This window comes from Peromyscus leucopus, chromosome 9 (genome assembly GCF_004664715.2).
Source record: "Peromyscus leucopus breed LL Stock chromosome 9, UCI_PerLeu_2.1, whole genome shotgun sequence".
Classification (NCBI taxonomy): Eukaryota; Metazoa; Chordata; class Mammalia; order Rodentia; family Cricetidae; genus Peromyscus; species Peromyscus leucopus.
Window position 1 is genome coordinate 60,759,073 of NC_051070.1, and position 71,764 is coordinate 60,830,836.

Sequence of the window (71,764 nt, forward strand, 5' to 3'; positions counted from 1 at the left end):
CAGCAACGTCCAGTCTTCCCAGGGCTTCCTGTGTCTCTGCTGCCCTCCACTGCTGCGGCTGCACCAGAGGCCATCTTTGAACTGGTTCCCGAAGCAGGGAAGCCAGGGCAGACTGGTTCCTTCACTGCTGATGCCCCTCCAACCCCACCTCAATGCTGGTCCAGAGGGTTGCTGCAAAAGGGCCAGCAGGGGCCTGACGTTGAGAGTCAGAGTCAGAGGAGGAGGACAGTGTGTCTGTCTCAGCGACTGTGGGGACTCTGGTGTCATCTTTCATCTGCAGAGTGACCTCCCCTCACCTGTGAGTCCCATCTTTTTCTGACCTCTACCTCTTTCTTGTTTTCTCCCTCCCCTGAAGGATGTGAACCAAGGTAGGTCTGCTCAAACTGTGGTAACCTCTCAGGAGCATTAAAGGAGCTTATGTATTGGACGTGGGGCTCAAAAACTGTGCCCCAAATCAGGTACCTCCACCTGTCCTCAATAAGCCAAACAAAAGCCAAATTAAAAATGGAAAGCAGGAAAAGGAGATTTACCTAATTATACACTTTCCTTTATAAGTTGCCTTGGTCATGGTGTTTTACCATGGCAATACAAATGTAACTTGTACTTGTTTCTAGAATATCTTCATTTCTGACAGCCTGGTTACAATTAGGCTCTATCTGAGAGAAGTTACCCGGTTCACGGAAACAAGATTTTTTAATGAGCTCCTGGTGGGTACCAGGCACTGGGGTTCTCTGCTGGAGTTTCAGTGGTGTCAAGTGAGTTCGAGTATGCAGGACAGACCACAGTTTAATTTCTGAGGCTTTGCATTTGCACGGAAGATCTGGGCAAAGATGGGGAGCTTAGTGGGGCTCAGGAAGGATCTCCCAGAATTCCTGAGGTCACACCATGGGCCTTGGGCCTTGGCTGCACGAACCACCCACAAGCTGTATAAAGATTCCTCCCAGTCTCATCTCCCTGAACACCCTTAAGGCTCATCCAGTTCACTAGGTCGTGGAACTCTGTTCATAATAATGATGTCACTGGCTGCAGGCCTCACAATCATGCTGAGTCTAAGATCTGCGAGGAAGCTGATTCGAAGGAAGCCTGCTGATTTGTTCAAGGTCACGCTGCTAGCGACTGAGGAGAAGGCTTAGGGTAGGATGGCTTCCAAATTCCACAAAACTCAGTTGGCACCCCACCTTCGCCTGAACTAACCCTGAGATCCTGGACGAGTTCCTACCATTTCGGCTGTTTGTTCTTTCATGGGTAAAAGGCTGAGTGTGAACAAGAAGAGCACAAAGAACTGAAAGCATTTTTATACAGGTTATAGGTTACTTAGGACCCACATAGAAAAGTCAGTCAACAAACAGGTGCCCCCCCTCCCCCCTGCCCTTTGCAACAAACCAGTTGGAATCAGCCCCACTCCAGATGTGAGACTGCAAAGTCACACAACCTTTCTGTGGGTCAGCTTCCTTTGCATAGCTCCTTGCCTGGTGCAAATGAGTTAATAAGTGACCTACACCGGTGTTGGTAACCGCCCATGTCCCTGCCTTCCGGACACGCGTAACTTCTTTGCGGGCAGGCCCTTTCTATTTCCTCCTCCCAGCAGCTTCAAAACTTGATCAGACATCTGGCTGGCCACTACTGAAGTTTTCATTTATCAAAATAATCAGGACTGACATAGGGCTTGTCAATCAAACATCGCTAAAAACCACTTCCCCCACCCCCCCACCCCCTCCTGCCCAAGCCTAGTTCTCAGAAGTCCCTGCTTTGGACCTGTAGACAGTCTCCCTCTGTGCACAGCACCTTCCATTTGCAAGCACCACAGAGCTTTGGGCGCAGGAAATTTAACCTGTGGATGGAGAAATAATAATTTTGAAATTTGCATCTCAATTCTGGAATACTTTAACCCCAAGAAACATTTTCTACTATCCCCTCTTGAATGAACCCTTCTCTCATTCCCAGCTCACTGAAATAGTTTGGGAAGCTAGGGAAAAGATTTGGTGTGTGATAGCCCGCTCTGCAAGCGCGAGGACCCGGGTTCAAAGCCTCACTAGGTGTGGTGACGCATAGTTCCCTAGAACTGGCTGGCCAGCCAGCAAAGCCAAAATAGCAAGCTTCAAGTTCAGTGAGAGGTCTTGTCTCAAGGGAATATGGTGGAGAGCAATGGAAGAGAGCGTCGTATGTCCTTCTCTGTATGAACACAAGCGCAAACACCTGCGTACACAGCATTCACTCCCCAACACACAGGACGCAAAAACTAGAATTTTGTCTGAACGTAATTATTCTTTAATGTTATTGTTAGCAACAAGGATGCTTTATAAGCCAGTTAGGTGGTGTCAGCAGGAGCAGAGGGAAATGCTTGCTTTAAGTATTAAGACAAATATACTTAAGGTCATTTCAGGGGTGCTGCCCTTCACGTAGGATGCTCATGGTCAGCAATTCCTCATTGAAGGGGAAACTATAGCAAGCAGCACAATCCCTGGTATGTGGTGGGTGTTTAGCAGATGCCGCACAAAGCCGTGACAATGTCTTTGCAACAGCTTGGATGTGAGCACGCTCTTGTAGGTCCGACCACCCACACACAGAGGCACTCCAGCATTGCCGTGAAATTAGAATCTGTTCATCTAAGCAAGTTTCCCCACAGAAGTCTGCACACAGCACACCCTTGAAAATCGTGGCTAGGTTGTTCTTGCGACCTACTCAGTACCAGAGCAGGGGTGACCTCAGAAGGGCGCCCTCTGGTGACAGTTACAGAACATGCATGCTGTATTGTGTGAATGACATCAGACACTGCCAGGTCAGGGCTCTGAGTCAGCTCACCAGGCTGTGGTTTTCTTGCTTTAGCACACAGATAAAGAGGACAGAATGATGGAAGTTGGGAGCCCCCATCGAGTCCAGGATGGCTGTGAGCATAGACTATCCCCCAGGGACGATTTGCTGATTGGTTAAGCAGATAAGCCTGGGGGCTGTATAGACATGGGTGTGACCAAACACTGGCAGCCAGCTGAGGTGACCTGGGCAGTTTGGCATATGCAGTGGGAATCCTGCTGAGCCTTGAAAATTTTCAATGTTCTCTTCTCGTAATTGCTTAATCCACCCAGCACTGTAACTGAGCTGTGGGGTTTCTCTCCCTCGGCTTTCTGAATCACGGTATTGAGCTGGCCAGTCATTCTCCACTTAAAGGCAGGGGAAGGGTTTAGACATGAAATACGCACACTTGGCAGGTGTGTGTGAGCCACACCACAGAAAACTTACCTCAGCCAGGTGTCTACACTCAAATGCAGTGGCAGCTTCACTCAGCCCTTCAAGAACAAATAAAGAACAAGCTTTGCTAGAAGAGGCATGCCTCAAGCCACGAATTTAGCAGGGAGGCGACATAATTACAGGTCAGGGCAGACAGGTGCCAGGCATGTTTGCCAGTCTTGTGATCTCAAGAGACTCTCTGCCTCCACGTACACCTGCTCCTCATTTGTCACAAAGAGGACTAGTGCCTGTCCCCAGGGGAGAGATGGCCACCGCTGGCAGGCTGGTGGCAGACACCCTGAACACCTGAGCAATCTCTAGGTCCCTTTCCCAGGCAAAGCTCAAGGAGGAAACCCGGCAGTGTTTATGTGGGGTTTCACTGCAGAATAAAAGCAGCATGTTTCTTTGGTGGCTGACTCAAAGGATAAAGGTCATATTCAAGCCCTGGAGAGATAAAGGGAGGCCCTAGATGAAAGCTGCTTGATTTATTAAGAAGGCAAAGAAACTCTTTGTAGGAATTGGGGCTCCTAGAAACGAGAAGTGTAGAAAGTTAAAAGTAAGAAGAAAAAAAAAAACTAGGTCAAACTGAGCTCCTAATTGGATGATTCTCGAAGCTCTGTGGGAGACTGCTTCAACTCTCAAGAAACATGGAGAAATGTCCCACCAATCCTGGTGAGTGCCAAGAAATCAGAAGAGCTTTTAGTGTATCTGCTGTGACTGCCATGACCTCCCAAGGACAACCATCTCCCCTCACATCCCCTTTCCAATGCTCAGAAAAGTTATCATTCTAAAACCAAACTCAAACCATGCAAGGCAGCAGGGGAGTATGGTCAAGGGAGTTCCAGGATAGGCTGGGTGGTGGGGGCATGCAGACTGTAGGCAGGACACAATTCCAAAACCCTAGAAATTTCACCTTCCCATTATCTGCCAAACTCTTCACTCAGTCCACAAAGGCCAAGTACTTTCTGCGTGGACCGGGCTATTCTGGAGAAGGCCAGAGAGAACTGGTTAGCCAAGGAGACACAACCTTAAGCATAATGGACCCCTTTCCAAGACTATCGGTCTCCTCTCTCTCCTCTGTACACAAAACCTTCCTGTGGGAGTGACTTCACGTGAGTGTAGATGATGAGAATAAAGATCCACAAGGTGCCAGGGCCTCGCATCTGCTGGTTGCTTATGAAAGAGCAGTTAGGATGCTTGGAAAGTTTACAAAGAATCTGGGGGAGTTGTTATGTCTCTAGTTTGCTCTGTTAATCAGCCTATCTCAGTGGGCGTGACCCAAAGAATGGACGCCACATCAGTACTTTACAAGATGTGTGTGTGTGTGTGTGTGTGTGTGTGTGTGTGTGTGTGTGTGTGTTTAAAGCTTGGCATGGTGGCTTATACCTGTTATCTCAACACTTAGGAGGTGGAGGCAGGGTCAGGAGTTTCAAGCCAATTTGGGCTACATGGGACTTTGTCTCAAAAAACAAAACCAGAGACTGAAGAGATGGCTCAGTGGTTAAGAGTGCTTGCTGTTCTATGGAGAGCTAGAGTTTGATTCCAGCACCCACATCCAAGAGCTCACTACTGCCTAAAGATATCTTCTAAAGATGTCTTCTCTGGGGCCATAGACACTTGCACACATGTGTGCAGACATTCATACAAACATATATAAACACACACACACACACACACACACACACACACACACACACACACACACAAAGCCCACAAAATTAATTTTGAATTTATAAGTGAACCCAAAGAGGTCACTTCTCAGCTCCCTCATGCAGCTCCAGGACACCACCTGAGTGAGTGAGTCCTGGTTGGTAGATGATTCAAATGCAAAGGACAGACCAATCTCCCCCCTCCTATGGACTAAAACAAGTACACTTCATTCTTGAGCCACTGGTAAGAATGTAGGCGATGACAATAAGCCTGGGGTCCCAGAGAACAATGAGCTAGAAGGAATCTGGGCTCCTGGGTGTCCTCATGGAGAGAGGCATGTGTCTACCCTGGCTTGTCAATGCCCTGGATTAGAAAAAGGGAAGGAATGTGAATATTTTATGTCTGTTACAGAAGCCAAACTGACCTCTAAACAACACCATCCACACAGGGAGGAGAGAGAAAGGGAAACAAATGGAGAGCAGTGTGGAGGTGGGCAGACGAGGGACTGAGAAGAGAAGTGAGGATAAGGAGGAGTGTGAGAGACGTTTTATCGCACTCCTGCATTCTGCCTGCATATTGGAAGGCACACCCACTCGTGTGATTCTGCTGTGAATGTTAGATGACATGGTGTTATCATAACAACACAGCTCTCTGTGAGTTCTGATAAGACGCTGTAGTGCGTTGCTTTGGAAATAATTACGAATGAGGTTGAGTCCCTAAATCTTGTCTTTCCCAGCATTGTATAACCAACTCCTAATTATTCACATCTTTTTACATTTTGTGGGAATGTCACCCATTCCACCAATGATTTATGAAATGACTTTGAGCAATCTATTCTGTTTTATCCTTAATCTTAGCCGAATTAATTTACAAAAGTTAAATGACTGGGTGTATACTTTACTCCAAGTCAGATATAAATGTTTTAGAGATTATTCCTCAAAAGAAAAGCCTGGAGGCTGGAGAGATGGCTTAGCACACTGTTCTGCATTTCCGGAGATAATAAACCAGTCTGGTGCAGCAATTGAGGAGGCCAGGAAACAAATAGACCACTGTCTTAGGGGTTCTATTGCTGTGAAGAGACACCATGACCAATGCAACTCTTGTAAAGGAAAACATTTAATTGGAGTTGGCTTACAGTTTCAGACCGTTATTCCATTATCATCATGGCGGGACATGGCAGTGTGCAGGCAGACATGGTCCTGGAGAAGGAGCTCAGGTTTTGACCCACAGGCAGCAGGAAGTGAACTGAGACACACTTCCTCCAACAAGGCCACGCCTACTCCAAAAGGCCACACCTCCCAATAGAGCCACTCTCTATGGGTCTATGGGGGCCATTTCCTTTCAAATCACCATAGCCACTGTTAAGAGAAAGACCACTGAGCCTACTGCAGGGAGAAAGGATGCTGGAAAAAATGAGTTCCCAAACTGGAAGAAAAATGCCCCAAAGTACTAAAGCTGGAAAAGTGACGGGGGCCCAGATTCCATTGCTTGACACTCCAGGAGCCTAGGGTGACACTTAAAGTTGGTGGAGATATAACTAATTTCTTAGTAGACACTGGGATAACATATTTAGTCCTTAAGAATCCCCTAGGCCAATTGACTCATCCAAAGACTGCAGTCTAAGGAGTTATAGGAAAAACAGCCTACTAACCTTGGCCACAGTCTGCCGCAATGGTCTTGTAAAGGGGGCAATAACCCAATCATTCTTTGTCATGCCTGATTGCCCTCCCCCAGTAGGGATGAGACCTCTTGGATAAACTAAAAGCCACCGTCACCATTTGTGATGATGAAAGACAGTTAAGTTATAGACACCCAGCAAAATTTTGTTGTCTTGCCTTCTGTCAGAAAAATATCTCCTACCTGAAAGTCCTGACCTCAATCCAAAGATTAGATTATCTCTCAGATTTATAACAAAGATTCCAGGGGTGCGGGCAGAAACCAACCCCCTGGGACTGGCCCCACACCAGGTTCCTATAATTGTTCAACTAACCAGTCCAGCTATTTCTGTCCAGATTAAACAATACCCGATGACCTTGGAAACAAAAAGGGAAATTGCAGTCTGTATTGCCTGGCTTAGAGAGACAAGGAGCCTGGTGTCCTGCCATTCACCCTGGAGTAAACCTTTCCTGCCTGTGAAGATACCTGGGACCTCTGATTATAGGACCTGTCCAAGATTGTGGGAAGTGATTAAGAGGGTTGAGACAATCCACACTATGGTCCCAAACCCAAACACTCTTGTGAGTCTGATTCCTCCATAGAAACAAGTATAGATTGCCTTGGACCTGAAAGATGCATTCTCCAGCTCCCATTGGCAGAGGTGAGTCACCTCATCTTTGCTTTTGAATGAACAGACCCAGAGGAAGGTTATCTTAGGCAAATTACCTGACCAGGAAATGCCCTATGGCATGCCTATCTGACAAATTGGATCCTGTAGACAAATAGGCTGCAAATTTGTCTAAGAGCTGTGTCAGCTACTGCTACTCTAGTGAAAGAAGCAGGCGAGTTAACTCTGGGTCAGGGTCTTCTACTCACAGCACCCCATGTGGTTGAGACCCTCCGCTGAGGAACGCCAGAACACTGGCTGTCTAATGCCCATGTGACCCAGTACCAGGCCCTACTCTTGTTGAGTTGACTTTGAGAAACCCACCACCATCCATCCTGCTACCTCTTGCCTGATGATGACCCACAGGTGCTCATCCATGACTGTCTCAAGGTGACCATGGTAGACCAAGGGATCCACCCAGACCTAGTGGACACTACCCTGAAAGATCCTGAAGAACTGATTACCCTAACCAGACTCTCAGATGGGGAAAAGCAAAGTCCATAACCACATACATGGATAGTCCCAATGCTTTTGCTACCTCACATGTCCACAATATGATCTATAGAGAAAGAGGGCTTCTCACCTCTGCGGGAAAGGACACTAAAAACAAAAACAAATCTTGGGCTTCCTAGGGGCTATTTTGCTTCCCTAACGAGTTCCTATCCTCTGCTGCCAACAACATCACAAACATAACTCCCGGGATGCAAGAGGTGACTGGGCTGCTGATCTGGCTGCCCTAAGGCCACTGGGGCCTATTGACATTCTCGTGATGTACTCTGACCCAGTATTGCCTGAGATTTCATGGCACAAACAAGAGAAAATAGAAGATAAAGAAAAGAAAGAAGGAAAAAGAAAATGAAAGAAAAGGAAGAATGGACAGCTCAACCCCACAGGTTGGTAGAGGACCCCAGAGGGATCATTCTCCCTGAAACAAATGGCAGGACTCTGGTAACCAACCTTCACCAGGATACTCATCTGGGGTCTACAAAACTTTGTAAGTTGCTCAGACCAAGGTATGTTATACCTAGACTGGATAACCTGACACAGGATGTCTCAGCCAGATGGCAGGTTTGTGTTCAAGTGAATCCAAAACAGGACTCTAACCCAGGAAGGGTTCAAATGAGAGGCCAACACCCCAGAAAACTCTGGGGAACTGACTTCACAGAGATCTAACCTTCCAGGGAGGATATGAGTACTCACTTGCTAGTTTTTATTGATACCTTTTCCAAGTGGGTATATGCTTTTCCCATTCAGACTGAAACTGCTAATTAGTAGCTAAAAAGCTCCTCCAGGAAGTGGTACCCAATTTTGCCTCCCCTTAGTGATGGGGTTCATAACCAAAACCTCTCAATTAATGGTTAAAGCTTGAGGCATGGATTGGAAACTTCATTGTCATATGGGCATTAGACAGCCAGTGTTCTGGCGTTTTCCATTATTCCTCTCCAGTCTTCTTTACAGTATTTTACTTTCTTTAACTCCCCATTATCCTTTCACAGACGTTTAAAACCAGCACATGGAAAAATGGGTTTCATTACGACATTGCATGCGTTTGTGAGCTGTGTTTACTCATGTTTACACCCCGTTCTGTCCCACCCTCTAGTCCTCATCCCTGTCAAAAATTCCTTATGTTTTCATATTGCCTGCAACCAGATTCTGAGCCTTTAACCCCAGCACTCAGGAGGCAGAGGCAGGAGAATCTCTGTGTGTTCTAGGCTAGCTTGATCTACAGAGCTAGTTCCAGGATGGCTGGGGCTATGCAGTGAAACCTTGTCTAGAAAAACCAAAACCAAACAAAATCAAAACAAAACTAGATTCTGGCTGTGAGAGAAAACCTGGGATTTTTGTCTTTTGGAGTTGAGTCATTTTGGTAAATATCAATCATCTCCAGTTCCATCCATCATTCTTCTTTATGGATGAAAAGAACTCTTCCAGGAATAATGGGGACATATTCTTCATCAACTCACACATAGAACTCTCTCGAATCTTACTTAGTCAAGCTGCTACTCTCCATTGCACCTCTTCTTATTGGCAGTCCATAGTGTTCTCATATGGGGGCTGTGCCTCTTGCCCTCTGGGTCCTTGGGCACAGCATTTTGTCTTGTGAACCTCAGAGAGCCAATGTTTGCTCATGCGCTTGTGTTCCAGGGTCTCCAAGCATGTCAGAAAGCAGGGTGATTACGCCACCACTGCTCCACTTTTAGTCACTGTGGATAGAGGAGGTACCCAGGGAGGCTTCGGCATGTTATGTTCTGGGGGCAGGCTTCGTCAGATAAAGATGATTTTCACTTTATTTGGTCAAAAATTCAAGCAAACAGCATTGCTTTCTGAGCTGGGGAAGCTGTCTACAGGGAGAATTCTTTTCCTTGCCATTCAGTGCAGTCAGAAAGTGGAATGTTCCAGGAAGCTGTGCAAATGGACCACCATGACATGGGATCCATGTTGTCGAACTTTGTAATCTTATCCTTCATTAACTATTCAGTAGAGGAATTTGATCGCTTCCTTCTCTCAGCATCCCCTTCTTCCTCCACATGCTTCCTTCAGCCCCTCAACTGCTCTGGTCCAACATTCTCCTCACCTCTGGGAAACACTGAGCTGACTCAAAGTCACCTTTCTCCCCGTCAGGAACAGGGTGACAGGGATTTCCAGACCTGCCATTGGGAATGAAAATATTTGCCAGTTTATTGTTGTTTCAGTCAGTACCCTCTTTAGGAAGTACAGGTACTGGCCTGTGGGGTTGAAAGAGCTATGACGTTGAGATGCACTTCCCATTGAGGACTCAGGCTGTTCCAATGGCAGCTATGCACCTGGCTGTAGGCAAGGGGGTGAGGTGCTCATTGGAATCCTGCCAGAAAAGGAAAGGTGCAGGCCAGGTGGCCTGTGAGCAGCTGGCTGCTCCAGACAGGCCAACCAACTGGCATCTGGGAAATAGACCCTCTTCATGGTGGTGGGAGAACCCAGCAGTATCTCATCTGATTGTTACTTAGGGACCCGCCCAGGCCTGTGGACTTTTATAAATATCAAAGCATGGCAGGCTTCTTGAGTTTGACTGAATCCAAACATGAATCTGGGAAAGAAGCTTAGCAACTGGCAGGGGCTGTTAAATAGAAACGGTGGTGATATTTTATACTATTAAAATGCTACTTTGAATGGAGGAGAAAGGACAGTTGGTGCTCTTTTTACATTATCTCATTTTGTTGTTTTTTGTTTATTTTTTATTGTGTATGTTTGAAATACATAATACACTTCTAGCATGCTCTTGATCTAATAGGACCATTCCCTTCTTTCTAGACAAAGAGCACCTAAACTCTATTTCTTTGTGTATGGGAGGATCCCAATAAAACAGTGTTATTAACTATAGTTTTCATGTGGTACACTCCGTCTCTGGACTTGTCTTATATATCTGCATACTGTCACAGCATCCAGGATGTAAAAACAGCCAAAACATTTCCTGATCAATGAGTGAAAAAAGAAACTGTTCCAGGTACACAGTGGGATATTATTCTGTCTCAGAAGAAAAGATCCTGCCACTTGCCACAACACGCATGGACATCGTGCTAAGACAGATCGAAAGCTATCTCATAGTCACACTTACATGTGATTTTAAAGTTGAATCTACAGAGATAGAGAATAAACTATGGTGGGAAAGGGAGCAGAATCAGGGAGAGAGAAGTGCTATTGTTATGGTTTGACAATGTTGCCCCAAAGGGGCTCATGTATGGAAGGCTTAATTCTCATTGCGGCTGTTTTGAGAGCGGAGGCTTGGGAAGGTTGTAAGGCCACAGGGGCTATGACATCATAGGAAGGTTAATCCACTGATAGCTTTATAATTCAATGACATTTTGAGGCGGTGGCACAATTAGGAGGTGGGGCTGAGTTGGAGGGAGCAGAGCTTTGGGGACCTTTGAAGTGTGTCTTGTCCAACGCATGATTCTTTCTTTGCTTCCTGGCTGCTGTGGGGTGAGATGCTTCCTCTCTACACATCCTGCTGCCTAGATGTTTAGTCTCACCCCAGGACCAAAGAAGCAGACCACGTGGTCCAGCTGACCATGGACCTTGGGGGCTGTGAGCCAAAATAAATGTTTCCTTCCTTAAGTTGCTTCTCTCTCTTGTTTTATTGTGGAAATGAAATACTGAACACGATGGTTAGTTTTAATTGTCAGAGTGTCTGAGTGAGGGGTTCCCTAGATCAGGTTGGTCTGTGGGCTTGTCTGTGGGGGGTTGTCTCAGTTGCCCTAATTGACTCTGGAAGACCCAGGCTGAAATTAGGCCCTCCCTAATTTGGGGCCCTGGATGGTATAAGAGCGGAGAAAGCTTGCTGGACACTAAGCACACATGAATTTATTCCTCTCTGCTCTCAAGTGTAGGTGTGATGTGGCTAGCTGTTTTAAGTCCCTGCCTTGACGTCTCTGCTATGATGGACTGGAGCCTGGAATCATGACTATTCTATTTCTAAATTATTTCTCTCTAAAGCTGCTTTTTGTGAGGGTATCAACACCAGAAATAGCACTAGAATATCGACTAACACAATTACCTCATAAACATTCTAGGACCTGCATAGAATAGGGTGTGTGTGCTTTTTGTCTGTTCATTTGTTTTTTTGGGACAGAATTTATCTGTGTAGTCAGGCTGTCTGGACTTGCTTTGTAGACCTGGCTGGCCTCAAACTCAGAGATCCAGCTGCCTCTGCCTCCTGAGTGCTGGCATAAAGATGTGTGCCACCACACCCGGCCTAAGGAAGTGTGTACTTTTGATAGCACAGACACAACATGCTGATCACCCAGTCTGTATTATCTCATTCAATTACAAGAGCACTCCATGGAATAAGCAGGTATTAACTTTTGCAGAGGAGGGATCCAAAGCTCAGCAAATTTAAGTAATTATCTTAAGCTGGTAAGTAGCCAAGATCTGAATGGCTGCATTTTTTTCCTGCCACTCTGCTTGGCCCCATTAGGCTGTGAGCAGCTGTGTGAGATGAAGCTCCCTTAGAGCATAGAGCACTCAGTCACCCTGTTCATGCTGCCGGTTGCTTCTCCTGGCATCACTGCCAGGATCTCCTGCTGGTGGTGGGGATGCCATTGCCCAAATTGTAAGAATTTATCATTCTGAAAATATGCAAAGCTCATCACACAGACTAACTTTAGGCAGGTTCTCTGCTCAAGTCTCAAGGCTCAGACTTCTCCAAAAACAGCAGGTCTGCTGCAGCACTGACCCCGGCCCAGGGGGATGCAGAGCTAGGCTTTGGGGGATGCAGCTGCCTCATTTTCCCTTCTCAGGTGGTATCTGTCCAGAGCTCTTCACAATTCAAGAGGAGACGGAGCTTGGAGGGCCAGGCATTTGAAGGTATTTGCAGTTTGCAAAACACACTGTGTAAAAACCACAAGGTGATTCACACTATTTCTTACAGCCGAGACCATCAGAAAATCTAAGTAACTCAAAGCTGAGGAGTCACCCTGGATGTAGTTCCTTTGTCCTGCAGAGAAGATAGCCTTGTCTCTTCCCAGACACCCCTGAGGCTAGTGAGAGGCATGGCTTTGGGGGCAGAACTGGCACAGTAGGTGATTAAAGCCTCCTTCCTATTGGGTTGTGTCTATTGATGATGTTTTGTCTATTGGTGTAAAGTGTTCTGCAAATGAATAGCCACCTTTCCCCCCTCAATGTCCTACTTCTTTTAAATTCTTAACATTTTATTACATATATTTATATGTGTGTGCATACATGCTTGAACATGTCTGAGTCTCTGTGTCTATTGTGTGTGTCTATGTGTATCCATGAGCATAATTGAATGTGTCTGTGTGTCTGTCTGGTATGCTTGAACACGCCTCTGGGTATGTGTGTGTGTGTGTGTGTATGTGTGTGCATGCATGTGTATGTGTGTGTGTGTGTGTGTGTGTGTGTGTGTGTGTGTGTGTGTACCATGAGGTATATGTGGAGTCAGAAGCATGTAGGCGTTGGTCTCAGTGCTCTCATCTATTACCTAGGGTTGAACCCAGGCTCCAGTGCAAGAGCCATTACCAGCTGTTCCCCCTAAGTCTGGGGAATTTTGAAGAATGCAGCAGAGAGACTTGCAGAAAGAGGGGCGTGTGTAGAGGAAGGTAGTTTTATGCCCTTTGTGAGCAAAAGATGAGGCTGCAGGTGACATTCTGGAGAAGAGAGACTGTCTTTAAAACTGCTTCACACATTTTCTTGATGCACACAGCGTAAACATGCCCACTAGTCACTGGCATCATCTCCTAAGGAAGACTGAGTTTCCCAGTCATGGGCACTTCTGGGAAGAGATGCCCCTGGACCTGCTCTCTATGGGCTCCTCCACACTGTGCCCCAATGAACTCAGAGACAGAGTCGAGGGGAGATGCATCTTGGTGACTTTTTGAGGGAGAACATGGGACTTGCAGCTTAACTGTTTAGACCTTAGACAAATCTCTCCTGTGGGCTCCCCTTATTCTTGTGAACTGATGGCCATTAAAGATGGTGGTTGAGACCCTGTTTCCCTCCCCAGAAAGCTAAACACTAAGTATATTAGTATTCACTCTGTCCCCAACCTGCCCAGGAGAAGAACACACACAGAGGATGCCCCATTACAAACAACGCTTTCATGTATTAGTCTATGACCACTTAAAATGAATACCTATTTTAGAGCAGGATGTAAACTTTTAAAGATGTTTTTCTTTGTATCTGATAGAGCTACAAATGCTTTCTATTTAAAAAAAATAAAGTACAGTAAACCCAGCAAACAACAAAACTAAAATGTGTGGATTTATGCAACAATACATTACACATACGATCCAGCCCACAGCTCCTCTACTGTACTGACCTGACCTACACCCAAAGAAATTCCTGCACTAGAGACACTCAGGATCCAGTTCTCAGGTCCAAGCCTAGATGAAAATAAACTCCAGAGATAAATGAAAGTTCTGAATGGAACTGTGAAAACTGGGAGGAGGGTCGCTGAGCTGCTAATAACTCAGTGTTCCTGAGAAGCAATTCGTTTGGTTTGGGTTGTTCTGAGTTAAAAATGCACTCAGGAGAAATGAATCTTCCCCAGTGTATGTGATCATCCATCTACTCACTGACACATTTGTGCTAAAAGTCGTGATCCAGATACCTGAATCCTCTAGCCCTCAAAGGCCTGCTATCAGGTGACCTCCAGGAGGTCCTCTTTCGCAGGGCCAGCCTCCTCCAGGACGCTCGGATGCCTGCTTAGAGTCGGGTTTATCAGGGCATCTGCTAACTCCTGCTAAGGACCCTAGTCATGTCCACTCTGGCCTACAAGGGGGTGGGAGTGGGGCTGGATCTCATCCAGCGCAACACCTGGGTTTTGGTAGAGGGTGTCCCTGACGAGTAAGATTTTATTTTGGACCTACAGAATTCAGCACCAGGGCCAGCTCAGAGATCAAGGGCAAACCTGCTGAGACCTCTCTGAAGGACGGAAAATGCAAAGGAAAGATAATGACTGAGCAGGTAGAATGTCGCGAGAGTTCCCTCCAGCTGAAGCTTTCCATGGAAAAGCATAGGACATATTTTCAACAGCCGCTTTGACAGGCCTGCCTGACGCTGTGTCTCCTCTGGAAGCGTCCCCCATGAGAGAGGTGCCGGTTGCCTGCCTGACACAGGACAGCTGTTCCTCGCTGGGATTGTGAGAGCGGAACCTCCTGGGAGGCAGGGCGCAGGGCCTGGCTGTGGGCTCCTCTGCCTACAGCTGGATCAGGTGACACCTATGCGGTCGGCCAACAGTTCCCACGGAGGGAAACGGAGCACCATGTTCAGAAAGCTCCATTCCATCTTCCACCACGGCCCACAGGGGAAGGCAGCAGCCGAGCGCCCCTACTACGCGGGAGCGAGCCCCACTGTCAGGCTAATTCGTAGCAGCTCCATGTATGTGGTTGGGGACCACTTTGAGAAGTCCAGCGAGTCCTTAAAAAAGTACAGAAGCACCCACAGCATGGACACCAGCCTGCACTACCTGCAGCAGGAGGACCGTGCCTGGATGTACTCGCGCACCCAGGACTGCCTGCAATATCTTCAAGAGCTGCTGGCCCTGCGCAGGAAGTATCTCAGCACCCTGAGTGACCTGAGGCCCCGGCGCATGCAAGGTGATGGCTCCACCTCCTCCAAGTCCTCCAAGGGAGCACAAAAGACCCCAGGAGAAGGCAAAGTAAGTGTGGGGTGGGCTGGCTGCAAGCCGTGGTTCTTCCCAGAGTCTTGGGACCCTTGTCGGAAGTCTTCACTCCTGAATGTGTCGGACAGGTTCCAGGATGGGCTGCTGTCCCCAGATGTCCCAGGTTCCTGGGCTGGGGGAAACTGCTTTCTACTGCAGAGGAGATAGGGGACTGGATCAGAGCAGGAGACAAGGGCATGGGCTTCAGAGCCACCAGGTTCCCCACTTGTGGTTGAATTGCCTGACTTGATAGAGGGGTGATGCTTGCATGGCTTTTGGGGGACAACAACAAATCTCTCCACGAATGATTACTCTTAAAACAACTGCTGTGACCACATCTGAAAGGCCTCAAACCAGATCCAAGCACGACATCAATGAAAGAAACCTCTTGTGTTCCAGATCTTCTGCTTCAGAAGGGCAAACTGAGGTTCAGGGACCCACCCCTGTCTGCCAGGCCAGTTATCCCTTTATTCATTTTCTTGGCCTGTTTCATTTTATGCCAAGGGTTTCTCTATGCGGCCTAGGATGGCCTTGAACTTGCGGTCTTCCCACCTGGGTCCCCTGAAGGCTAGGGCTAGAAACCAGTGCCACCATGCTACCATTTCCCGCTGTGTTTCCTTATTTATCGTGTCTGTTGGGTTTGAGTGTCATCTGTTGCATATTTCTAACGATCGTTTTCCTGATGGCAAGACTTAAGTGTGCAGGGTGGACTCCACTCTCTCCCCAGAGTGTCCCGCGGGTTCCTCAAGGTCCATTAATGTTGAATGGCTGATTGGACTGCTATCAAGTCTCTAGGGCTCGGTTTAGCTAACAGGTTTCAACCGTTTGCATTTCATATTAGGTGGAAATGGGTTAAACAATCATTTGAACTGCGAAAGTAGGTCAGCATTGAGCCCCAAAGAGGGCCTCCTCGTCTAGGGTCAAGATGCCCAGGCCTGTGCCAGCTGGCTATGGGTTTTGAGACAGTTTTTTCTACTGGAACTGGCATTGATGACAAAGGGGGCTGCAGGGCTCTGGGCTCCCTTCCAGCTTGGCTCTCTTGGGAGTCCGGGTCTTGCTTAGCTGTGTACGGAGAACAGCTCTGTAGTTCCCTGCAGATGAAGCCCGCTCTGTTAGGACACAGTTGGTTTCTTACGGTGCTGAGGATGGGGGTGGCCACACAAAAGCTCCAGCCCCGTGGAGCAGCTGTAATGCACACGGCCACCTGCCATGGGTGACCTCCACAGGTTTACCTGGCATAAACTTCTCTTCGGTTTCCCTGTATTTCAGAAGAAATTTGAGAACAGACATTGGTAAAAGAAAATGGATTTATTTACAGTTTGACCAGAACTGGAGATGGAAAACTTAGATTCTTTCCCCTTTCCTGGAACAATGTTACAATTTTGTAGAAAAGACAATGTTTCAATTTTATAGAAAGAAAGGCAGATGCTGATTTGGCTGTGAGAGCGGCTGTCTGAACCAGGTAAAATCTCTTGCAGGGAGGCAAGCCTCTCCCTTGGTGCCAGGGTTTCAGCCTATTTTCTCTGCAGGCATTGGGCAATTGTAGTTCTTTGGGCCATTGTTTTAGGGTCCTTTACCTAAGAAGGGAGCATATTGAAAGGGTGCTGAAGAACAGACTGAAGTTTGAATTTTTGCTCTTCTGAGTTTTTTGGGCAGGTGGAGTAGTGCCACCTCACAGGACCCAGTCCATCCTGCTGTGCCCAAGTTTATTACCTCAGAAATGCCAGGAACACCCAGTCAGTGGCCATAAACCAGCCGCTGGAATCCTTTGCCGTCAGCCTACAGAAAGCCACAGGCTGGCCTTGGCTGTGAGAGGATGCATTCAGTCTCCAGGGCCAGCAGGGCAGCCACCAAGAGGGCTCTTCCCTCCTCAAATGCCCTAGTCCCACGGATAGTCAGGATTTAGGGCCCCACTGTTCTTTTCCCTGCTCTCCCTTTCAGGCTGAATTGTATGTAGTCTCTGAAAATTCACATGTTAAAGATCTGGTCCCCAAAATCACCAAAGGAGATTTTATTTGGAAATGTTGTACCGAAAAGTTTTAGGGTTAAAGTCCAGGATTGGGAAGTCCCAACAAATTCCAGTTAAAGAGAAAAGCAGTCGTGAAAGGCAGAGAAAGAGTATGTGTTCAGTGGCCACATTGGGAAGAGGAACAAGTATAGGATTCCAGTTGTTTCCAGAGTTTTAGTGTCAAAGCCCGGGCTCTGGAAGGCGTAATGAACAATGTATCCTAGTACACCAATTAAAGAGACAAGGGCTAGTGAAAAGAGGAGGAAGGAGAGGCAATTAATTTGGCTGCAGTGAGAAGAGGAAGAAAAATTATTCATCTTCAGGACATTGACATGAGTTTAGGCTTAATACCGGACAAGCAGGATGTACAGGAAAGCAGCCCTGGGCAGGGTGTGCTGTCCTCATTAGTGACCCATCACGGGCTTGCCTCTGGTCTGTTCTGCAGGGTGGCCTTGAAAAGTTGTTAGCACCGTGTGCTCTCTCTTCCTTGGAGGCAAGTTCCTTCCCTGGAAGCAGAGTTTCAGTCTTTCAATGCTGCAAGTGTGAGATCTCTAGGGGAATTTTAATTCTCGTGTGTGTGTGTGTGTGTGTGTGTGTGTGTGTGTGTGTGTGTGTGTGTAGGTTAGAGGTCAACTTCAGATATTATTGCTCATGAGCCATCTACCTTAGATTTGGGGACAGCATTTCTCTCTGGGATCTGGGGCTCACTGATTAGGCTGGGTTGGCTGGTCAGCAAACCCCCAGGACTCACCTCCCAGGCACTGGGATTGTAAATGCACTTTCTGTGTGGGTGGTGGGAACTGAACTCAGGTCCCCATGCTTGTGTGGCAAGTGTGTTATTGACTGATCTAGTTTCGTAGCCTTGAGATTTTTTTCACTTTCTTTTTTTTTATTTTATAATTTAATTTAATTTTACATATCAGCCATGAATTCCGTCTTCCCTCCTCCTGCCCCCCCTCCGCCCTCCCTCAATCCACCCCCCATTCCTATTTCCTCCAGGGCAAGTTCTCCCCTGGAGATTCAGCTCAGCCTGGTAGATTCAGTCGAGGCAGGACCAGTCCCCTCCTCCCTTCACCCAGGCTGAGCAAAGTGTCCCAGCATAGGCCCCAGGCTCCAAAAAGCCAGCTCATGTACTAAGGACAGGTACCAGTCCCACTGCCTGGGGGTCTCCCAAATAGTTCAAGCTAATCGACTGTCTCACTTATCCAGAGGGCCTGATCCAGTTGGGGACTCCTCAGCTATTGATTCATAGTTCATGTGTTTCCACTAGTTCGGCTATTTGTCCCTGTGCTTTTTCCAGTCATGGTCTCAACATCTCTCGCTCATACAATCCCTCCTCTTTCTCACCGATTGGACTCCGGGAGCTCCACCTGGGGCCTGGCCGTGGACCTCTGCATCTGCTTCCATTAGTCACTGGATGAGAGTTCTACCATGACAATTTAGGGTGTTTGGCCATCCGATCACCAGAGTAGGTCAGTTCGGGCTTTCTCTCCACCATTGCCAGTAGTCTATTGTGGAGGTATCTTTGTAGATTTCTGGGGACCTCTCGAGCACTCTGCTTCTTCTTATTCCCATGGAGTCTTCATTTACCATGGTCTCTCTTTCCTCGTTCTCCCTCTCTGCTCTTGATCCAGCTGGGATCTCCCGCTCCCCCAAGCTCTCTTTCCCCTGACCCTTGCCCTCCATTACTCCCCCCCACCCCTGTCCAGTTTGCTCATGTAGATCTCATCTATTTCTCTGTCGTTGGGCAATCCCTGTGTCTTTCTTAGGGTACTCTTTACTAGGTAGCCTCCCTGGAGTTGTGAGTAGCAGTCTAGTCATCCTTTGTTTTACATCTAGTATCCACCTATGAGTGAGTACATGCCATATTTGTCTTTTTGAGTCTGGATTACCTCACTCAGCATGATTTTTTCTAGTTCCATCCATTTGCCTGCAAATCTCATGATGTCATTGTTTTTCTCTGCTGAGTAGTACTCCATTGTGTATATGTACCACATTTTATTTATCCGTTCTTCAGTTGAAGGGCATCTAGGTTGTTTCCAGGTTCTAGCTATTATAAATAATGCTGCTATGAACATAGCTGAGCATGTGCCTTTGTGGTATGATTGAGCATTCTTTGGGAATATGCCCAAGAGTGGTATAGCTGGGTCTTGGGGAAGATTGATTCCCAATTTTCTAAGAAAGCGCCATATTGATTTCCAAAGTGGCTGTACAAGCTTGCATTCCCACCAACAGTGGAGGAGAGTTCCCCTTGCTCCACATTCTCTCCAGCATAAAGCTGTCTTCAGTGTTTTTAATCTTAGCCATTCTGATAGGTGTAAGGTAATATTGAGATTTTTTAATGGGAACCATTGTTTCAGCAATCTGATGGCACACGTCTCTCTAAAAATGTCTCCTCTGCTGTCAGACCTTTTCAGACCTCAGTTTTTGAGAGATCTAGGGTGATATGCTGGGTTTGTGAAAATATCTGAAATGCTTTTATTACTCAAAGAAATACCACAAGTAGTATTGGAGGGGCCAAAGTCAGAGCACATGTGACCCTGTGACCATGGATAAGAGCCACAAAGTTGTGACTTCTCAGCTTGAGCTGCTTTTGGAAAGGCTTCTGTAAGTGATTCCATCCCTGTTGCTGTTTTGAGACAGGTTCTTCCTATGAAACCCTGGCTGTCCCCAAACTCAAGACCTCCCTGCTTCAGCCTCTCAATGAAAGGCAGGCACCCCCTGTCCAGTGTGACTTCATTCAGGGTTGATAACTCCTTTTCTTGCTTCTGAGCAATTTTCTTTGAAGACATTGATGATTAGCATCTGGTTCGATATCAACTTTCCTTCATTACTGGGACAAGATCTGGCCCAGATGGGCTGATACGGTCCTATATCATGAGGGACAAGTAACAGAGGCCAAGGAGTTAGTGCCAATAAAACCCTTTATGAGTAAATTTCAAGCAACTAAGTGCTATAAAAGGGATGGCTCTTAAGCCAAGCCTACTCTTGAATTTTATGCCATCTGTCCTGTGGGTGATAACCTAATATCTTAGGGGGATAATTTGTCCAGGGTCCTTTGTTAGAAACTGCTTCTGCAGGATATTAACCAGCAATGGCCACAGAGTTACATAAGATGAATATAAAACACAGCCAATAAAAAATACTTAAAGAAAACTAGTTTGTGGGGCTGGAGAGATGGTACAGAGGTTAAGAATGAGTGCTGCTCTTCCGGAGGACCCAAGCAGACATCTCAGATTGGGTAATTTACAACCATCTGGAATTCCAGCTTGAAGGACTCAAGTGACTTCCCTGGCCTCCACAAGCACACAGGTGACATTCACTTACACATCCATGCACACATACACATAAAAAAATATAAATAAATCTTAAAAAGAAAACTAAAAGAGAAAGTCTGAAAAATCCAGTACTTGCTTATAGATGTACTTGATGACCGATGCCATTGCCTTTTAATTACTAAACATGCCCAATGTTAGGGCTTATCTAGTTCTCATTGCCTAAAGGGCTAGTTCATGACACAATTAGGAACTTCCCTGGGAAAAGTTAGTTCCACTAATAATTCTAGTTTGGAAGACACTGGTTGGGGAAAATATTCTCTGAGTTGGTTTGAATGAGAAAGGTCCCTATAGGCTTATATATTGGAAAGCTTTGTCTCCAGCTGGTGGAACTGTTTGGGAAAGATTAGAAGATGTGGCCCTTTTTGGAGGAGGTGTGTCACTATTAGGGTGGGCTTTGAAGTTCACAAACTCATGCCATTCCCAGTTAATTCTCTCACTCTGCCCCCCCCCTCATTTGTGTATGAGAATGTAAACTCACAGCTACTGATCCAGCACCATGCCTGTCAGCCTGCTGCCCTGTCCCCTGCCATAATGGCCATGGACTCTAACCCTCTGAAACTGTAACCAAAAAAGTAGCCTTGGTCATGGTGTCTTATCACTGCAAGAAGAGAGTAACTCAGGCATTCTCCTAAGTATTGCATCTTAGAAGGTTTATGTAATGCAGATGGGATATGCATTTAACTTGTGCTTTTTTTTTCACTTTAGACACAGAGAATGAGGTTCTAGCAGTGTATTAAATTGTGTGTGTGTGTGTGTGTGTGTGTGCATGTGTGTTATGTGCACAGAGATGTGTGAACATTGAGTGTGTGGATGCTCACCTAGAGCAGGGTGATGAATAGCCTTCTCTATTGCTCTCTACATTACCACCTTAAGGCAGGGTCTCCCACTAAGCTGTTCTGGCTCAGCTTGCCAGCCAGTGTCTTCTGGGATCCACCTGTCTGCCCCCAGTTTGCAGTAGGTGCCGGGGATTCAAGTTGTCATGCATGCTCAGGAAGCACTTTCCCACTGAGCTGTCTCCCAGCCCTGGGGCATTAAAATTTGACCTTGTGAAATCCTTCAGATAGTTATTTTTGAAATACCTTTTATAATTTCTATAAAAATAACATAATTACCATAAACAGATATTCCCTAGTGCACAAGTGTGCTGTGTATGTGATAGCGCCATTTAACTAGGCTAGGAAATCTTTAAAATCATTTCAGCCTAAACAGAAATTTAAATAAGTTCTGATTCTTTTTAAAAGAAAACTTGGAAAAACTAGGATAAAAAAACCATAAAATTTTTATCTTTTCATGTTAGCCCTTTTAAAATTTTACCAAAAGTAGATCGTTAATCTAAGAAATACTGATTGTTTTGGACACAAAGCATTTTAAAAATTTTACTAAAAAGATTTTGTAGACAGACAGCATTTTGTTTATGGTTAGCCTAATTACATATTAAGTCTTTTAAGATTTACTTTTCTCATAGACTTATATCTATACTCCAGACAAAGTACAGTTGGTATTTATTGATACAATCATTGAATGATCATTAAATTCATACCTAAAAAGTCATTAAAATATGAACAAAATTTCTAATAATGTTTTATCATATTATGTCAGAGGATTACATCTATAGCACTCTATTGCGTACATTACAAGAGCATTTTCTGTTACAAATATAAGTATCTAATGACCCAACACAAAGACTCTAAGCCTAACACTACCTTTTCAAGAATGATGTTTGTGCCAGCTTGATAAGTTTGTAATGTACATACTGCCAAACTGGATGAGCAAATACCTAATCTCTTGACATTATTTATAACACAGTGCACTATCTGCTACCAATGACTTGGCATTGGGTGACACCCTTGTCATTCTAGTTCAGAAATTCTTCCATCACAACATGGAAAAAAACATATGTATGTTTCATGTGGAGCAAAGCTCAGAAACTGTGTACGAGTGTCTCTATGTACAGGTCAGTCCTTTACTTTTTCCTCTCTTAAGTTTATACTTGAAATTTACCAAGCAAGAGCCTGCTTAGAACTCTTCTGGACACTTAACATTAGTATATTTTAATTAATTAATTATCCTGTAAATAATTAATTAGCCTCGAAATGCATGGGAGCAAGGCTTTATAACGGGTGATCACCTATCATATACAGAATAAGGTTGCTCAGCTTCTGAATGTTAGTTAGTAGGGATTGTGAGCCGCCTGAAGTGGGTGCAGGGAGCTGAACTCTGGTCCTCTGGATGAGCAGTACCTGCTCATATACAGAACCATCACTCCAGTGTCTACTACAGTCAACTTTTGAATTCCTCTATTTCAGCTAATCGCTTTTTCAAAGAGAGAGAAAAAAAAGACGGAGAGAGGCGGGTGAGAGAGAGAGAGAGAGAGAGAGAGAGAGAGAGAGAGAGAGAGAGAGAGAGAGAGAGAGAGAGAGCCCAGTGACAGGCAAATCAGAGAGTGGATTTCACATTAATGCAGTACAAATATTGTCCCCCAAACCTTCATATTCCTATACATTTTAAAGTAGCCGTGCCAAGAACAGAGATGCTAGCACGCAATAAGTTAAAAACAATCAACGAAGCGGGCAGAGGTTTGGCAGTCGGTTCTTTGCCGCAGCTCTAGGACGGGTGCTTTGCTAGCTCCGTCTCATATGCAGAATGACCTGTGAAAACAATGACTAATCTAGTGGGTGTTGTTAGACGAAATCATCACACGTGTGAGAAAGGCCAGTCAAGCAGAATTCTTCCTACGGACGGCAAGCCCGTGCAGACAATATTTGCCCTGGTTACACAAGCGCTCAAATAGCTCAAAGCTGCCTCTGCACTAAGAAGGAAGGCGAAGCCCATGGTGGTTCCTTGCTAAGTGGAGAGCTTCCCGAGGGCCAGACTTCAGGGCAAGGAGGTCACACCCTCTTTTCTCTGCTTTACACAAGCAGAAAGCTGCTGATGCCCCCTGAACTGGAAAGGTCAAGTCCTTGGACTAGCGTGGTCCTAGGGACTGTGTGGGGAAGCTCAGCCCTCCTTCCCATCCAGGGCCAATTTGCTGCGAATGACTGATACCTCAGTGTGTCTTTTCTCATGGCTTGGCCAAAATTGTTACCAGAGATTTTGGAGTCAAAGCCTGGTCCCTGGCAGCCATAACAAGCCAGGCTTGGCTTCCCATCCTCCACAGACCAATTAAGAGGCAAGGGATGTGAAAAGCAGAGAAAGATGTACCCAGTGGTGGCCACAGTGGGAAGAGGAGCAGATAAAGAAGTGACACATGCCGGGCTGGGGGTGACGCATGCCTTTAATCCCAGCACTCAGGAGACAGAGGCAGGCGGATCTTTGTGAGTTCGAGGCCAGCCTGGTCTACAGAGTTAGATCCAGGAAAGGCGCAAAGCTACACAGAGAAACCTTGTCTGGAAAAACAAAAAAACAAAAGAAGTGACACCTAAGACCATTTTGGGGGCTCAACAAAACATTTCAGCAGAGGGCAGGAAGAACACATAGCAGCACAGTCCCCATCAAAGTGTGGCCCCACCCGACTCTGACCCATCGTTGCTGGGTTCTAATCTGTCTTGAAAGGTGATCTGATAAGTTGTCAGAACTGTGTGAAATCTTTTCCTGAGGAGCAAGGTTCTCCTCTGGCATCAGGAGTCAACCTCTCTCTCTCTCCAGCAGGAGAACCCAAGGAGATTTCAATTCCCAGGGGCCCACTGTTTCTGTAGTCTCACAGCGAAGCGAGGGACCCAAGCTTCGAGATTCTATAATGTCTTCGCTCTTGACAGGCCTTGTTGTAGATATAATTGGTTAAGATAAAGCCATGTGAGTAAAGTGGTCCCTTTTCTATGATTGCTGTCCTTGTAAGGGGTGGCTGCATTCAGCTACAGAGGCTGGGGAGGGCCACAGAGAGACTGTGGTCATGTGGCTGCAAACCAAGGCCTGCTGTAAGTTAGGAGAATGGCCGAGAGCTAATCCCCTCCCAGCACTGTTGGAGGTAGCATGACCCTTTCCACACCTTAGCCCTAGACTTCAGACTTTCAGAATCAGAGACAAAGTATTTGCTCCACATTACCCAGAATTAGCTTCATTTGCTCTTCTCCCAAATTAGCATAAATTCACTTCACTACTATTCTGTTTGTTTATTTATTTGTGTGGATGGATGGATGGATGGATGGATGGATGGATGGATGGATGGATGGGCACCCACAGGTGGAGATCAGAGGCCAACTTGTGGTTATTGGTTCTTGTCTTCCAACAAATGGACCCCAGGGCTCTCTCTCAGATGGCCAGGGTTGGCAGCAAGCGCCTCACCTTCTGAGCCATCTCACCAGCTCCGCACCTCTGTTCTAGCACTTATCACATCGTCTTGTGCCTTGTTCAGCTGTGTATCCCCTGGATGGACTGCAGCAAGACTGATGGACTGGAAGCAAAACCAGTATCTTTTTCTTTTCTCTTTCTCTGGAGCCTAGCAGTAGACACCGTTGGACACTTGTGGACATGTATAAATGTGTAAAGTCTGGCATCTTTTGTGAGTGCTGGCTTTCCCAAGTGAGGCATGCTTCTTGTAATCCCAGGGTGCTGTGGCAGTCCCACATCCCTCATCCCACACCCTGGCCCCAGAGCCTGGATGTCACCGTCTCTTCCTCTTTGCTTTAGATACCGAGCCAGTTTACCCAAGTCTGTAACCATTTTTTTTAAAGAAGTAAACTTTTATCTGCTCCTTGCTTGGTACTCTGGTGTTTCTATAGTACTCTACTCTTCCCATTCCATTCTATATTTATATACTGGTCATGATACACAACCTGATTTCAAAGTACACCATTGGATCAAGACTTGTACAGTGTCCTGCTCTGGAGTAAGGCATTTTATTTATTTTTACTTTTTTTTATTTTCAACTCCTACCACCACCCCTGAGTAAGGCATTTTAATAGGCTTCTCTGAAATATTAGTGTGACTAAGTCATGGCACCTGGGTGCCAAGGGGTTTGCTATCCCAGCTCTCTGGAGAAACCCTGAGTGTGCAAGGACTCCCAAGGGGAGGGAAGGAAGGAGAACACACTGGAAGGGAGGTGAGCCTGGGGTGGGTATAATAAGACCACATAGGTGAGAGTCCCAGTCAGATACTGTGCCAGTCTTCTCTCCCACACCACAGAGAAAGATGATACCATAATGATGAATAAACTACATTGTTTATAACATTCATAAATCAGAAACCACAGAGCTTGCTAGATGATTCAGAATTAACGGGACCTGCTACCAAACCTAACTACCAGAGTCAATCAATTCTCAGGACTGACACGATGAAAGAACCAACTTCTGAATGTTATTCTCTGTCTCTCCCTCTCTCCCTCTCTCTGTCTCTCTCTCTTACACACACACACACACACACACACACACACACACACACACACACGCACACACACACACAGAAACAACAGAAATCATATCTGAGGATTTTGGGTCAGTGTAGGGCATAAGCTATATCTAGGGAAGTGAGATTTCCCCCCCCCAACTTTAGATTTCGGTCTTTCTTATACGGTACTTCACATAAGCACCCCTGAGTTGTGTGATTGACAATGTCTTCAGTAATGTTTTAGAAATCATATGTTATTCATTTATTAGCACGTTCATTGACAGCACACTATATCAGGAACTGTTCGGTGTGCTGGTACATGAGATGATGTTCCTGTTCTCATTTGGAAGATGAGGTGTGTGTGCATGTGCGTGTGCGTGTGCGTGTGCGTGTGCGTGTGCGTGTGTGTGTGTGTGTGTGTGTGTGTGTGTGTGTGTGATAAAAATGTTGGGTAAAATTCTTTGAGTAGCTAGGCGGGTGTGCTGCACCCTATAATTCCAGCATGGGGGAGGCTGAAGCAGGAGGATTGTCAATTAAAGACCAGCCTGGGCTGGCCAGGTGGTGGTGGCGCATGTCTTTAATTCCAGCACTCTGGAGGCAGAGGCAGGTGAATTTCTGTGAGTTCGAGGCCAGCCTGGTCTACAAAGTGAGTTCCAGGACAGGCTCCAAAAGCTACACAGAGAAATCCTGTCTTGAACCCCCCCTCCACCCCCAATAAAAAAGACCAGCTTGAGTTTTAGGGTGCGTCCCAGGCTGGCTTGGGCTACACAAGACTTTGGCTCAATGACAAAGAAGCAAATGAAGACCTCTGAAGAATGCTCTCTGTAAGGATGGGACTCTCCTCTGTCTTGCTGTCTTGCTGTTTCTTCTTCTGTCACCCACATCAGAGAAGACTGATGGAAGGGAGCCCAACTTCCTCCATGGCTTGCTCTGGGTCCCTCCTCAGACTTGCTCACTTAGGCTTTGGGGGTCCTCTCCTTGCTCCTTTCTCCAGGCTGTGTCCCTCTCCTGCTGTGGTTGCTCTGAGCTGTTTCATGTTTTTCTTTTCTCGTAATCACTCCTTGATTCCACTTGGCTTAAAAAATAGCTCATCCCTTTGAAATGTCCAGGTCAGTGAGGTTGAGTTACTGTGACCTATGTAACTTTAACTGTCATCTAATTGAATGTTTCCACCTTCCTTTTCAGCTGTGTGTGGTAGAATAAAGATAAGATGGAGTTTACCATTTTCAATGCAGCACTTCAGGGTCCCTAAGTGACTGCTCTTTAGTGTCCTCAAACTATATGTAATATGTGCATTCCAGTCAATGACTCCTTAAGAAGCCATTTTCTTAGAATGATTTTATATATATATATATATATTTTTTAATGGGGTTGGGGAAATGGCTCAGTGGGTAAGAGCCTCTGTAAGCATGAAGACCTGAGTTTAATGCCAGCATCACGGGGAAGATCTCCTAGAGCTCAGGCTGGCTGAGGGAGGCCATCGGGGAGGGCGTTGATCCCTGTGTGAGCTGGTTGCTATTTAAATCAGGGTTCTTGTTCACCCACCTCTGTCAAATGAAAGCTCATTAATTCTCCCCTGGACCTTCTAGCGGTGAACAGCTTGGGATGTGCATGAAGGAACTTGGGATGTGCATAAAGGAACTAGCTACAAAATGCACACCTCTCCCTGTCACCTGACTGAAGAAAGTCACCTGTTATCACAATGGTGTCAAGAACCCAATGAAGTGTGGAGAACTCTAACAGAGGTTGAGCACCTGCTGGACTGCGGAGCGCGGCCACACAGGCAGCTGGGTTTTCATCAGTATGTGTTTCTCCTGGCCATACTCAGCTCTCAGGGTCAGTTCCCCACTGAGACTGCTCAGTCTCATAAGATATGATTTTAAAAAGGTATATTTGCTCTTGAGATGAAATTTTATAGGACACAAGAAATATAAAAAAGAAAATAAATAAAACTTAAAATTCTATGATCTAAAAATGATTATTATATGTTTAGATGTATGTTTTAGCAATCATTTCTCCTGTGTGTTTTAGTTTGAGGTTGCAAACTAAAGCAGATGGTACCTAGTTAAATTAGAATTTCTAGTAAATGATGGATGTGTTTTTATGTTTTGTTTCTGTTTGTCTGGTAGTTTTTGAAATGGAATCTTGCTGTGTTGCCCAGGCTGGTCTTGAACTCCTAGGTGCAAGTGATTCTTCTGCCTAACTCTAAGGGTTATGACACCGTCTCAGGCTCGGCACTTACTTACGCTGAAAATATTACTCATTGTGTGAAATAGAAATTTAGCTCCCATTCTGTATTTTTAGTTATTAAATCTGGCAACCCTAGTGTGTGTGTGTGTGTGTGTGTGTGTGTGTGTGTTATGTATTAACAAGTTTACATAAGCAACTGGATCTCATTAATAGTTTTTATAAGTAAAAAATTAAAAACTAAATTATTATTAAAATTATATATGAGTATATCTTATTCTGTGGTTTCTAAGACATCTTATTTATTATGTTTCAGTTTTTTTGAGTCAGGGTCTTAATTCTGGAGCTCAGACTAACCCAGAACTCATGACAATCCCCCTGCTTCAGCTTCCCAAGTGCTGAGGTTATGTAAGACTTTCAGAGAGAGATTCCTAGAGTCATGACTTACGGGTCAGAGGTGGATGGCCATTAGCTTTTTGGGTCTTCTCCACTTACACGATGCTATGAAATGGGTGTTTGTCTTGATCTTGGTATGCCCAGAACATGGGGACCCCCAAAAGACCACCTTGGAGACCGAATCTCACATGTAAAAGCCAAGAGTCTGTAGTTTCAAGCGCAGAGCTTGGACTCTCTGTTCGACACAGTGGTGAGAGTAGAATGCCCAGAGCCTAGGCAGGGTGGTTTTTTTTTTTTTTTTTTTTTTTTTTTTTTTTTTTTTTTTTTTTTTTTAATCATAGCAGAGGTTGGGGTGAGGGGATTTTCTGGGTTCAGGACCCTGATTGGCTGGCATCTTATGGCTTTTCCTGGGTTCAGGTATTGCCTGCCAGAAGCTGTGTCTGGGCTTCAAAGCCTGTCATGGCAGCTGTGTGGTCAAGCTGTTTTGCCTCACTTCCTCCCAATCTCTGTTTCTTGGTATTCATCTTCTAAAATCCTTGGGATCCGCACTGCGCTGCCTGTGTGTGCTAATTGGTTGGTAGCAGCAGGAAGGGGCTGACTGCAGAAAAGACTGAGCAAGGTGAGAGAGCTTGGGACTGGAGCCCTCGGGCGTGGGGAGAGGTTGACTTGGTTACCAGTGACCAATGGTTAAATCGACCATTGTCTGTGTAATAGACTCCCCATACAGCCCCGAAAAGCTTGGGTTCAGAAGTCTTCCTACCAACAAGTAGAACAAGTGGAGGTTTGGAACTGGAGCACTCCCTAGGGAACCTGGGGGCTGATTTCCCTGCTCAGAACAGCTTGCTTCATAGTAACAGCAGAATCATGGGAGTCACTGTCAAAAACTAACTGAACCCAAGGAGGAGGTAGTGGGAACCCTGACTTACACCGGTCCGTTATGTTGAAACAAACCACTCTCACCTCACAGGAATAAAAGAGATGATTTATTCTGGAGCATATTTAAGTTCCCAGGAACACCCATGCGGGTCTTCCCAAATAGAATGTTCTAATGTGGAAGCAGTTTTGTGTAGTTTTATAGTTACAGAACAAAGTCATAAATCAATGCAATTTAAAAACACATTGGTGGGTGTGCTAGGGGAACAGTTACACATGATGGAGGAATCTCTCTCCAGGGCCTCAGACACTGTCTGATGACCTTCTAGCCTTTGGGTTGGTAGGAACTGGTGGGTCTGCTAAGCTAAAAGAGTCCAAATATCTATTTTTTTTCCCACAGCATGTTAACACTGACACAGAGGTAGGCTATTCAGGGGACTGAAATTAGCCTGAGATAAGTTACTTAGCCTCTGAACACACAGCAGTCATTAAAGACATAGCCTCTTTCCAGGAATTCTCAGTCACAGTCAGAGGCACAGCTAGAGCAGAGATGAAACAGGGGCATTCTGGGAACATAGCTTTCTCCCTGGGGGATCTGATCTAGCCTCAGGTAAAGAGCATCAGACCCACCTGGCCTGAGGTGTGAGGACCTGGTGGTTGCTGACTGGCTGCTTATGTTTTTCCTCTTACAGTGTTTAAGTGTAGCAGACAACAGCAATAATTAGTTGTTCTGGGGTTATTTCCTCCTTTTTAATCTCTTTTGTATTGATCTCCTCAGCTCTGCTGTCTACTTCATTTAATTTTCATTCAGCCTGGGCAAGTTTACCAACTTGCTTATCTGTGTACATGCCTGCATTCAAATACCAGTGACTACGTTCTCTGAGTTATTTAGACTATAGATAGATCTTGTTTCATAAACTCTCATTTAAAACAACAACAAAACCCCCTAAAATCCCATTCAATTATGGGCACCTCTCTCTTTAAATACTATAATATTAAAAGATCAGATGTGTATTGGAGCTGGGCATCTTTAATCCCAGCATTCAGGAAGGAGAATCAGGCAGACCTTTGTGAGTTCCAGACCAGCCAGGGGCAAATAATGAGACCCTGTCTAAAACAAAGGAGGAAAAGAAACAAAGACACACATTGCTTTTTGACATAGTCCTGATGCCCCTGGGCATGGATGGCATAAGGCAGGATGCTGTAGTTAGAGTTCCTGAAGCTTATCTTAAAGCCCTTTGATTAGATCACATTTTGTAGCCGGTGTCCTACACCCTGTGTGGTTGGCCAATGGCGTCTCATGGAAGAGGTGTGGATCTAGTGTAGAGCGGTATCAGGTATGGCTCAAGGTCCAACAGGTGGACCCACGCACACAAGGCAGAACACCAGCATGGAAGAGCGTGTCTAGCTCTGTCTGTGGCGACCAGAGTGAGGACTTCAACGAGTAGAGAACACAGGAACTGACTCCGACCATTGAGGTGGGGGTGGGTGGGGTAGAAAGTCAAGGATGGACAGGTCTCATGGAGTTTTCTTTGGCCCTGGGTGCAGGTGGAGCATCTCTCTCCTCTCTCCTCTGGTTGCTGTTTACATAGGAAGTTCATTTGGAAGGACTCGAGTCTCCTGCAGATAATTACTGACAGAGAAAGCCCAGAAGAAAAGAAGCGGCCTCGGTACCAGTGGGGCGGGCTGATAGTAAATGCAGAAAAATGTTGGAAATTGCCTTCAGAGAGTCAGAAACTAAAGTGAGAAATATGATGGGGTTTGGTTTGGAAAAGTGCAAAAGATTCCCCCCAGGAAGAGTAATTCAAGCCTCCTGTTGATGAAGTACCAGGGCCAGAGGAGCTTGGACAATGCTAAGCTGCTAAGCCTAGGAAAATGGGAGGTTTCCTGAGAAGCAAGTGAGTGCCGTCTGTTCTCTGGGATAGATCCCCTTAGAGAGTGATTTTCTTCCTCAGTAGCTGGAGAAGGGGCTATCAGCCTCCACCAGGAAGCAAGCTCCATTACGCCAGGTCTTTCTAAACAGTTAGGGTAGAGAGGAAACAATGGAGTCTGCCTGGAGTTCCCAGCTCACTCAGCATGTTGGTGACAGACACCCCATCCTGCTGGTCACTTCTTCGTAAAGTAGGTTGTCCTGTAATAGCAGCTGGATCCCTAAATCCTCAGCCTCTGACCTTGTGAAAGGAGGAACTGTCATAAGTGTGGGTCAGAGAGATTGTGGAAGGCAGGAAAGATCGGAATCAAGTCTCAGCTTTGGTGTGTGAAAAATACCACAAAATCCACTCAGAGGCGTTTCAAAGCGTACCCCATGAAGGAAACAGCCAGCTGTTTTTAGTCACTTTAATACTTATAGTAAGCTGGGCACTCACAGAGCTCTCCTTATAGCTAGGCTCTTCCTGGCAATGTTCAAACAATACAGACACTAGGCTCTTCATTACAGCACTAATTGCTGGAGTCGAAGCTTACAAATTAATCCAAAGATGACTACATTTGTTGCCATGGTGCATGGATACAATGGAAATCTACACAGTTATTAAGAGGGACAGGAGGTTCTCTGTGTAGACCAGGGAGCTGAACTCTGGATGTGGAGTGAAGAGGGATATGTTCACAGGTGTGTATTATAAATATAAGTGACTCACGGAGTAAGCATGAATATAAATACAGCCATTGTTTCTTTTTGAGAATCTTGTGTGTATGCCCATGTGTGCCTGTTCATGTGTGTGAATGGAGGTGTGCATGTATGATGACCAGAGAACAACCTTGGGTGTCTCTGCTCAATTTCCACGGTATCTTAGTCAGGGAATCTTGTTCATGGCTGTATGAACCAGGCTAGCCTTCATGGGGATTCTCCATCTCCATCTCACCATAGAAGAGCTGGGATTACAGATGTGTGCCCCCTTGCCGGGCTTCATGTGGGTTCTGTGGATCCACACACAAGTCTCTATGCTCATGCAGCAAGCCTCTGAGCTGTCCCTCGGACCCCAGAGAGATGGCTCAGTGGTTAAGAGCACTGGCTGCTTTTCCAGAGGACTCTGGTTGGATTCCCAGCACCCACGAAGTAGCTCACAACCACTTGTAACTACAGTCCTCTGGCTAAAATATCCAGTGCTTTCTTTTGGCCTCCAAGGGCACCACACACATGTGGTACACAGACATACACACAGGCAAAACACCATAAAGTAAAAATATGAATAAGATAAAAAGAAAAATAAAAAATTAATTAATTATAATTATTATGTGTGTGTGAGCATGATGTATGTGTAGGTCATGACATGGCATACATGTGGAGATCAGTAGTTCTCTCCTTCTATGTTTATGTGGGTTCCAGAGATCGAATTCAGGGCTATTAGACATCTACAGTAAGTATCTTTATCTGATGAGCCATCTTGCTGGCTCCTTGCTTTTTTTTTTCTTGATAAGACACATTTCACTGTGTAGCAGACTAGTCTTTCACTCACCAATCTCCTCCTTCAGCCTCCTGGATCTTGGGATTACAGGTTTGCATCACTGTGTGTGTGTGTGTGGGGGGGCAGTCTACATGTTTGCTTAGATTTCCAGAAAGAAATGATGGGAAGACAGACAAAGACTAGTGAAAGGCTCCAGGACTCGAGGAGAAGAGCTCTTCATGGAAACAACCTCTGTCTTGAGCAATGGTTCTAATTTTGGTGGAACCACAAATGCTGTTGTGGCTTTTAAAGCATTAAGCAAAAGAGTGAAACCAGGGTAGCCCTTAAAACTCAAAAACTGCGCTTGGGAAGCAGAGGCAGGTGGATCTCTGTGAGCCTGAGGCCAGCCTGGTTTACTGAGTAAGTTCCAGGACAGCCAGAGTTACACAGAGAAACCCTGTCTTGAAAAACCAAGACACCAAACCTTGAAAACTAATTGCTGCTTATGAAGGCGTCTGACCACCAAGTCAACAGCACAAACACAAAGAAAGGAGTTATTCCAGAAGGCCCTGGGCAGGGCCCTGCTGACATTGCCACAGGACCCTCAGCTGCATTCAAGGATGATGTTGGGCCGGGCGGTGATGGCGTACGCCTTTAATCCCAGCACTCTGGAGGCAGAGGCAGGCGGATCTCTGTGAGTTCGAGGCCAGCCTGGTCTCCAAAGCCAGTTCCAGGAAAGGTGCAAAGCTACACAGAGAAACCCTGTCTTGAAAAACCAAAAATAAATAAATAAATAAATAAAATTAAAAAATAAATAAATAAAGGGGAAAAGGATGATGTTGGGAATACTTTGACATGATCATGTACGGTAAAGTACAGGAAATTATTTTGTTAATGGCATATGGAACCCAGATTTTCAATGTAAAAGAGATACAAAGAAAAAGAAAAATGAAAAATATAATATTAATTTGAGAGATGCTTGGGATGTAGAGACCTAGAAAGAATAAGATTCTCATTTTAATTGATGTAATTAATCAATTAATTGGATAACTTATGTTTTGACCATATTGGGAATTGAACTTGTACTTCGTTTGTTCCAGGCAAGTTTTCTACCACTGAGCTATATCCCCAACCCACCTTTTTAATATTTTATTTTATGTTTTTAAACAGGATGTCATACAGCCTAGGAAGTCCTGTACTCCTGATCCTCTGCCTCCCCTTTCCAGGTGCTGAGATTTCAAGCATGAGCCATCATTCCTTGTCCATACCCATTTCTATAACAGCAACAGCAATCCAAATTCAAGTTCATAATTTTTCTTGGCAGCACCAGATAGCTGAGGTCCCTGGGAAATCAACCAAACTGAACCTCGAGGGGAAAATTGGATGCAGCTCGCAGTAAGGGTTGATACTTACTGGGGGAGGCAGAGGCAGGAGGCACATCTCCCTGTTGTTACTCCCAACAGCAAGAGGAGTCTGCCTGGTCTTTGAGGCCCAGACCTTAGGCTTCGATGCAGAGAAGGATTTCAGGACTGGCCAGCTTATGAAGCAGATATGGAGTTGATTAATATTTTCATGTAAGCTTAAGCACAAGGCTTGAGAAAAAGAGGAGAAGCACTCAGAAGAAAGTAAGACACACCCAGGAGAACAGTGTGGACTTCTCAGAGAGGAGTCGCAGGAAACGTGGCTCTCCCTTGAGTAATTTTACAAAACTCATGTATTGGATTTTGGGGGGCAGTGTTTGAAGCTACTGTCTTTAAAGAGTGGCTGAGAAGCCTAAATGAGCTCATAGGGTGGTTCCTGGGGGGCACTGCACAAGATTACAGTTAACAAGGTCCCCAAGACACAGGAAAGTAGGACATCTTTACTGCAGACAAAGTTAATGGTCCTTTTTGAAAAATCCCAGGAGATGTTTAGGGAAAGGTATTCAGGCCTTAAGCCTGACACATTGTTATCTGAACATAAAATATCTGTATATGAAAAGAATATTAACTGTATGCCCGCAGCCTTTGCAGGGAATTAATTCCATAGAAGTTGTGTCTCTTCACTGGTGAGAGGCTTCAGTCTGACTCCGGAGTGGGAGGTTCTTCTCCCATCCCGTGTCTCCATCATGTCCCCTTCTTTCTCTCTTGCCTCAGCAGGACAGCTGCACCTGCTGAAGTGAGGTGACCATATACCTGGAAAGCCTCCTAGAGCTGTTGACAACTGGCAATAGCAATGAGTTGGGGAGTTGGGGGCAGGGGGGGGGCTTGGAAGGCAACAAATACAGAAAACGCTATTATCCTAAGTGGATGCTCACAAAAGGCTGGCAGACCCTAAGCCAGCATCCCTTACAGTGCAGGCCTATGGGAGGAACCAGCTGCTGGGGGTTCCCTCCAGGTGACATATGAAATCCAGGCCAGGTTATTCTTCTGTATCTCCTGAAACAAGAAGTTCTCTGGGGTGGGGAGTATGGGCATGTATGAGGGATATTGGGTCCAAGACTGCAGATATTGAGGAGGTCAAAACCCCTGAGAGGGTCACATCCCCAAACATAGGGTACTGCCTAAGATTGGGACGGGTCCTAAAAACAGACTGTCCCCCTGCCTCCACTACCATGCAAACAGGCATCTAGTAGTGACTATAGTGCAGTACTGCTCAGAATGTGGGGAAAGGGTCCTCTGGCCAGTACATCATAGAGGGGACGGACCTATGCCGAGGACAGAGAAGTTCTTTGGAAAATAATTAGCCTCCACTTTAGACATGGTGTTTCAAGAGAAATTTTAAAAATGATCCCCACATGGTAACCATAGCAACAAAAGATGTGAACATCAGCAGACTGCCTAAGACTGACAAAAAGCCAAACTGAAGGTCTAGCAAAGCAAAGGCAGCTTTCAGATACCAAAATCCTCAGCGCCTATTGACAACACAGCGTGTAGACTTTAACAAAACCATCACACAATGGGAAATGAAAGGGGCGTCAAGAAACGAGGCACCAAACAGATGAGACTCCGAGGGACAGACGCTGGGACCAGCCAATTGGTCCCAACTTGTTTCCAAACAATGCTTTTTAAACAACTTTTTTGGTGCTTAAAAGTCCAAGTGGGAAAAAGGGAAAGTATGTCTGGCGGAGAACTCCAGTAATAAGACAGAAACTTTCAGAATGACCAGTGACCAGACAAGAAAGGACACAGATATATCGAGAATAGGGGGAGCCCTTGGTGAGGGTGCTAGTTCGTCTTCTACCCACTTGATCCAAGCTAGAGTTATTTGGGAAGGGCGAACTTCAACTGAGAAAAGTCACTCCGCCAGATTGGCCCATGGGCAAGCCTATGGCATTTTTTTTTTTTTTGGTTGATGATTAATGTGGGAAAGTCCAGCTCGCTGGGTGGTGGCACCCTCAGGCTTGTGGTCCTGGGTGCTATATGAAAGCAGGCTGAGCAAACCATGGGAGCCAGCCAGTAAACAGCACCCCTTCATGGTTCCTGCTTCAGGGTCTGTCTACAATTCCTGCCCTGACTTTGCTGGATGATAAACTGTAGCTGTACGAGGAAATCAACCCTTTCCTCCCCAACTTGCTTTTGGTCATGGTGTTTTATTGTAGCAATAGAAATCTGACCTAAGACAGAAATCAGTAGATATTGCCGTGACGGACCTGACCATGTTTTGAGGAGGACTGTGGAAGGACTTGGAGACATTGGGCTAGAAAAGCCAGTGAGTGCTCAGAATTTAATGAGCTGTCTGGGAACTTGGTGGATGACACTTAGAACACTGCAATTGAGGCCTGGCCTTTGAAGTTTCATAGGGAAGTTTGAAAGATTCCCTTCAAGAATCTTAGGCTGTTCAATATTTTGAACAACAATTTGGAGCTCTGGTGAGCTGAAGCTAAAGAACCAGCTGTAGTTAAGAAGAGACCAGCATCACTAAGGCAAACTCTTTGGGAAAGTGTTTCTCAAGGGCAGCACACAGATGCTGTGGGACCGAGGGGCCATAGCTGTCCTTTGTGCTGACAGCTTAACTCTGTGTATCTAAGAGTCCCTCAGATGGTCCTGGATTTGAAGGCATGAAGAGGTCATGGAGATCAGCTTGGCACCAGGCAGGACAGGCCATCAGTGAAGATGCAGCCTCAGTTGGAATAGAAGCCTCAAGTCTGAAGAGATCATGGAGAGAAGTTAAGGCTTGGTACCATGTAGCAGGGTCAAAGTTCCTGAAGAGATTCCAGGAGAGGCCATTGCTGAAGATGCAGCCCAGGTGCAGAGACTCCAGCAATTTGGAAACGCCAGTACTGTGGGATGACCTCTGAGGACAACAGCAGGTGTGGAGTGCAGATAACTGGAGTTCGTGAGGCAAGCTGAGTGTGCCATGAATGGTAAAGCCAGAGAAATACAACTCTCCAAGCCCTTTGGAGCCCAAAAGATCCTTTCTGAATGCCAGACATTAGACACTGAGTTATTGACATTTTCGGAGTTTAGTTTTGCATTGTTCATATTGTGACTGTGCCCTGGTTATTCCTTCTTGGAATACAAAAAAAATTATTTAACTTGTTTTTTGATTTTACAGGAACCCATGTTCTGGACATCTTAGAGAAACTTTGGAATTGTACAGATATTTTGGAGTTTTAGAAAGACTTTGAATATTTCAGAGAGACTGAATATTTTAAAAAGACTCTGGGGATTTTAGAGAGACTTGATGTTTTAGAGAAACTTTGAACCTTGGCAGAGACTTTGGGTATTTTAAAGAAGCTAAATTTTTAAGATGTTTGAATTTTTAAAGTATGTGGGACTTTCAAAGGCTGGAATGTGTTTTATATTGAGGCATTGATACTAATGTTTCAATGAGATCTTGGGGATAAATAAGAAAGGGAAGGTTATAGTTCAATAAAAATGTGTTCATGTGTCAAGTTCACAAGGGATCAATTGTGCTCACTAGTTTTTTGAATAAACTTGACACACGCTAGAGTTATTTGGGAAAAGAGAACCATAGTTAAGAAAAAAATCATCCACCAGAATGGCCCATAGGCAAGCCTGTGGGTATTTTCTTCATTGATAATTGATATGGGAGGGCCTAACTCACTGTGGATAGTGGCACCCGTGGGCTGGTAGTCCTGGGAACTATAAGAAAGCTTCTCTCATTTTTAGCAGCTCTTTATAGAGGGATGGATAAATATTTGGAGATCATCTTCCACTTTTAAGACAAAGTATTCAGGTGGTCTGTCAACAGTTTTTCCTATAAGAAAGCTCCTTTGCAATTCGAAAAAGAAAACAGGAAAGAAAGGGATTCTGTGATTACTGTTTCCTGGTCATACAAGATGTACCCCACAATGTGCACCTAGAAATGCCACCCCACATTCTACTCTGTAACTTAATTCTGTTCGTGTTTAATGCCATGCTCACATACCACTTTCAAAGCCTCACAGAATGGGACTCCATGTTTCATCCAATGGGACTTCATGTTTTACCATGTTTACCACATTGGTAAATAGTGTCCTGCATGTTTCTCTGGAATTCCTCATGGAGCTTCTCAGTTCATACTATTTCTGGCTTTTGTATGTGAGGACACTCATGAAACTCCCAGGCGACTCTCTCTCACCCCCTGCCTCCACCTGTTCTTCTGCTGCAGAAAGCAGCCTCAAAGAAATACTCCCAGTTCAGCACTGACGTGGCCGAGGCCATGGCCTTCTTTGACTCCATCATCGCAGAGCTAGAGACAGAAAAACGGCCGAGGACTGCTGAGGTTGACCTGCCTAATGAAGATGTGGACTTTGATGGTGAGTGCCAGGAGGGGAGGTGTGAGTGGGCTCCGGGGATGGCATCAGGGACCACACCTTCTTTGCTGAAAGGAACTCCCTCACTGTCACGACAGGCTGGATCCCGGGACCTTGTCTCAGTCGCCCTGGCTGCCACTGCCCCAGCCTGCACCTGTGGTGTTTTTTTATTTTATTTTTTTTACTGCAGCTGCCAGGGTGGGACCCCTAACACTCCGTGAGGGAAAGCAAGAGGAAATGGCTAAGGAGAGAAGCTGTCAGTGAGAATGTTGTCATACAGGGGGATGTTTCTGATTTGCAAGATGCAAACAAAATTCTGGAATGTGAACATTCTTAATACTACCTAATGGTGTACTCAAAGGACTAAAACAGGCTGGCCATGATGGTGCACACCTATAATCCCAGCAACTGGAAGGGTAAACCCTTTAGGAGGACAGACAAGAGTTTGGAGGCCAGCCTGGGCTGCCTGAGGAGACTTTATTTAAAAAAGCCAAAACTCAGGGCCTAAATATATGACTCAGTCTATAATGTGCTTGCCTCAAAAGTATGAGGACCAGAGTTCAATCCCCAGCAGCCGGGTATGTGTGATGGTGTGAGCCTATAATCTCAGTGCTTAGGAGGCAGAAACTGGAGGATCTCTGGGCCTTGCTGTCCAGACAAGCTGGCTGAAACAGTGAGCAGGATAGTGAGAGACCCTGTTGTTGCTGGAGAGCTTCTCTCCAGGTTCCCCAAGCCCCACAGTCCCACAATCCACTTATAAAATAATCACTCAGACGCTTATATCACTTATAAACTGTATGGCCGTGGCAGGCTTCTTGTTAACTGTTCTTTTATCTTAAATTAACCCATTTCTATAAATCTATACCTTGCCACGTGGCTGGTGGCTTACCAGCGTCTTCACATGCTGCTTGTCCTGGCGGTGGCTGCAGTGTCTCTCCTCAGCCTTCCGCTTCCCAGAATTCTCCTCTCTCCTTGTCCCACCTACTTCCTGCCTGGCAACCTACTTCCTGCCTGGTCACTGGCCATCAGTGTTTTATTTATATAGAACGATATCCACAGCACCCTGTCTTCAAACAAACAAACAAACAAACAAACAAACAAAAACAGGGTGGATAAATTGAGGAAGGCATACTCAAAACTAAATAAAAACAACAAAGCCCAAACCAAAACTACGTAGTGAGGCCCTGTCTCAAAAGGAAAAGAAAAAGAAAAAATCCGAAGGCCAGTGTTGTGTGACTTCTCCTGGGGAGACCTAACACAAATATGTCTGCTTACCCTGGAGACTAGGGCCTAGACAGATTACCCAGGACAGACCACAGTAACTATTGCACAGATGTCCACATTGGTGAAGCAATGGATTTTTACTGAGGTGATGAACAGGAGGATGGGGAGGGGTTACTTACAAAGAGCAGGGGTAACTCCAAAGCAGCTGCGTTGCCAGGAAGGCCACCCCAACACAGGCGACCACCTGTGAGCGCTGACAGCCTGCAGCACCCCAGGTCCCCCGTCTTTTTCTCTGAAGTTTGGCTGCTCAGAGTCTCCACCCCAGCACCTGTTTACAGTTACACAAACTATAAAGATATATAAATTATAAGTGCTTATAGCCCTTTCCACAGTGTTGGGTAGGGGACCTCCAGAGTCTTCCAAGCTTTTGTTCTGACACTTGTGACCTCTTGGTGACCTATTGTTCACTGATGCTGGTGAGCACCTCACTCCCCCAGGACATGCAGAGGGAGGGGTTGCAATGGGGAGGAATGAGCCATGCCTGGGCTTAATGGCAAAAGTGCTTGAGCCTGGAAAGAATGAATTCACTCCCGGAGAGAACTGACTCGGGAAGGTTGTCCTCTGACATCCCCCCCACCCCCAGGAGAACCAGAGTTCGGTACCCAGCACCCACACTGGGCTCCTGTAATTCTAGCTTCAGGGGATTCAACACCATCTTCTGGCCTCTGACAGTGCCTACACTCATGTGCACACAATTAAAATTAAAAGCCAATTAGAAAAAAGAAACTTAAAGACAGATACCATCTGTAGGTCAGGGCCACTGTTAACACTTGGGCATATGACTTTCTTTCTTTCTTTTTTTTTTTTTTTTTTTTTTTTTTTTTGTTTTGAGACAGGGTTTCTCTGTGTAGCTTTGCGCCTTTCCTGGGACTCACTTGGTAGCCCAGGCTGGCCTCGAACTCACAGAGATCCGCCTGGCTCTGCCTCCCGAGTGCTGGGATTAAAGGCGTGCGCCACCACCGCCCGGCGGGCATATGACTTTCTTAAAGGATTTTCAACACACTCAGATTTTATTTATATTTTACTTTTAGCAAAAATGGAATCTCTTTGAACAATAATGCCACACATTGGGGCATCCTTCCGGAGTCAGGAGTCAATGAGTACAGCTCTTGGCGCTGTCCCAGCCCTGGGCTTTGCTGAGTCTGACTCCACCCCCCAGACCCCTGCAGCCTCCTGCAGAAGTCACCGCAGTGAGCCTGTCTTTCCTTGCTGAGGATCCCCCACCTGTCCGTGCTCTCCTTTACCTTCTGCTCCCCCGGTGGTGGCCAGCTGCCCAGGTCACTTGCTTCTCTCTTCCAGTGGCCACCAGTTCACAGGAACACAGCTTGCACTCCAACTGGATTCTGCGGGCGCCACGCAGACATTCCGAGGCCATCGCTGCTCACGCCACTGCAGACAGCCGGTTTCGAAGGAGCACGGAACACAAGGTCACGGGCACCCAGAGGAGGCTCGAGAGACACCCCATTTACCTGCCAAAGGCTGTGGAAGGGGCATTCAACACCCTGAAATTTAAGCCCAAAGCCCACAAAAAAGAGTAAGTGCTTGGACTTAACGGAACCGAGACAGTCTCAATGGGCTCCCGACTCGTGGGGTGCTCCAGACTTAGTGTGTGTTGGTCCCTCATCCCATGTGCAAAAGTTGTTGATTTTATGGGGGATGGGGCTTGGCTGAGATGTTTTCCCACGGTCTGTACTCCAGCAGCCTGGCTCACTGCTGTCCTCCATTCTGACCTTGTTCCCCCACCCTGCCTGCCGGCTTCCTCTCTGGTCCGCCGCTTACACCTTCAGCAGCTCTCCAGTGACAGCTTGGGATGTACAGACAGAGCAGCAAGCAGCATTATGCTGAGATACTGTCGCCTTGGAAGGCATTGGCAAGCCTCTGCTCTGCAGAGCAGGACTTCCTGCTGGTCTGGCTCCTGTGGGGACATACTGCCACTGGCTCCTGTGACCTCTCTGCTGCCAGACCCTTGTCTCTCAAGACTAGTTCCCATGACCAACTCCCACATCCCCCTTGCCTTCTGCAGGGCAACCACTCAGGCCCATGCCACAGGACACGAGGGCCTGTTCAGACTCCGTGACTGCCCCTTTACCTCTTCACAAGTCACTCAACTCTGGTGGATCCAGGGTTTCCTTGATAGCATTTTACTCCTATAGTAATAAGCCATGTGCTCAACATAGTGAAGCCATGGCCCAGTCCTCATCCTTGACCTTCTCCTTCGAGGCCAGGTCAATGCCCACTGAAGTCTACCCGCACCCCATCCCGTATCACTTTAAGGCCCGGAACTGGTTGGGGGGCAACCTGATGTCCTCAGCAGAAATGGTGGTAATTTCTCTGTGTGGCGGCCAGCTTGAGCCTGACGTCTCCCTCACCCTTCCCTTGCAGCCTGGGGAGCTCCAGACAGATCCTCCGCAGCTTCTCCAGAGAAGACTTGGAGTGGGAGGAGGAGTTCTTTGCACAGCAGTCCCCCGGCTCTTTGGAGGAGGATCATTTTGAGGCAGAGCATCCCAAAGGGCAATGGCTGATTCGAGAAAGACTCTGGGAACGGACCGTGTCCTGACTTGACTTGTCTCAGCTTGGGTCTTTGTCAGGTGGTCAGCTTCTGGGCAGGGTGAGGTGTTCGGTAGAGGTAAAAATGAAATGATAAACTTGTAACACAACCAAACGCCAACACTGCCCAGCCAGTGCCAAAAAGAGCCCGAGCTTCTCAGGGGACATGTCCTGGGGGATTCAGAGACTGGGCGCTTCCCACAGCCGTGGACAGGAGAGAAGGGAAGGAGAGCTGGCTGCTGGTGTCCCAGAGCAGAGGCACAGAGGCCTTGAATGAGTGACCCTGCCACCCTGCCTTGCCTGGCATACACAGACGATGGCATAAATGGCTGCATATAATGTGCTCAGAACTGGAAAGGAGTTCCGGCCTAAAGTCTCCAAGGATGTGTCTCAGAAGCCCAATGGGGGAGTCCTGAGGTCACCTCCATCCATGCAGAATGCAGTCAAGAAGGCAGCCCCTTCTGCTCTAGGTCTTTCTGGGGTTTTCAGAAACTCTGCTGCTAGGTTAGCCTGAAAACGGGGCCAGTATCCAGGCAGTAGGGTAGAGAATGGTTCTGTCAGGGCTTGCCTTGTGATCACACTCTTGCCCAGAGCTCCTGCACACAGAAGGCTGGCTCAAGGAGGTGGAGGTAGGCGGGTCTTTCTCCTTCCTGACTCACACAAATAAAGCTGTATCCATGCAAGGAGCCCATGACAGGCTCTGCACCTCCCACTTACAGGTAGCTAGAAGCATAATGTTCTTTCTGTCTAGGAAGAATTTTTGTAGTTCAGACATTGTTTGTGAAGAGACACTAGCCGACTTGAGCATGGCTCTGGCAGGCCTTGCCCTTCCCCCATTCCCTCAGCCTTGCTAGAAACCGTTAGACTACATTCCTAAAGCTAGTCACCAAGTCCATTCCCTTCCTTGGCCACTCCCTCCTCTACTGGACCTGACTACTAAGGTCCAGCTATCGAAAGATTAAGGTCCAGCAATCAAAAGTCCCCTTGGCCCACCTAATTAGCGTGCCCAGTCAAAATCAAACACCTCATCCTTTATAAAATGTCATTTTCTTATGTGCCACATCTGTCTCCCCTCTATCCAGAGACAGTCCTTTGCTGTCAACCCCCACCCACCATCTGGGGCAAATACCCTCCCCCCTCCCTATTCCCTCCTCCCTCTTCCTCTGTCTCCTGTCTTTGTCTCGTATTCCCTGCCCTCTGTCCCACTGCGGCACATACATCTCCTTTGTGCCGAGCACTTGGCCTTGGGGGTCTTGAGCTGCCGCTTTCCTTTTCAGTCTGAGCTCTCAGCTCCGCTTTCAATGTGTGCCTTGTGCACAATCCAGCAGACACTCTTCATCTGGCCACAGAGCTGCACCCAGTCAAGTTTTAGGGCCACCGGTTACAGAAGACTCTACACGTTGACCTTCCTGCTTTTTATCTTATCCAAATACCAGCCAGGTGTCTTACTTTTCTATTGTCACGATGAGACATCATGACCAAGGCAACTTACAGGAGAAAGAATTCATTTGGAGCTTACAGCTCCAGAGGTTGAGTCCATGACCACCATGATAGGGAGCAATGGCGGCAGGCAGGCAGGCACGGTGCTGGAGCAGTAGCTGAGAGTTCTCATCTTGAGACAACCACAGGACAGAGTGGGAGCAAGAGCGAGAGTGAGAGCTGGGTGGGGGATGGGGGTGGGGGAGGTGGGAACAGGAGAAGAAGCTCCTGTTAGGGAATAGTTTCTGCTTTAGAAACCTCAAAGCTGCCCCCAGTGACACACCTCCTCCAACAAGGCCACACCTCCTAATCCTTCCCAAACAGTTCCACCAACTGGGGGGCCCCAAGTATTCAAATATATGAGCCTATGGAGGCCATTCTCATTCAAACCACCACATAAGGCCTATACCTGCTTAACTTCTGAGAGAGCTGAGATCAGGTACACTGTGTGCATGTGTGCATGCCTGTATGTGTGTGTACAGCAGTGATTCTTCAGGGAGCATGCCCATGAATGCTAGCCTGCGTGGGACAGGGAGGCAGACATAAAAAGAGAAGCATTATCTAAATCAAGCCAGGGACGCTCTAGGCTTAGTGGCCATGACAACTGCATAAAGGCCTGTGTGATGTTCTTTAAATTAAATAGTAGTAATAAAAACCTTTATTTCTGTGATCTCGGGTGTCTCAAGCTGAGAATCCTTAACTCAGAAGAGGAAAAATCAACAGCCACTGTGCAGCAGCCGTAAGAACCTCAAGCCAACATGTTTCCTAGGAGAACCCAGAGTCACCCTCAGCGTCCTCCTCTCCAGTGTTTTGCAAGTGCCAATATCAATGTCCGAGCAGCGGGGAGGGGGGGCGGGCAGGGAGGAAGGGAGAAGTCGTTCACTTGTGGCCTGACCAGAAAAACAATGTCTGGAGAGTTGTTTAATGGACAGCTTTCATGCTGTGGTCCATCTGCACAAATGTGTTCCCTGAATGTCACTTTCTCTCTCTGCTGGGAACACACTCGGGTGGGGGTGGGGAGTCCACTCAGCCTCACCAGGCAACAGTTTATTACAGGCCACCCTGATTTACCATGGGCAACGCACTGTGCTTACAGATCTGAAAGGCAGCAGAATAGAGAAGATGCTCAGAGTCCACTATAACTTCTTCTTCTCTAGGGTTTCCTCTCTGTGGACACCAGGCTGTGCTGTTCCACTTCTCATGGGGTTTTGGATGCTTTTGTCTTTAGTAAGACCCAGCCTGATTGAGAAGTTCTAAGGGTTGAACTCATGTCTTATGGAGCAGCTTTTTCTGTCTTTGAAGTTGGTGGTAAAACCCAGAAGCTGGGCTGTGGCTCACCAATCTTGGAGAGGAAATACAAGGATTTGAGATAAGTCAAACTGGAAACAATAAAGCCAATTTGGAAAACCAAGATGCTTTGACTGTTTTTTGTCCCTCTCAGGGTGATCAGCTATTCAAGGGGGTCCGCTGGTCAAAACTGTCTTAGCTTGGGTACATAAAAACCTGCAAAGATGGAATGCCAAAGGCAAGGGGTGTATAATGACGCCTTAGTCATTGAAGATCTCGCCTTGCAAGCATGAAGACCCAAGTTCAATCCCTAAAACCCATGATAAAATTGTTTTTAAGTAGAACACAATTTCTAAAAGCCAGGTTTGGTGGCACACACTTGTAACCCCAGCACTAGAAAGGCAGAGGCATGTGGAACTTTGGGACTCTTGTAGTCCTTAGCCTAACCTACTGGTGAGCTCCAGACCAGTGAAAGATCCTGACTCAGACAAAAAGCAAGGTCGATGGTACCTGAGGAAAGACACCTGAGATTGTCCTCTGGCCCTTACGCACACATATGTGCACACACACATATGCACATGTGTGCATACACATGGGCACATATGTGCAGGTGTGCACATACCTAAACACATATACATATAAATGCACAAGGAAAAAGGAAGGAAATGAAAGAAAGAAAGAGAGAAAGAAAGAAAAAGAGAGAGAAAGAGAGAGAGAGAGAGAGAGAAAGAAAGAAAGAAAGAAAGAAAGAAAGAAAGAAAGAAAGAAAGAAAGAAAGAAAGAAAGAAAGAGGCAAATTCAAAAGAGAGGGAGACTCCCTGGCCTTTGGCCACTGCCTTCCTGTCCCCTCACCCCCAACCTCTCACCCCAGGTAAGCCTCCTGCTGCTGGGTTGCTATGCAGCAGCCCAGAACACAGCCACCTGGGGTTAAGCCAGAGTGGCTCTAACAGGAGACTGTGTTCCCTGCACCACTGGTTGCCTTTTATAATGATTTGTCTCTTGCTGTTATTAATAATTTATCACAAATTATTATCACAATAATGATCACAAATGAGATATAACTGTAAAATAAGTGATAGCAAATATAAAAGCATAGAATCCCCACAAGTTTATTTTCCTAAACTTTGGAAGTGAGACAGCCCAAATCAGCCCTATTGGTTGTTAAGTGTTGGTAGGGCTTGTTCATTCTGAAGGCACCCTCTAGCCTCCGGGGATGCCCTCACTACTTGGCTAGTGGCTCTTTCCTTGCATGGACCCCAGCCCCTTCCGTCCTCAGAGCTCCAGCTGCTCATTCTGATCTCTGTCTCTCTTTTACAAGGACATTTGCAATAATCAGTCCCTTCTGTTTGGATAATTCAGGATACTCGATCCACCTCAAGATCTTTAATTTAATAAAATAATCAGAGTCTCTTTTGTTAGGCAAGTACAGTAATGCTCACAGGTGCTGGGATTAGGTGAACATCTTTGGGAGGCTGTTCATTTTCAGCTATCTATATCTGGTACCACAAGATATTCTAGTCCTCATGAACTTGACTTGATCATCATTGAAACGTGGTTCTAACAGCTCAGTGACTGAGGCTAATTTGGCATGGCTGCTGTTTCCAGATCCCTTTGCCTGCTACTCTCTGTTACAAGGAGATTGTGTCTTGCCCGGTGGCTTCCTGGTTTCAGAAGGACTCCAGTTACACAGAATCCCCAAGTGGAGGGACATGGCAGTTTCTTTCTGTAAAGAAGAATAGCACTGCTTTCCAAGGGGTGTTTATCAAGCAGCCACTATGCAGAATAAGACACTTCTTCCCTTCAGCAGCTGGTGATCCAAAGGAGAGAGCCTGTTACTTCATCTAGTATCTCTACCTGCCCAGGAAATTCATAAATGTAGAGAGCACCTGTAGCCTAGGGCTGGAGGAAGGAAGGGCTTTATGGATGCCCGGAGTCTTGAAAGATAGATTGAGACTTTAGCAGAAGGTTGCAGAGGGGTGATATTATGTCGGGGAATTAACATTCAAAGAACAATCATCAGAAGTGTGGGGAAGGAGTGCACAGCTAAGAGATGTTCCCAATGGAAGGGCAGGTCTTCTAACAGACAGTCGTGGAGGTCATATTGGAAAGTACGTAAAGTTGAAAGAGAGTTGGTCACATGGAGATAAAGCATTGAACTGTTAACTGGAGCTGAGGCGAGAGGGTAGAGGTGATGCAGAATCCTGAGAAGTTGCAGCAGCTAGAGGAAGAAGTGGGAAGCCTCCAGGATATTGTGATATTAAGTCAGTCTGAACTGTCCATCCTGAGGAGGCACTCTCCGGCCTTCTGTCTGCTCCTGCTTGACTCTGCCTCCTCACTTTCTCCATCCTCTTTGATCTGTCTCCTCCTTGGAACATGATGTTCAACCAAAAGACATTGCCGGATATGGCCAGGTGGAAACCCTGGGGTCGATCTCTCTATGGTCCCTATTTGTGTGTGGTTTAGCCTGCTGCCCCAGGGGCTGTCTCTAGCCAGAGTTGGCACTGAATAGACTCATGCCACACAAGATGCCAGCACATGATGAATATTCTTTTGGGTGGGGCGAAGGGCATTGTCTGTGTGTTAATTTATTTGTCATTTGGCAAAAAAATAGTGAGCACTGCTCTAGCCCATGTCTTGGGTTATGATATGGATTAGAGGCCCCCTGGCATTAGTCCAGAGGGAGGGTCAGACATTGATGACAAGATTGCACTAAAGAATGAAGATTAGGATGACAGCAAGCTGTGCAGAAGGCCTTGATGTCATCAAAGGTTTGTCACAGGAAAGTGACTTAGTCAGAGGAGGATGGCTGGGGAAAGCTTTTGAGAGGTTTCCTCTCATGCTCCTCAGTCAGCTTGCCATCACTCCCAGAGGGTGCCATGCTCCATCCCACCGGCAGGGGTCCTCTTGGTTGGGTTCACCATGATCTAACCTGAGTGGATGCTCACTCACACAAACACTTTCAGTTTCACTTAGAGCTGCCAAGAGGGAGAACTTAGTCTGGGCTTTCTCCGTCCTCAGTGCCTGGAACCACACTCAAAACAAATTGTTGATGGGTTGATCTGCAACTTATCTGAATAAGCAGAGTGAGGTGCCGGCACTAGGGTCTATAGAAAGTGGGAGGCATCAACATGTAAAGGGTTTGGGGGAACAGAGAGGGATCCAGGCCAAGGCTGTATCGTGCATGATCCATGCCAGAGCATGTGTGGCACATTTGAGGGAGCTTAGAGATATTGCAGAACAACCAGAGGTACCCAACATTGACTACAGTGGACCCTGGAGCAGAACAAAATGGTTGTGAGAGGGATGTATGAGCAGCAAGCAGTTAGCATTGGGGGTATCTTGAGGACACATAGTCCTTATTTGTCTCAAATGTGGATCTAGTATAATTGTAATACTTTATTGTAAATGGATGTTTCTCTTTCCTGACCACCTGGTCCCAAATAACTGACTCAGAGGCTGAATATGAATTATAAAATGCTTGGCCAGTAGCTCAGGCTTATTACTAACTAGCTCTTACATTTTTGGTTAACCCATATTCCTTATTTATGCTTTGACATGTGGCAGTACCTTTATTAGCATGGCATGTTCATCTCTTGCTCCCTCTGTGTCTGGCTGACTACTCCTGACTCTGCCCTTATCCTTCCCATCATTCTTAATTTGGTTGCCTTGCCTATATTTCTGCCTGGCTACTGGCCAATCAGCATTTTATTAAAACCAGTTGAGTGAAAAATCTTTACATTGTACAAGAGCATTATTCCACAGCACTTATCATTATCGTCATCATCATCATCATCATCATCATCATCATCATCTCCTAAATGTTTGGATTATCATTATGCCTGGCTCTGTTATTATTGTTTTATTTTTAATAAAAAATATGTACTCATACTGGGTGGTGATGGCACATGCCTTTAATCTCAGCATTTGGGAGGCAGAGGCAGGCAGAAATCCAAGTTCGAGGCCAGCTTGGTCTACAGAGTGAGTTACAGGAGAGCCAGGGCTACAAAGAAAAGCCCTGCCTCAAAATAAAATAAAATAAATATGTATTCGTTTGTACATATGTGTACATCCTTGCATGAGCCTATGTATGCCATGTATGTGCAGGTGCTCAGGGAGGCAGTGGATACTGGGTCCCCTTGGAGCTGGAGATATAAATAGTTGTGAGTCACCTGAAGTACCTACTGGGAATAAAACCTGGTTCTCTGGGAAGACAGTAAGTGAAACCATCTTTCCAGCCCCTCTCCCTTTTTTAGACATTTTTTATTATGTAGCTCTGACAGGTCTACCTAGAACTCAGTATGTAGAATAGGCTGGCCTAGAACTCAAGAGATCCTGCCTCTGTGTCCTAAGTACCAGGATTAAAAGTGTGTGCTACCATCCTGGCTCATCATCATCTTCTTCTTCTTCAACCTGAGGTAAGACTCAGGCTGCACTCAGACTCCTTCTTCCTCTTCCTCGTCTTTGTCTTCTTCTTCTTCCTCCTCCTCCTCCTCCTCTTCATCATCATCATTTTCAATCTGAGAGACATCCCAGGCTGCAACTCAGACTCCTCTGCTGTAATGGTGCTTGGATGACAGGGCATCTCACATGCACGGTTCCTATGCTTCTAACTTACAGTGTTAAGGTGATAATTAAATGATTATTACCTGTCAAAGTGCAAAGCCTATATGCATCATTAACTGGTTATGATGGAGTATCAATTATTACCTAGGATATTGATTTTGCCACACACTTAAGCAATAGTGAAAGAAAACTTCTAAGAATGTTGTAAGCATCTCTGGAGGAAGAATAAACTAAGAAAACCACTTTCAGGTGTACCAACCTGTAGTGAGAGGTGGGTTCTCCAAAGTCATGGCTCTGTGACCACCCCCAGATATCTGCAGATGACTGCTCTGGGCTTCCCGCTCCTGATGCAGAATCAGGCCTGGATGGTACCTGTGTCCTCACAGCAGCGGCTGGGGAACAGTGGGCACGGTCAGTATTGCACCTAACATTTTCCAGGCTTTCAAAGCATCTGCATTTAAGTGACAGCCAGCTGTTTGCAATAGGACAGTCAGGTCATCCGATTTACAGGTGGCTTTTACTTTATCAAGTGAGTCAGGCTCAATTGAACTTGAAGGAGGCTGAATTTGGTCCTAAATGAACCCTTGCATGTCATAGTACGTTCAAATTTATCACCACCACCCTTGCCTGTTTCCGTATGTAACACTGCACTTAAAAGACGGTGACCTGGAGACGGTCCTACCCCTTTTATGTTGGTGATCAAGGCTGAGTTTCTCAGAGCCAACCTCACACCCCCTCATTCCTACCAGGGATCTGCCGGTATGCACGACTTTGGCCACACGGTGGCGCTCCGAGCCTAACAATTCCCGCTTCGCGATGGCTGAAAATTTAAAATGCAAACTGAAGAGAGATCTGGGTAGAGTGGGTGCGCGTCCGCAGGGAGGCGATCTGGATTCGTGAGTGGGTGGCCTCTCTGAGGAAAATGTCTATGTTCTCGCTGGTTTCCTGGGTCCCAAGAGAAGGTTCTGATGTAAAATGAAACGGCTAGGTGCTGAAACCCAAACCTTAGACCACAAGCAAATCAAATCTCCATCTTCCCTTGTGCTAGATGAGGGAAAACAGACGAGTAAGACCCGATGGTGGACTTTGCTAGAGAAGGGATATCATCTGACTCCCTAAGTTTTTACTGAAGAAGAGAGGGTCAGTTCCAGCTCTGACCCCTGCCAATGTGGGAGCCTCAAGAAAGTCTCTCTTTTTTTCTGTACCTCTGTTTTTATCTTTCGGGGGGTGTGTGTTAACGGCAACTTTACAGGGTCATAGCGAGGAGGAAAGGAAATGACGCAGAACCTCAGGACATTGCTCATATGCATTGGTGCAAAACTGGCAGTTTCGTGTGATTTATCCTAAATCCAGCGGAGTGCGCTGGGCCAGGTGATGGGCGGGGTGTGGTAAAAAATCAAAGGATGTTTTCCACAGCCGCTGTGACCAGTCTAAAGCACCTGGTGGCTGTGGGCATTTAGGGAATCGGAACTGCTTGGTCTGCCGGCGTGGGTTCCCTGGCTTCTGCATGCTGAATTAATAACTATGGAAAAAAAAAAAACTGAAAGAAATCTGGTGCCTTCGGTCTGGAGCATTGGTTCTTACTCATTTGTTTGTTTTTGAGACCGGATCTTCCTGACTTGAGCTCCTCATCCTCCTGCCTCAGCCATCCTGCTGGTGAGATAACAAGCCCCAATCACAACACCGTCTTCTGACATATCTTTTGGTTTTGAGACAGGCTCTGGTTCTGTTTTCCCAGTCTATTGTGGAACAATCTCCCACCTCAGCTTCCCAACTAGCTAGGGCCGCCAGCCAGTCCCATGGTGCCCGGCTCGAAATTCTGGCTTTAACTCCAGCTGTACCTCCAGCCTGGTCATCCCCACTGGAGCCACCTTGAGTGTCAGGCACACCGGGGGAGGAGCCAAGCAGCACACAACGCTACACAGACGCAAATGCGAAGCACTCAACAAACCACGTAAGGTGGGGTTTCTGGGCTGGTGCTTGCCCTTTCGACATCTCTTCTCATTCATGTCCTTAAACAATAGCCAAAGCTTACTTCAGTGTGTGGCATCTTGCCTTTCCTTACTGTCCTGCCTACAATGAAAGTTTGTTTCCTATTGCACAGGACACTACAGTTATTGTGCTGGGTCAGCATACAGCGCATCAGAAGGGCAGCTGACGAAGCTGTGTCTACGAATGTCTGCCTAATTGGGAGGACGATGTCTGGACTGAGTGTACTGGAGATGAGCTAAAAGTTAAAACGGCAGACACAGCGGAAGGCGTGCTGTATGACCTGACGTGTGTGGAGTCTGAGAGCAAGCAAAACCATCTCCAGGTTCAGGCAAGAGAACAGTGGAAGCTGGGGCCAGCTGGCAGAGAAGGGGCACCAAGGGAACCTGCTTGATAATAGAGACATGCTGTCTATATTGGGGTTTGAGTGGGGCCAGCATATACATTTGCCAGAATTCATGGGACTGTTCACTTTAGAGCAACAAAGACAGCCATAAAAAATGTCCCTCAAAACAGTGGTCCCAGAGTATACAGGAAAGCCCATGATGTCATGGGAAAGGAAGGGGTCTTTCCATACAGTCACAAGTCCTTCTTGGCTGCTTATACAACTGAAAAACATATGAAATGTCAGCTAATCTTCCAGACAGCTTCGAAACCCAGGGACGGCTTTCTTCATGCACACACGGTCTGTGTCTTTTCAGATGTTTACAGAGTATTTACAAAGAGTCGTCCTTTGGGTGACAGTCGTAATTAGGGAAACTGGCAGAGAAAATTAACACATACCATAAAAGAGGGATAATTAGTCCTCTGCCATATACAATATTATTATCAAATGGTATTCACCCTGGAATCCAATTGGTTCATGCACACTGGCCTCGTAGGGAAGCTCCTCCCTTCCACATCACTCTGGTTATGAAGCTGCCACGTTCCATGGATGATGGCCATATGGTACTTAACATCAGAATGAAAATGAGCTTGTGCTTTTTGTGTGAGATGCTAAAATTTATTAGAAAATCAGAAAGCCTAATTTCCACCAAGTTCCTGAGACCTACCATCTGCTTCGTGAAAAAAAGAAAGGGGAGTTGTTGTGGGTTTTTTTTTTTTTAACCATTTACTTATTGTGAAGTGTGAGCGTTTGTATGTGTTTGAAAAAACAGAGTGGGGGTTTTGAGCTGTAAGGGGAGCCAGAGCAAGCCTATTTGGCAGAACCAAAAGAGAGAGCTGTCAGCTGAATGTGGTGGAAGGGTTTGGGTAGCGTAATTATGGAAATCATCTATTCTGGAGGCTGTTTCTCATGACCACATGTCCCCTCCACATAGGACCAGCACAGGTCTTCTAGCTTTTGCAAACATGCACCATCACTGTTTTGGAGTGAAGAGGGCTTCCCTCAATCCTGGTGTCTCTGAGGGTCTGGCCTCTCCATAGGGTAGATGGAGTGAGTGAAGGGGGGGGGGCAGGAGCTGGAGAAAGCCAATGATGGAGACACCGGGAAGCTTTCTCAGGAAGCTGCAGCTGGTGGGAGAGGGCTCTGGAAAGGAGAATGTGAGGGTGCCCTTTGCCAAGCTAGAGCTCCTGGGACCGATGGCCAGGGACTTCAGGAGAGCACCTGGTCTGTCTGGACAGATGTCCTTGAACCATCTCAGTCTCCTCATGGTCAAGGTCTTGTGTCAACCACGAGTCACATTTCAGTGCCGCCTTGGACCTCCACACTCTGTGTCAGGAGGGTCCACGTCCTCCTCCTTCAGTTTATCGCGCTTATTATTCAGCCTCTAGTGTTTGCACCACAGCGGCCAGGTCCGCTGGAACAGCCTCAGGTGACACTCACGGGATCTGGTTAGTGGCTGCGTTTCTCATCTGTGACCCCAAGAAATACTCAGCAGTAGACTTCAGGCAACAGCTTACCTGGGCCTCAGCATGCTGTGATTCATCGGGAGAACGGAGTTTCCAGGCCCCAGCAGAGTCCACATTGAGAGCATCACGGGGTCAAGTGCTGGGTCAAGGCAGGCATTTCTTGGATGTCATCCGAAGGGAGTTAATTAGAGGCCTCCCAGGAGACAATCTCCTGTAAGAGCAGTCTTCCTGAGGGATGCAGGGGGTCTCTTGAAGCCAAGTTCAGGATTCTGGAATACACTTGTGATTGGCTTCCACAAACAGGCCTGCTGTCCCAGTCCCTGGCCTCCTCGGGCCTCAAACATGCTGTGTGGAAAGCGGGTTTGTCAAACAGCAGGCAGGAATTTCGGCATCTGTTTCTCAGATGAACCAGGCACGCCTTTGATCCAGGACTCTGGAGCCAGAGACAGGAGGATCTCTGTGACTCCAAGGCCAGTCTGGTCAACATAGTGAGTTCCAGGACAGCTGGGGCTACATAAAGATCCTGTCTCAAGAGAAAGAAAGCAAAAAACAAACAAATAAACAAAACAAACAAACAAACAAACAAAACCAAAAAATAAACACCAGAGACCTTCTGGGGAGGAAGGTCATGCACAGCAGAATCGGTACGAAGAGTCACAGTTGCCATAGTCCTGAGGGTCTGGCAGGGCTGGGACACTCTTTTCCTTCAAGTCCCCCAACTTGCCACGCACGGGTGGCAAGGCAGTACAGCCAGCCTCCTGGAGTTCTGCTCGTCTCTGCCGTGTGGGCTACAGCCTCCACGGGGAGAGCATGGCAGACGGCTGTTGTGTTGACACCTCCGGGGGATCCTCAGGCTTCACACTCAAGTCCTGAGAGCTTAGCATTGGAGATGTGCACCCCCTGGGGTGCCAGGTGCCAAGTCCCACCTGCTCCCAACAGAGTCAGCCCGGCCTTTTACTCCCTAGCAGGTTCAGCAGGAGTTTGGTTAGTTCCCAACTTCATTGGGGAAGAGCTCGTCTGTTTCAAGACATCTTCCAGAGACTCAGTAAGCCAGCTGGGACACCGGATGTACGCAGCCCGGGCCTGGAGACACCTCGCTGGACATCATGGTAAGCAGCTGCCAGTGGCATCTATTCTGCTGGGACAAAGCTCCCTGGCACCAGGTGTGGGTAACTTTACTCAAGATTTTGACAGAACGATCACCAAAGCAATACGACTCTAGATAGTTTTTGAAAGTCTAGGTGTGGAATTTCAAAAGAAAACTAATTGCAGTTTCCAGGGCCTATCGAGTTAAAAGTCAGGCAAGCTTCATGAGTCATAGAAACACTCTTTACCTTCCTAAGCCTATTACTTTTCAAGGTCAAGCTATCTGCTTGCTCTTTTCTTTGGCACTGTGTGTGGTCATGGTATCACTTTGCATCTTCAGGTTCTGTGTGTCCACCTAGCCTGGATATCTTGTTATAACTTAAAAAAAAAAAGTCAATTTAGAGCTGTAATTCTTCCTTCCAGAAGAATCCTGAAGTGAGCAGGAGGATCTCACTGTAGTAGCTGCCCCGAGCAGCATTGGCCAGGAGCTAGGAGGATGAAGGGTAGGTTTTCAGCAGAAATGGGGATGTTTGCATAATTTCAAATGATCTTTAGCAAACATTTAGTAAATGCTGAGGAAAGTATGGTAGGCTTAAAGTAGAGAATCCTGGCAGACACTGCCTCAGCACAGTGTTCAGTGTGAAGCACCTCAGCCATCCTTATGATAGACCGGCACAGATGGGGTCCCGGAGAGCTAAGGGGATGTTAGCAGAGCAAACACACAAAACCACCCTAAGGTTGGCTTTCAGCTCCCCACCTTAGCTGACACTGCACTGTAGGAGAGGAACTCCTTAATGCTGCGAGATGCTTCAGTTAAGGAAGCCGTCAACAAGCGAAGCTGGACGGGGCTCCCAGGAGCACGGGCATCCCTTCTGAAAGTTTAAAATCCCGTGACTTGTTTAGAATGTAACAAGATATGTACACGTGTGTATACGTGTGTGTGTGACATGTAATATATTTAAAAAAAAAATCAAGAATTGGTGGGTTGGCATCAGAGTCAGCAGTAGGTAAACGGGAATGTTCTCTTCTAAATGAGTCACTGGTATTGGTGAAATTATTAAGGCCACTCCACATAGTTAAAAGGGAGGTTTATTTTGTGGGGTAACTCACAAGTGAAGGGATAGGTAACAGGGTCTGGGAAAGGTGTAGCACAGTCACAGAGTTCTCTGGAGAACTCTGCTCGGTTTGCCTCCAGCATCCAGGGTCCAGGAACCAAGAGAGACAGCGCATCTGGATCTCGGGTCTTCAGGGTCCTCTCTCCGCCCACCTTGTAGGCGTGACCATTGCCGAAGCCTCAATGGGGTTGGAACTTCCAGATCAAAGCTGGAATGGCTACCCACTACACACTGCCTCACTGCTAACATGACTTTAAAGTTTCTCCTCTTACAGTTTTATTCTTAAGTATAATTCTCTGATTTTTATTGAAAACCTTTTAAAAACGCTCCTATATTGAAATAAGGGCGCCAGAGCTGGAAAGCAGCTCCATACAGGGCTGGCCTAGCACACACGAACCCCCAGTTTTGGTTCCCAGCACCCATAAAGAAGGCCCGTACCTCTAACAGAATCACTCAGAAGGTAGGTGGAAGGTTTGGAAGTTCAAGATCAGCCTTGGCAACATGGTGAGTTCAAGGCTATCATGGAATACTATAAGAAATTCTGTCTCAAGAATACAAATAAAAAATAAAGTGTTTCTTTAAACTGAAAATTCATACAATATATTCTGATCATGGTTTCCCCTCCCTCTTCTCTTCCCAGATCCTTCCCACCTCCCTGCCCATCCAACTCTACACCCATCTCTCTCTCTCTCTCTCTCTCTCTCTCTCTCTCTCTCTCTCTCTCACTTTAGAAAACAAACAGGCAAATAAAACAAAACATAACAAAGAAAAAGAAAATCACCAGAAACACACACACACACACACACACACACACACACACACACACACACATGCACATGCACTCAAAACGTATAAAACACAAAATTAGGAACTGTAATATATAAACAAAAGAGAAGAAAGGTTAAAAATGTCCAAACAAAGCAATATGGGGAAAAAAACACCATTGTGTTTGTTTTGTGTTGGCCATCTACTGGTAGGCATGGGCCTGCCCTTAATTTCGGTTAATATATCCAAGAATACTCCAATAGAGAAAGTGGTTTTTTTTTTTGTTTGTTTGTTTTTGCAAATTGTTGTTGATTAGAGATACCTTCTTGGTTAGGGATGGGAGCTTGTGTCTACTTTCTCCTCTCAGCCCTGGGACAAAAAGTAAAACTTTTTGTTGCTGTTGTTGTTTTTTGAGAGGGTTTCTCTGTGTAACAGTCCTGGCTGTCCTGGAACTCACTTTGTAGACCAGGCTGGCCTTGAACTCCCAGAAATTCACCAGCTTCCTGAGTGCTGGGATCAAAGGCGTGCACCACCATGCCCTGCTAAAAATATTCTTAAAGAGAGGAAATTCTTGAATAAAATGGCCACATCTTGTATCACTTATTCCAGACATGAAACCTTGCCAATATTTTGTTTGTTTATTTGAGACAGGATCTCTTATAGCCCAAGCTGGTCTTGAACTCATTGTGTAGCTGAAGATAACCTTAAACTTTTGATCCTCCTGACTCTACTTTCCAAGTGCTAAGACTATAGATGTGCACCATCTTGCTGGTTTACACAATAGTGGGGACTGAACCCAGGGCTTTGTTCATGCTGGACAAGCACACTATCCACTGAGCTACATCCCTAGTCACTGTTTGTATTGACTTGGTTTTATAGGTAAGTAGAAGAAATGATTATTGATTTTGTATCAATATAGAGCTAGAAAAATCATGTTATCGCATTAAGAAACTGCTTGTTTTGCAAAAGCAGCTACTGTATAATAGAGCACATTTTAGATTTCAAAGGTAAATTACTTACGTGTGAGACAGAATCTTCTGTAGCCCAGGCTCGATGCACTCAGTATGTGCCCATGGATGTCCTTGAACTTCTAGCCCCTCCTCCTTCCACCTCCAGAGTGCTGGGATGGCAGGTTTGGACCATCATGCCCAGTTTCTGTGGGGTTGGAGGTCAAACCCACAGCTCTCAGGCGTGCTAGGCAAGTGCTCTACAGACTGCTCCATCCCGAGCCCTTCAGTGCACAGTCTCTGGGAGCATGGCTCTTGGCACTCAGAGTCACCACGTGCTTCTATCCATCATGACATTCAGCTTCAGAGGAAGGACCACTCTGATGCCCATTGTGAGATTGCAGAAAGGGCCAATGTCAAACAGCGCCTTCTTGAGTAGCCTCCAGAACCATTCAGCTATAACTTAACAATGATCCCCTGGGTGCTATCATCTCCCAGCTCCTATCATTTCCAGTGTGGCTCATGGAGAAGACTGGGTTCATAGAAGTTAGACAGTTCACCCCCAAACACACAGCTCTAAAGCACAGACAGAACCCTGCATGGCTCTAGAGCCCAAGCCTTTCCTTCTAAGTGCCCCCATCTCCCGGCCTCACTAAGGCTGTATTACAGGATGGAGTGTGTACCCCAGTCAACAGATGGCAGGCACAGACACTGGGAGAAGGATTGAGTTAGCCCTCACCACTTTCAGACATTTCAACACTCCTTTTAAACACGAGCCTTTCTCGAGGGTGCCTCAGGTAGGACCCAAGTTTCCTCCGAAAGGCTGGGATGGCCCTGGCCAGAGTCCCTGCTGGCTTGTCGCTCTGGCTGGAGAGCAGTGCTGGTATCAGAGTGCCCACATAGAGTTTGAGCCCAGCCTGGATTACAGGAGACCTTGTCTCAAAAACCTGAAACAAGAAAGAAAAGAAGCTCTGTGACAATCCAGACATATATAATCAACTTCTGGCCAGGCACTGATGAACAAAAGGGTCCTTTGCTTTAGGAAGAACCTTCTAGAACTCAGTTCATTGGTGCTTTCAAATAGGATCCAGCCCTGAGGCAGGAGCCCAGGAGCTGAGGCAGGTTGGGTGACCTATATGGTCCATGCAGGGCACTAATGACTCTTAGAGGCCCTTCTGGTTCTGTTGGAGCAGAAAAGGGAACAGATGAATGAGGGAACCCATAGGAAAGATCTCCCTATTTCCCTGATGTTGGCTTTTAGGGAGTGGATAGTAGGGTGGAATCTGCTTCACCTTCCAGTATTATCTTTTTCTTTTCTCTCCTCCTCCTCCTCCTCCTCCTCCTCCTCCTCCTCCTCCTCCTCCTCCTCCTCCTCCTCTTTTTCTTCATGCTAGAGAGGGAACCCAGGCTTTTGCACTACCAGGCAAATGCTCGACCACTGAGCCACACCCCAGCTCATCTTTCTCAATCTGTACTGTTGGTTCCTTCTTTTCTCCACTCTTTACTTTCTGCACACACACCCAGACCTAGATTTATTTTTACAAAGACAAAACAATGTGTCCTTTCACTACTTTTTTGGACCTGACACAAAGTGTGTACCCTCAGTCTCCCAGTGTCCAATGTAATGCCTTCAAACCCTTCATCCATCCAATAACTGCCTATTCAAAGTGGGGTCCCAAGGAGCAGGAAGCCCCTTCTGAGGATGGTATGATTGGAACTCCAGCTCACAGGATCCCTGTCTGCACACCACCAGCCTCTGGCTGCTCAGCTTTTCCTCCACCAGGAAAGGATGACAGCTACTCAGTGACCAAAAACCCCCGGAAAAGCCACCATCAGCTCCCGAGGATGCACATCTCCAAAGACACCCACAGGAAGGCTGGGTCTAGGGCATCATGCTTCATTCTCCAAATTTCCCCTTCTTTTGCGTTCTAGTATGGATTCATCAACACCTGTCTGCAGTCTCTCGTGACAGAGAAATTCGGTGAAGAGATGTGGGAAAAACTGAGGTGAGTGCCTCAAAAGGAAGGTGAAGCTTCCACGTGGTCTGTCATTTCTTTTCTTTCTTTTTAAAGCATTCCAGTATTTTACTGACTTCTTGATGAGAGTTAGTTGATGGCTAACTGTGCTATTCTAATGCACAATGAGATGTAGTGACTTGGAGACCAACTACAGTGCCTTAAACACACTAACTAGACACAGAAAAGACTCCTTATCATGTGTATGTCCATGTGAGTATATGGGTGCATGTGTGTTTGCATGCATGTGGAGGCCAGAGATCCATCAGATGTCTTCCTCAATCTCTCTCCCTATCTTTTGGATATAGAGTATCTCACTGAACCTGGAGCTCACTGATTTGGATAGCCTAGTAGCTGACAAGTTCTAGGGATCTGCCTGCCTCTGTCTTCCCTCAACTCCCGTGTTGGGGTTGTACCACCATGTACCACCATGCCCTGCTTTTATGTGGGTGTTAGGGTCCCAAACTTAGGTCCTCATGCTTATGTGGAAAACACTTTCCTGACTGAGGCATCTTTCCAGACCCCCATATCCTCTTTATTCCTAAAATAAGTCTTAAAACAGGGTCTCCCGGTGTTAACAAGAATTCACATGATTCTAGCAGGTATTTCATGAATGAGCTTCCATTTGCATTCTCTGTGTCTCTCTTCTTTTCACGTCTCTGTCCGTTTTCACGTGTCTTTCTGTCTCTCTCCACCCCTCCCTCTACTAATAGCAGCGATTCCACTTAGGGCCTTGGCCCATGCTAGGTCCTTAGCGTTGCCCTACACCGTCTTTGTTGTTTGTGATCACTGATGAGGAAGCAAAGCATGTGGGAGGGGCGGGGAGGGGTGGAGGAGAGAGGGAGAGACTAGGACTCGAACCCAGGGTCTTGAGTGTGCCAGGCAAGCAAGCTGCCACTAAGTCATAGCCTCCCTCCTTATGTGTTCTTTAGATAATTCTTAGTTTTCCCTTCCTGACTTCATCCAGCAGTTTTTTTTTTTTCTTAACTGTGCCATTTACATCTCCAAATAGTCCCTCATTTGATTTCTGTAATCTTCCTGGCCCCACACCTTCCGGTGTTACAGATTGGGGTCCAAAGGGTCTCGGAAATCACCTAGTCCTCTAGACGAGAAATGAGAGCAAACGTATGGAAGGTGATTGGCTTCCTCGGTTAATCAATAACAGGTAAATTAAGACGATTAGGCACGGCTTTGTTTACGAAATCTCCAAAAATTTTACACGGTAATAGCCAATTCTGGTTAAGAAGCAGAAAAACGGGGACTTGCCCATTGGCATGGACTGCCAGTGCAGCCCCGTGAACCCAAAGTGACGAAGATGAGCGCATGCTTTGACGCCGGAAGCCAGCTTGTGGAAATATGTCCTTTGAAAAGTATATTATCTTGTCCTACATCACACATATGCACATGTGAGGAAAGATATGACATCGCCTTATATTTATATAAAATAAATTAAAAATTAAGTTCTTCGGGTGTCAAAAACAAATCCACCAGCAAATGGAATGACAAAATTTGTACCATTGCATATGATGGTCGCAAAGTCTATGAGGTGAACTGTCAAGTTGTGTGATGCTATTAGGTTAAAAAGACCAAAGAAACAAACAAAATTAATATAACTACCAGATAAATCACGCAACCAAACAAAAATGTAAGAGAAAGTTCAAAACAAGTAATCATTGAATTTAGATTTTTTTCTCTCAATATCTATGAGCCAAATTTCCCATTTTCTATTTCTTAATTTTAATAGTTTTTTATTGTTTTTTATTTAAACAAACCTAAAATGTTCAATGAAAGTTTTCTGTCTACCTCTGGTTTCAAATAAAGTAGAACTGAGGAGGGAGTAAGTTACCTACAAGCATGGGCGAAACTGAGGTGGAGGCAGGCCAAGCCTGCACCCTGAGCTCTGTGGTTGCCTTCACTGGAGAGTTTGAAGGATATTCCAGACCCAAACCATAGCAATCATTTAGTCAAAATCTCTTCACTTTAAAACAAAACAGAAACCCTGAGTCTTGGAGAGGTCAAGTGACTTGGTTGGCACCAAACTGCAAGTCAGAGGCTGGGCCAGGACAAAAATATCAGTTTTGCCTTCTCCTGTGGGTGGAGGTGAGTACATGCGTGTGGTCACCTATAGAAGCCAAGAAAAGGTTATTTGATCCCCTGAAGTTGGGACCATAGGTGGCTGTGAGCTTTCCAATGCGGGTGTTGGAAACCAATCCTGGGTTCCCTCAAGGAGAAGCAGGGGTTCTTAACTGCTGAGCCACCTCTCCAGTCCCAGCATCTGCATTTAAGGGCTCCTTTGGGGACCTTCCCTGGGGAGTACTGCCTGGGTGAGTGAGCCTTTGTTTGCAGCCTCCACGTCTTGGAGGATAAGTGGTGAGAACACAGGAGGGAACACCCTTCCTCCACGGAGGACCTACTTTGAGTCACACACCTTTTCATCAAAGCCTAACATGAAGGCTGTAAAGCAGTTTGTTGCTTCTCTTCCCTAAGAAGGAAACCAAGTTCCAGAAAGGCCCTTCCTTATTGGAGGCTGTACAGTAAACAGGGCCGACTAGTCCCACTAACTACAGAAAGCGAAGTTTGTGATGGCAAAGCGTCCTCTCCTAATCTGTGTCATGTCTCTGGGTGAGAGCAGAGGGCATCTCTGTGAATGTGCATTTACTGACCTCGGTCGCTATGTCTGGTGCTGTGGGAACACCACGGGGCTAGTGAATCCAATAGATCAGTCACCCAGTCGATTTCGCCATCTGCATAGACCTTACCTTATAGATCTGGAATTCGGGAAGCAAGATGTCCTAGGTCCACGTCCCATGGGATACTGAGACCATTGTCCCAATACAGAATGGACAGCCATCAGTGTTGGACTAGATGCAGAAGAGCAGAGGGTAACTAGTTGATTGGCAGCTTGATTGTATTAATGTAAAATGCATAGGGCATGACTGAGGCACACTCCTGGGTGTATCTGTGAGGTGAGTTCCAGAGAGGATTAACCAATAGAAAACACACAGTGAATATGGGTGGTACTGTTCCCTGGGCTAGAGGCAATGAACAAATCAAAAGGGGGAGAGGGACACGTGGCCTGCACATCTCCATCTCCCTCTGCGTCCTGATTCACCCAAATGTGAGTGAGCTCCTACTGCCGTGCCTTCCTGCTAGGGTGAACTGTCGTCTTTTAAACTATGATCAAGGATAAGCTACATCTTGCTGGGCATCTGGCCACAGCAATGAGAAAGATGACCAAAACAGAGCACAAGTGTGCAGGGGGATAAGAAACACCACCAGGAGCAGAGGACCTAGCAAGATAATGTTTGGGGTTTGTGTCACCAGGTTTTAGCTTGAGTGTTTGCTTAATCTAGAAGATTTGAGGATGTGTTCACACGGTCAGCGCTAATTAGACGCTAAAAGCCAAGAGTAAGGTCTACCCAATAAGCACGGCTAGCTATGAAACTAGATTCATTTAGGGAATACTATTAAAAAGAACTCCATAGTACAGAAATGTCAGCTTATAAACATAAATTGAAACAAAGCCAAGATTATTTGCTGTGCCAAAGGATCTACTTTGGGCTATGTTTAAACAACAAATTCCCTAGTGCTTTTAAAGCAGAATTTTTGCTGAAAGGGGGAAAAAAGCCATCAATTCCCATACAAAACTTAGAAGAAATGATTAGGCAAAGTGAACTATGTCTGCAGACGTTATGACATAGATTTTATTTTATATGAAATAATCAGAAACAGATGTGTGTCCTCCTCCACTCGCCTTGCTGATTTTGTTTTCCTATAGTCTAGATTTATAGGTTTCTAATTCTGAGCCCCCCTTTTGTAACCTCCTGGCTTCAACATCAACAGTGGAGGCAACTAATGGGCTGGGAAGAGTAGGGCCTTTGGGATGAGCTTCGCCTCCACACTGCACAGTCTGCTCACTGGCTGATTGGGTGGGGCCACTTTCCTCACTAGGCAGGTGTGCTTATTCAACTGCTTTTTTTGTTTGTTTTGTTTTTGTTTTTCGAAACAGGGTTTCTCTGTGTAGCTTTGTGCCTTTCCTGGGACTCACTCTGTAGCCCATGCTGACCTTGAACTCACAAAGATCCTCCTGCCTCTGCCTCCCAAGTGCTGGGATTAAAGGCATGTGCCACCATTGCCCAGCTTGCTTTTTCAGCTCCTAGCACGTGCTGGGCAGAGCTACTGGCATTGGGAGGGTAGTGATGAGAAGACACAGGGGCTGTGTCAGGGAAGGGATTCTAGTGTGAGGATCAGAAAGCAAACAAGTACATAAGTGAAAACTTTTCAGATTGCTCAAAGAGCTGTGCAAACGTAGAGCATTTGAAAGAGACTGATGAAAGACACATGTCTCCACGTGGGGGTTAGAAACAGTCTCTAGTAGAGGCAACCTATGATCTGGAAGGAGGGAGCCAGCCTGGGTCAGGGAAGTGTGTGTACTCCAGAAGCGGAAACAGCAAGTGTCAAAAGTCTGGGGCGAGCTGAACTTGATGGAAAACAACCAGTGTGACTGGAGTATCACACATGTGCTGTCTGGTAGAAGGTAAAGGAGAGAAGGTTTGAGGGAGCAGAGCATCTACATGGGTAGAAGACAGAAAGGCACTGACACTTCTTTCTAGTGAGCATGGGTTACTCACCCCTGAGCCTCTTTACACCCACTCACAAGTAAAGAGGACAGATGGCCCTTGTTGTGGGGTCTCCACCAGAGAAGACTGCTGCAACATGGCTTTAAGCCAATAGAAAGTCTTTATTAGCTGGCCAAGGACTACAATGGGTGTTCAGAATCCCAGTGTAGCACCAAGCCTTTCTCAGGGTGAGTTTTTAAGCACAAAACCCATGTTCTGGGTTGACATACTTCGGTTAACAAAAACAGTTAGCCAGAACCAGAACTATAGAAACCAAAGCAAGGTTAGTTAATTTAGAGACCTTCCCATAACTGTGGACTTTGAAGGATTAGGTCTTCGTTTTAGTTTTGACAGGTGATGCTGTCTACATGCTGAGTTTTACGGCCTGAATGGTACTTCCATCATGGAGTCAGTTGTGCTAAGGTCTGAGGCCCTGGTACAGCCCTTTCCTCATCCACTTAGGAACACCTAGGAGCATATCAAGTGAGGCGGTTAACATCTCTTGGCACTTTAAGATCTTGCTTGCAAGGATCAGCCATCTATTTTATGAGCTATAGTTTAAAGAGGTCGGTTCAGACATCCAGGGGATCCTAGGGGCTAAGAAATAGAAGACAGTGGGCTCTCTGAACACATGTTCCTGCCTCTCTCTGCATGCCTCTTACTTTTCTTTCTTCAAACTTTTCTATGTTCTCTTTAGACCAGTGATTCTCAATCTTCCTAATACTGCAACCCTTTAATGTGGTTCCTCATGTTGTGGTGACCCCCAACTATAAAATTATTTTTATTGCTACTTCATAACTCTAACTTTGCCACTGTTATGAGTCATAATGTAAATACCCGATATGCAGGATATCTGACATGTGACTGTGAAAGGGTTATTCAATGCCCTCCCCAAGGGGGTCACAACCCACAGGCTGAGAACCACTGCTTTAGACTCAAGAGGTCACCATCATCTGACTGGCTCAGTCTTCCTATATCCTTGTTCCTGATGGCTGAGACAGAGGTTTAATGGGTCTGACTTGGTTAGGAGTCATGCATGTCTACTAGACAGACTTGTCAAGGCAGGGCCTTAAGGAGATGTGATAGGCACAGCCTCAGGACTGGCAGATGCTTCCTACAATAGAGACAAATGCACAGAGATGGTGAGTGGTTGGGGCTTTAAGTGTATTAGAATGGAAGATGGTGATCAAATGAACAGCAGGTGGACAGATGGCTTTGAGCTCAAACCCATCAGTTTAGGAAGGAGGTGAATGGGACTACAGGACTTTTCTGTATCTGAGGCTCTTAAGCAGGAGCTCATGGATATACTAGAGAGAGCTTTGGAGCTCTCTGAAGTCATCTGTCAAGTATCATGTACACAGGTATCTACGTATTTCTGGGGGGGGGTATATAGTATTCATCAGAATCCCCAAGAGCTCTGAGACTTAAATGCTTCCATAATCCCTGCCTGTGCATCCTAGGGCTTGCGCTGGCTAAATAGGAAGAATGCCAAGCATCCCAGCATTTTACGCAGCATCCTTTCAAACATAGATGGTCCCAAACCTATTGCCAACACAAATACACAGATCTCACCTCAAAGCAATTAAGAAGTAGCTTATTCTGAAGTCAAATATGAGTGATTACCATTCAGGTTGCCCTGAATACTATAACCTAGTATAGTAACAGATTCATCAGGTTTATAGTTACAGAACAAAAGAAAGTCGTAAGTCAAGACAGTTTTCAAATACACTGGTAGAAACATCAGGTAGGCAGGTTAGAGCAAAGTGGAGAAGTTCTTTTTACAGAGATGCTGTGTTCTGCAGGGAAATGCATGTAATAATTTCATCTTATTGTGAAACAAGCCTTGTGTTAGGCCTGCCCAACTGTAGGCCAAGCAAGTGTTCTGAGCACATTTAAACTAGGCTTGGCTAATCTGTAATAATCTGTAGGTTGGGTACATCGAATGTATTAGGGGATTTAATGATATCTTTCCATTTACAGGGGGTTTATTGGGATTTTCCCCATCAAAAATCAAGAAATGCCCTGTCTTAATTCAGCTTTAACAATTACCCTGACACAGCCTCGAGTCACCTGAGAAGAGAGACACAATTGGGGGACTGCCTAAATCATACCGGCTTGTGGGCATGCCAGTGGGTAAAATTTTTTTGGCTGTTAATTGATGTAAGAGATCCAGCCCACTGATGGCAGCATCATTCCCTGCACAGGCTATAGGAGAAAGTGAGCTTAGCCTGACTGAGCCTGTGAGTGAGCCAACATTGCATTTCCTTGGTGGCTCTTGCCTCCAATTTTCTGCTTGAATTGCTGCCCTGACTCAGTGATGGAATGTGACCTGTAAACTGAGAAAAGCCCCGTCTTCTTCTAAATTGCTCTTGGTTACGGTGTTTGTTACAGCCTCAGAATGAAACTAGAGTGAACAAGTGTGCACGAATGTGTGCATACACACACACACACACACACACACACACACACACACACCCCATCTGAGCCATAGACAGCAAATGGCTCCCATTCCTCCCCCTTTTGAAGGGGTCTTCATCCCATCAACTCTCCCCTTCCCTTTTTGACCGGAGCCCCCTTCTCCACAGTCCTCTAGTTTTCTCTGAATGAAGTCCAGGGAAAGAGAGCTGCATGAAGCCGCTGCTCTCTCTGGACTTTGATCTGGGAGTGGGGTTTCCTTCCTCCTTCCTGGCTAAGAATGTATTTGTGCCTCATCCAGCTGCCTCAAGCCACAGGCCAAAGAAGGGGTTTGACATCAATGCGGCCAGAGCATTTCAGCTGGGGAACTCAGCTTCCAAAAACATCAGATCAAAACAGCTGAGGGTGTAGGAAAATCTAAAAGTGTAGTTCATTTTATAATACTGTATGTAAGGTTGAATTTTTTATACATAACAAGAACCATCAAAAGTAAGGCTTGAGAGATAGTTTTGTTTAATAAGACTATATTGGGGGTGAATTTAGCAAGAAGACAAAACAGGCATTTTTGAGGTCTAAAGCTTCCTTGACTAGACACCTTCCTGTATGCCTACACAGGAAGCACTTTACCTTCTGAGCTGTCTCTACTTTTCTTTTAAGGCTCATAGATACTGGACAAGTGGCGTCTACTCAAGGTCAGTCACCAAAACCACACAATGACCTTCAAAGTGTCTCAATAGAATGCCCAGGTCCACACTTGACTTTGCCCTCATTTTTTTCTGTTTCCCATTAATCACTGGGGCAGGGTTGCTCACGAAGGGGTGCAGATATTCATATTATTGATATCTTTCACCATTCTATTTGAAAACTACATCTATCTATCCCATCAGCTCAAAGAACACGGCAGTCTGGAAGGATTTCCCAGACCGCCCACCATTCCTGGAGCACGTCCGTTTCATCCCGGGCAGCAGTTTGTTCCTTGAAGTGACATGCTAGCTTTGTACTCTCTCCCTCTCTCCTCCCCTCTCATCTTTTAGTAGTTATATGAGAATGTTGTGCAATGTGATTTCATCATGCTCACTCCCTCCCCCATCTCCTCTCAGTTCCACTCCCTCCTTCTTTACCAGGACTTTGTGTTGTCTTAAAAAAAAAGCCATCAAGTCCAGTTTGCACTGCCTATGTATACTCTGATCTGTGTCCTTCCACTAAAGCGGGCTAGACCCTCCACGGCCACCCCTTTAGACTGAGCTAACTCTTCTGCTCTTGGCAGCAGCTGCACTGGCTCCTGAGCCGGGGTAGACTCCTCGTCACCTCCCCTCTCCATGCTGGGATTTTGTCTGACTTGAGCTTTCTCATACTATCACAATTGATGTTAAGTTCCTACTTACATCTGCCCTGGTGAGTCCAGAAAACCCTTTTGCTGTAACCATCCACCACCGCTAGCTCCCTTGATCTTTCTGTCTCTTCTTCCACAATGATCCTTGAGCCTTGGAAGGAGGGGTGTTATATAAATGTTCCATTTAGAGCAGAGAATTCAGCTATCTTTTAGTCTCTGTACCTTGATCAGTTGTAGGTCTCTTATATTAGTCATCTACTGCAAATGAAAGCTTCTCAGAAAAGGGTTGGAAGATACATTAATCTGTGGACATAACAATAAGTGAGTAGAAGTCAGTTTAATACCTTGTCCATTTAGTAGAATAGTAGTAGGTTCTTCCCTAAGGTCCACAATTTGTCTAGCTATGGGCTCCTGTTTTGGTAATAGTACCAGACATGGGTTTCTTCTTTGGAGCCGTTCTTAAATCCAAGCAGAGAATGGTTGGTTACTCCCATGATGTTCTTGCCACTATTATAGTAGTGGGTGTATCTTGCTAGGTCAATCATTATTTTAGCTCACAGGGCTCATAGCTGGGTAGAACTGATGATTAGTTTTCTTCTCTGATAGCATGCCTAGCACCAGCAGAGATGAAGCTTCCAGGTGTGTACCAGCTTGATTTTGCCATGTTCTATGACTCAAGCATGCAGTTTCTTCAGCAATAGAGTTTTGCCACCAAGTTCTGGAGCATTGGCAGTAACCTATAATGTTTCTGGGTCAATAGGACCTTGTTGGTAAAGAACTGCGGTAGCACATATTCTTAGAAGTTCTTATTAATAAAAACAGACCTGGAGCCATGTACTGGGGTCAACACTGGAAGATCAGAGAAGCAGAACAAGCCACAGCTTCCTCACCTTGCCAATTCCTCAGCTGATCCTGTTTTCTCAGACTGGAAGCCTCTGAGTTCTCATCCAAATGGATCTCAGCTGAACTGCTGCTCAAAAGCCTAAAAACTTAGCCAGCGCTAGTTCCTGGTCCTCACACCTATATACCTTTCTGCTTTCTGCCATCACTTCCTGGGATTAAAGGTGTGAGTCACCATGCCTGGGTGTTTCCAGTGTGGCCTTGAACTCACAGAGATCCAGGCAGATCTCTGCCTCTGGAGTGCTAGGATTAAAGGCATGTGTGCCTTTATTTTCTGGCCTCTATATCTAGTGGCTGTTCTGTTCTCTGACCCCATATAAGTTTATTAGGGTATACAATATTTTGGGGAACACAATACCACCACAAACTGCAAAACAGATAACCCATTCCTGGCACTGGGGTTTTTATTTAGGCCTGCAGGGTAGAGTACAGTAGCTTCATTTAAACATTTTTTTAATGTATGTATGTATGTATTTGAGAATCTCCTATGATAATAGGTTTCCTTGTGACTCTTTCAAATTTCTTTGGTTGTTATCCCTTCTTGTATTTTTCTCTATCCCAAATTCCCATGCCCTACCCTGGTTTAACCCTTCCTGTTCAATGGAATTCCTCTTTAAACCTTATACCACTTCATTCTATCTCCCCTCTCTTGAAAGCCCCCATCCCCATGTCTTGTTATTAATTTCCTGTTCTAAATGGAATGCACATATCTGGAGATTCAAAGCTAACATCAACAAATGCAACATTCAACATTTGTCTTTCTGGTCTGGGTTGCCTCACTCTGGATGACTATTCCAGCTCCATCCATTCACTTGTAAACTTCATAATTGCATTTTTCTTAACAGTAGAATAACACTCCATTTTCATTATTCATTCATCAGTTGATGAACATCTAGAGTGTTTCCATTTCAGGGTTTTTGTGACTAGGGTAATATAGATGAGCAGGTATTTCTATAGAAAGATATAGAGTCCTTTAGGCATATGCCCAAGAGTGATATGACCAGATCATGTGGTAGATATATTTCTAGCTTTCTGAAGAATCTTCACACCAACTTCTACTGCTAACTAACCAGCTACTTGGAAATTTTGTCCTACCCCAGTCATAATGGATAAGATTTTTAAAAAGAAGAAGAATATAAATGCTGGAGTGGATTTGGAGGAAAGTAACACTTATTTCTTTTGTTTTTATATCTGCCAAATAGCTAAGTCCAAGTGACTATAATTCATTCACCTCTCAATGGTTCTCTCAAGCGGAAATGATGTTCTAGTGGAAACTGGCTAACTGGGCTCCTAAGGTCATGGCATCAGTGCCTGTCCTGAAAGTGACCGTCACTGTGGCATCAGTGCCCTCAGAACAGCTGTAGACACACTTCATTGCTGTAAGGGGCTCTTGAAAGAATGGCTTCCCTTTGCTTAAATCCATGCCATTTCCTTGGCCCTAGACTTGCCTTGAAGAGCTTCTCATTTCTCCTGTGACATTTATGACTCACCCTGGACTCTAACAAACTGTGACATCACTTGAATAATGTAAGGGCTACCATTTGTTGCCTCTCTCTTTTCTGGATTGAATCTAGAAAGCATTGGGGAGCAGCAATTTCTCAACTTTGAGGAACAAGAGGCAAGTGGTTAAAAGATAAGACTCAAGAGCCTGCGTGCATTTTTCCCCTCCTCAAATTATTCTGATCCAGACAGCCAGCCCTGGCTGCATAGATAGTTTGGATAACACTAGGTATTATTCACTAATGAGGAACCCTAGATGTTCTAAGGTAGTATCAATTAAGTCAATGGACTTTAACTGTGGAGGTGAGCCCCCCCCCTCTGTGTGTGTGTGTGTGTGTGTGTGTGTGTGTGTGTGTGTGTGTGTGTGTGTAGACGGACCTTTGCATGTGTGAAGGTGAGCCCTCAGTGTATAGAGGTGAGCCCTGTATGTGTGGAGATGAGCCCTGCATGTGTGGAGGTGAGCCCTGCATGACTGACATTCATGTTACATGAGTATCCTCTTTCTGCCTCTCATCACTTGCTCTCTAAAGTCCTGGTCTCCCTGAGGGGCGGGGGTGGGGGGCGGGGTGGGGTGTCTCCTGCTGTTGTCTTTCCCTTCTTAGCAGAAGTTCATCCATCTCGCTTAAAATGTCAATTTGTTTATTAAAAAAAAACAAAAAACAAAACAAAACAAAAAAAACAAAACAAACAAACAAACAAAAAAAACTATTGGCCAGCATACTGTTTCCCGAAGGCAGTTTGAAAGATTTTGTGTTCCAGTGTGCAGTGGCCATAGTGACTGCTGCATGCAGAGTTAGAGACCCAGAACAGGGCTGCAGGTCCTAGCAGTCAGCAAGTCTGCCACCCCAGCCACATGCAGCATGTACATAAATCCAGAAAAACATTCAATGCTACAGTATTATCAGTTCAGCCTGCAGGAAAGAAGAGTCTGTGTGACCTGGACGGTGAACTGGAGGTGAGATGGGGACAGCCTCAGCCACACAGATCACACTCCAAGGGCCCAGGATTCACATCACCTCCCTTAGTGCCTTCATCCGAGATTATGGCAATGCATCATCTCAATTAGGTTCTTGCCTATTATTTTCTGGTTCAAAAGGGCACCCTGTGGCATGAGTAGAGAGGCCACTCCAACACAGTGGAGAATACCCCATTTGGGGTGGCAGTGGTGAGGGTTTGTGGCACTCCACGTCTGCCCCAGCCTCCTCATCTGTTATAGCCACATGTGATAATTCTCAGAAACCATTGGACCAAAACCAGGAATCCTATAGGCAGAAGAAAATCCAGAGACTCAGCTGCAGGCACAAGTACCCCTTGTCTGTTTGAGGATCCTCAAAATGTGTGTGCCAGGTCCAGCAGCATTTTCTGGGATTCAGAAATAAGGGACAAATAGCGGTAGCCACCGTCAAGGAGTCCAGCATGGGATAGTGGTGGGTAGACTAATCATCTTTAGCTAAGTTGAAGATGCAGAG

General features: G+C 46.1%; 1 protein-coding gene across 1 annotated transcript; it reads left to right on the plus strand.

Annotated features, from left to right (window-relative positions):
• The first annotated feature begins 14,954 nt into the window (after nt 1-14,954).
• On the plus strand, nt 14,955-43,326 carry C9H13orf42 (chromosome 9 C13orf42 homolog). The gene is made up of 4 exons (XM_028884124.2): nt 14,955-15,350; nt 38,456-38,603; nt 41,184-41,418; nt 42,267-43,326. Exons 1-4 carry the CDS (start codon nt 14,955-14,957, stop codon nt 42,439-42,441), a joined length of 954 nt encoding a protein of 317 aa, XP_028739957.1. The 3' UTR covers nt 42,442-43,326.
• Nucleotides 43,327-71,764: the final 28,438 nt, after the last annotated feature.

What these genes read in the sequence shown, in the direction of transcription:
- C9H13orf42 (XM_028884124.2), top strand. Translation starts at nt 14,955, where the DNA reads ATGTTCAGAAAGCTCCATTCCATCTTCCACCACGGCCCACAGGGGAAG. An exon ending in AGACCCCAGGAGAAGGCAAA is followed by an intron (nt 15,351 to 38,455) that starts GTAAGTGTGGGG and finishes CTTCTGCTGCAG; the next exon opens with AAAGCAGCCTCAAAGAAATA. An exon ending in CCCAAAGCCCACAAAAAAGA is followed by an intron (nt 41,419 to 42,266) that starts GTAAGTGCTTGG and finishes CTTCCCTTGCAG; the next exon opens with CCTGGGGAGCTCCAGACAGA.